Source organism: Megalobrama amblycephala, linkage group LG14 (assembly GCF_018812025.1).
Source record: "Megalobrama amblycephala isolate DHTTF-2021 linkage group LG14, ASM1881202v1, whole genome shotgun sequence".
Lineage (NCBI taxonomy): Eukaryota > Metazoa > Chordata > Actinopteri > Cypriniformes > Xenocyprididae > Megalobrama > Megalobrama amblycephala.
The window spans coordinates 45,530,001-45,588,360 of NC_063057.1; the positions used below are offsets into that span (position 1 = coordinate 45,530,001).

The following is a 58,360-nucleotide window of genomic DNA, read 5'->3' on the forward strand; positions in this document are numbered from 1 at the left end:
TTTCAAATGAATTTTAACAGTAAAAATAAAAATGATTTATGTGACACTACAATAAGAACTGAATGACTTGGATTTCCATCAACACAAATAGTTTGAGAAAAGCACAGATACACACCGTCACTCATCATGACACACACACTGATCTCACTGTATGAGGATTCATTACACACATTTATTCTGATGTTATTTCACTGACAGAAGTTCAACTGTAGTATTAATGTAATGAAGAGAAAATAAGAGACTCTATAACATCTCACTGTTACTGATTCATCATGAGCTCAAAGCATTATGGGTAGAATCTCTCTACTGTCTATTCTGATTCATCAATACAGTTTCACTGATGATTTATAATAAACACTAAACCCAGGATAGAGCGGTTGAGTGAATGTGGTCTGGACTGTGTGGATGAGGCTCATTGTGTCTCCAGAGACGCTGTAGAGGGACAGAGTTCCTGCACTGTGATCCACATACACTCCTATTCTACTGATGATGGACTTTACAGGGAGATGAATCTTTATGTTATTGTGCATGAATGAGTAACTGGAGGAAGAGCAGAACAAACTCCAGGACTGATCATTACGTCCAAACAAACACTCACTACTTAATCCCTTCCTGCTGATGCTCTTATATGACACTGATATACGCACATCAGTCCCATTCCACTCAATCTCCCAGTAACAGCGTCCAGTCACACTCTCTCTACACAACACCTGAAGATGATCAAATCTGTCTGGATGATCAGGATACAGCTGGACTGTGTCAGTGCCAGTAATCACTCTGTTCCTCTCAGACAGACGGAGGCGTTTATTCACTGTGTTCAGATCCAGATTGAGCTGATGGGAATCTGATGGAGATAAAACACATCAGAATCAGGAATTATGAATCTGATCTTTTTAATGTTTCTGAACTCTTCATGCTCAATATATCATCAGTACAGTTTACCAGATATCCTGTGCAAATCATCAATCTTTTTTGGGCCAGTCTAATCAGTCTTCCTTGAATATTAATGTTGGTTATTATTCTGTGTTTATGTAAGGAATAATTTACTCCAGGCTGTTGAATTCTTAGAAGACAATGCACACCCGAGGTAATGCAGCCACGATGCAAAGAGGAGTGTATCGTTTTCTAAGAATTCAATGGCCCGGAGTCAATTATTCCACTTATACTACAGTTATCACACCTCAAGACACTGTTCCGATGTTGTATTTTAAGATATTTGTCAGGTTTTTGTCCTTGAAACACTTGTGTGTGGGACCAGGGCCGCGTTATCCTAATTGAACACTTGGGGGGCCAGGGGCGCTGCTAAGGATTTTGGGCCCCATGAAAAGAATCTTGACAGGGCCCCCAACACAGCTGAGAGTTTTTTCATATTAATTTACATAAAATCATGCGCTTTTATGGTATTTTGACTATCATTCTCATATATTTAAGTCAATCAGACAATTGAACTCCATCCCATGTCCACACCCGTAATTTGTCCTCTGTAATACTGCACTACTTCAGTACTGTATAATGTATATACTGTGCATAGCTGTACATGTGTCATATAGTGTATTCACATATATTTATATTTGTATGAATGTACTATACATATTTGTACTGTACACTGGCAATGACAATAAAGTTAATCTAATCTAACCTAATATTTTTAACATGACAGTTGAAATGTAACGGAAACACTGAGCACTCTTAATACAATGAAATGTATTTATATTTATTTGCTTCAACACTGATACTGAAATTTCAAAATAAAACTCTTCAATTTAAAAAAACAGGAATTACAATCTGTGGTGAAAAAAAAATCTCAGCCAGAAAACACCACCATAAAACAAAATGGCCATATACAATTTCTAATAATTTAAGCAGAACTTGCATAATATACTATATCAAAGAATGGCCAAGGTATAACATAGATGAGTCTGAGTTACTCTTTCCACATCATTTCTAATCTCTTGTACTTGCTCAACATTTCTAAACAAAAGTCCAACGTCTGACCTTTTCAGCTGCAAAATCATTAATCAAATCTTTGAAGTCGAAGCTCTCTAGCCAACTCGCTCTCAATGGAAAGCATAGCAAGACTGCAAAGCCTTTCTTGAGACATTGTAGACCTCAAGTAGTTTTTTGTAGACCTCAGTTTTAATTTGCTGAATGCCCTCTCCCCACCAGCAACAGTCACTGGCAGTGTGCTAAATAAACGCAAAGCAATGCACACTTCTCCAAAGATGCTTTGCAGCTGCAGCTTACAAATAGCATTTAGGAGTTCCAAGAGGTGACAGGTTAGGGGGGAAGTTAGGAAGCATATACACGGTTTAGGTGTCTTACTTGATTTTCAAAATCAGGAGTTAGATCACTGGAATACTTAGTGATCAGTGGTTGGCACACAGAAGAGATTTTGTCCTCACTAATCTGCCCAACTTTCAGAACCGCATAAAACTCGTTCACAATATCAGCAATTCTCTGGAACCTAGTGTCTAAGTCACTGATGATACTATCCATAGCAGTGTAAAACACAGTATTCCGAAACTCTGTTTCTGAATCTTCCTGAGTTGTCTCCTCTTCACAGGTTTCATCGTGGAATCTCTTTCTTTTCTTCTTGCGACTGCACTCCTTGCTTAACTGAGGAGTAACATGAGCTTCTCTAGCTATCAACTTTGCCTCAGCTAGGAGAGACCCCCATGCATCTCTCAGAGACTGCATCTCTTCTGTCAAGGCTCTGATATTGGCTGCCTCTATGTCAAGTGAGATTTTCCCTGACTGGAGAATAACATTCCTGTCATCAATGCTTTGCAGTACTTTCAGCCAGATGGTGAGAAGAAGAATAGCATCAAATGACATGAAGTATTTTCTGAGACCATTAGCATCTGATCTTGCTTCATTGGTGAGACTGCAAGTCATTAGTATGCTATCAAGTGCATTGATGACAGAAGGTAGGTGCTTTGCCACAGGTTTAACAGCCTCAATCCTTGCACTCCAGCGGGTATCAGATAGGTGATGCAATGAGGAACCTGTTTGCTTCTTTGTAGATTGCCCAGCGCTCTGGGCTGCTACTTACAAATGTGTACAGGCGATTTATGCAGCCAAAAAAGGTGGATACATCTGGACTTGATTGTGCAGCATGTACGCCGACAAGATTTAATGTATGAGAGGCACAAGGTGAATAAGTAGCTAGCTTGTTTTTCCTCAGTATTTCAGCTTGGACTCCCTTTACCTTCCCTGACATATTTGCCCCATTGTCATATCCCTGTCCTCTGCAATCACTGATGTCAATCCCATGCTCACAAAGAACAGACTCAATCATCTTTGCTATCTCACTCCATGTCTTTTTGTAAAAATCCTTGAATTCAAGGAACCTCTCAGTGATCTCCCACTCGTCTTTTTCTTTGTCATATTTGACATACCGTAGTACCACCACGTTTTGCTCTGTATGGGAAATGTCTGGTGTGGCATCGGCGATGACTGCATAATAGATGGCATCCTCCCTTTCCTGTAGAATTCTTTTCAGAACTCGTCTGCCACATAAGTTGATGAACTCATTTTGACTTTCAGAGCTAAGATAATGTGTTAGCCTGGTTTGTTTTCCTTCTTTTTTTTTTTTGTTTGTTGTCCCTGATTTTTTGAAAGTGCTCTTTCAGCAGAGGATCATAATGTGACAAAAGCTCCAGTGTGCCTAGGAAATTGCCATTATGAACGTCATCTAAGTCGCTTGTTTTGCCTCTGAAAGGCAGGTTTCTTGAGGCCAGGTGTAGGGTAACATCTAACAGTCTCTCCACGATGGCCCTATTTTTCTCAATTTCTGTTTGGAACTCCCTGTTTAACAGAGAGTCTATACCTTTATCTTGTAAAACAGATCTTTGCAGATTTTTCCATCTTAAGTAGCAGTCTCTGTGTGCATCACTCCTCTCATGGATTGAGAGTTTATTGTACATGTGACGCCACTTCACATGACACATTTTAAACCCATTTTGACTGGCCAGTGCACTACAGGAAGGCTTTTTCTGTATACTGGAGAAAAGCACACATGGTATGCAATAAAGTGATTGATTGCTTTGACTAAAAGTAAGCCAGTCTCTCTTAATTTTTTCTCTCTTATTGGCTGACTTTGTATAATTCAAGTATTCAGGGAACGGCTTCCCCCTGTGGAATTACAAATTTAAGAATCTGTTTAAGATCTGCGGATCCTACATCCTGACCATTTGGCAGGACAAGCTCAAGATACAGCAGTGCCTTTGTCTCTATGATAATGTAAAGGTATAGGTGATACTGCCAGACTGATTGGATTAGCACCTATGCATTTGAATGACACAGTTATGCTGATTAGATCATGGCTGGGAAATGTAGGGTATGAGCTGATTCCTGTACTGCATTTGCATGCTTTGTTTAGATTGTCCACACCTCTACTCTATGTATCCCTCCCCCTTGAATGTATATGAACTACCAAGTCACTGCCTTAGTTAGATTTTGGATGACCACAGCGACGCACAGCGTGTTTCTCAATAAAGAGTAACTTCTGCTTCAAGAGATCCCAAAGTCTCCTGGTCTATGCTTCTGAGATTTCCAACAGTTTTGGTGCCGTGACCCGGATAGAGCTTCTCACCTCAAATCAGATTGGAACTTCAAGCACAACAAAGATCTGATCCAAAAGAAGATCCAGGCTGAATTTTCCTGTACACCCAAGGGTTGGTGAGTGATACTCTATCCAAAAGAACCATTAAGACCAGTACAAAGTTGTTATCCTCTGCACCGTCAGAGAAGAGTTAACAGACAGCTGTAGGGTTTGGTTAACTAAGTTATCCTCTAAAAATGTTCTTTTAGAGATGAAGTTTATCCTCTGTTTAGGCAGGGAAGTTTAGCATCACATGCTAATAATTAGGTATCCTCTGTTCAGGCAGGGAAGAATTAGTGTAAAGTGCTAATAATTTGTGTTGTCCTCTGTTTTATCAGGGAAGGTGGTGTGTTAACAGAATAGCCATCCTCTACTTTGCTAGAGAAGAAGGTTCATCCTCTGTTAATTCAGGGAAGGTTATAACTGTTGAAGTGTGGTAGCAAGTTGTTTCAACTCTGCTCGTCAGAGAAGGTTGAATACATTACGATGTGTATTAACTAGGTTAACCTCTGCTCTGTCAGGGAGGTGTTGAAGTGTATTGTTGTGCCAGAAAGACATTACAAAATGTTGAGAAAGAACGCTAGACTAATTCCAACAACTGAGAAAGGTGGACTAGCTACCCCTTTATGGACAGATAGTGAGTTCAAATCATTGTTAGGAAAACACATAGACTCAATAGTAACTGAGTCAGTCAGATTGGATTTGACAAAGAAATTTGGGATTCATCCAGAAAAAGTTTGGTCCATTGAAGAATGCAAAAAGGTACTTGGTGCTTGTATTCGGAAGAAAAATATGAAGGGCATTGTCTGCTGCCACAGAGAATTTACTCTATCCATTGCACAAGAACAAATCCAACGTATTGCTAAGTTAGAAGAGCAGAACAAACAGTTGCACACTCGAATGTCTCGTCTTACTCAGAAGTTGGGCCTTAACAAGGCATCAACCAAATGTGACTCAAAAGACCAACAGTCAGATGAAAGCTATCCTGAGATACAGTCTTTCTGTAGACTAGAGGGCAATAGCAATACTGGATTCATGGATAAAGATGTAAATGCAGTTGAAGTGTGTGGAGTGAGACAAAAGGCTCAGAGTAGGGCAAAAGGGGTTGACACAGTTCCATCTGTAACCCCATACTGCAGTTACAAGCGGTCAGTACCACTATAGGTCCTGAAGACATAGAAAGAATTGCTGAGAATTTGCCATCAGTGCATAGAAACTTTTCTGAGTTTAGAACAGAGTTGTCCAGAAAAATGAAGCTCTATGATATGTCCCTAGCTGACGTCACCCAGCTAATGTCACAAATCCTGAAAGAGTCAGAATTCAATGATTTTGAAAGTGCTGTAAATAATTCTGAGTTTCAGCATTCCAGCAAAGGCGAATTGAGAGAAGGAGTTCTGAGAGTGTTACAGAACCTTGTTGGACCAAAGGTAGACTGGTCAAAGATCACTAGTTGTGTACAGAAGGATGAAACTGTAAGTGAGTACACTGAAAGATTTTGTCAGTTAGCTGCAGCATACAGTGGAATAGCTGACACTCCAGATAAGGTGTTACAGGATAATGGACCACTGGTCCGCATGTGGTTTGATGGGCTCTCATCAGAATACAGAAATGCATTGCCTTTCTTAGACCTCACATGGTCCAATGGAACTCTGCAAAACAACTTTAATAGGTTAGCTGTTTGGGAAAGAGACTCTGATGTCAAGACAAGAGTAAAAATTGCAGCAGCATCCTTTAAGGTCAACACAGAGAATCGACAGAAACGTAAATGTCCTAAGAGAGAAGGCAGTTGTCATTACTGTGGTAAACCTGGACATTGGATGAAAGAGTGTAGGAAAAACAAAAAGACATTTAAAGAAATGAACAGCTTTACTCAGCTCCTACTCAGTCTACTTGCTACATTGAAACTGCCCCTCCCCTCTTCTCCAAACTCTTGGAGCAACTGCTTGCTGACATGCTAACCATTTGGGCTGTGAGTGCTTAATTTCCCCAGTAATCTACAAGAAAGCTGAAAGACTCATTCTGAACAAAAGAAAGTTGACTATCACTTCCACCATTTGGGGACACAGGTTAAGTACACTCACAGCCTTAAATGTTATGCTACAGCACACTCCATTCACTCCTCTATGGGTTGTGATGTCTGCTATGACTGATGTTTCAATGGAAGATGGAGATGTAGCACAATAAAGTTTGCAATTTAATTACAGGGAGAGAATAGGACACACAGACCAGTGAGGAGCCCAGGGAAGAACCGAAGTGCAAAAGGCCTCGGGGGTTAACCCTGTGGTGAAGACTTCCTCATAGGTTTCCCCCTCTCTCAGTTTATCCCCACCTTACTGGTCTATAGGTGTCAAATTGATTAAGACTAGGTTAAGAAAAAGAAGAACAAAACCACTATACGATCACTAGAAGGTTATGATGATCAGAGTTAGACAGAAAAACTATACGATCATCAGAGGTGTAACATACTAAAGTCTATGCATGAATACTGCTGGTCTGCTGTCTCTTTGTTTTCTTGTGTGCAGGTCTGTGTATATGCCATGACGTCTCACAAGCAGCACCTGGTGTAAAGCATCACCTCAGATATCCATGAACAACCTTCATGATGACGGACTCATCAGAGCAACTCGGAGTTGCACGACGACAAATAATCATCTTGGGACAAACATGGAAATGGACTCTCCCGGGAACAGACTCCACAGCTATTCAGGCGCCATGGATTTTTAGGACTTCCACGCTTATGCTACATGGTTTTTCTGTGTCATCATGTAGTTAATACAACATGTTACCACCCTGCGTTGTATATGTGTGTCAACAGTATACTCAAGTTAAAGAACAACACTTATGTAAATGTTGGACACGACACAGAATAAGATGTATGTGCCTGTAACTGTTACAAGTTGCATGACTGGAAGATGGAACTTATGTTAACAAACATATGTTATAGAAGGGATTTAAGAAGGTTTAAATTTGTATTATGTGAGAGTTATTAGAACTCTCAAAGGGGGAACTGTGGAATTACAAATTTAAGAATCTGTTTAAGATCTGCGGATCCTACATCCTGACCATTTGGCAGGACAAGCTCAAGATACAGCAGTGCCTTTGTCTCTATGATAATGTAAAGGTATAGGTGATACTGCCAGACTGATTGGATTAGCACCTATGCATTTGAATGACACAGTTATGCTGATTAGATCATGGCTGGGAAATGTAGGGTATGAGCTGATTCCTGTACTGCATTTGCATGCTTTGTTTAGATTGTCCACACCTCTACTCTATGTATCCCTCCCCCTTGAATGTATATGAACTACCAAGTCACTGCCTTAGTTAGACTTTGGATGACCACAGCGACACACAGCGTGTTTCTCAATAAAGAGTAACTTCTGCTTCAAGAGATCCCAAAGTCTCCTGGTCTATGCTTCTGAGATTTCCAACACCCCCGAATCGCATGGCATTTCCACTTTCTTTTCTCTCATGGTCACAGCCAATTTTCTGACTATGTCCTCCCTATCCTGATCAGTACAAACTGCTGGCCACAAACCAGGGTCGTTTGTCACAATATTTTCTTCCCTTTCAAATCCCTCAACATTCAGTCCATCCTCTGCATCTGAATTCTCATCTCCATCTTCACTCTCTGCCATCTGTCTCTCACTTGCATCTGTACCCTCTTCCATCTCTTCCTCCACTTCCTCAGTTCTCCCTGACAAACAGGAAGAGGGTCCTGGAACTGACAAAGTATATAGCATTTCCTATAGCCAATCTTTTTCCACTCTACAGATGCCTCTTATATTTTGTGTGTATCACTTTCAGACATTAATGTGTTGCCATTAAACCAATACTAATAGCCGCTCACCTTCTTCTTCATGTGGGAGCGCAGAGGCTGATTCAGGGGATGCTGGAGTAAGGGGTTGGGAGACAGCCGGACCAGTTGCTGCTGCTGGTTCATTTGACTCTGTTTGGAACGAGGCATGATTTTGACAAAGTGCGTTTGACTGCATTGAACGTTTAACTAAAACTGTGTATTGTTATTTTTTCCAGCGTTTTCTTGACCTAACATGGGGAGAAAATTGAGTTCCCTTATCATGCACTTTTAACACTAGAACGGCCACCAGCAGTCATTTTAACCGCAACATTTAAACTTATGGTAATTATCTTTAACACTAGAATGAACAAGGCATCATTTTGACCGTTTTGAAATTTGCATAGTCAATAACTTTGTCTAAATAAATCACAAAGCCTTGCTGCTCCCTGACTTTTCCTAAAACTACATGAATTTTCATTAAAACTAGTTTAAATATTTATTGTGTGAATAAAAACAGAAATATAATCATTTCTACCTATAACGTCCACAGGCAGTCATTTTGCGCTGTTTAAATTGAGTTTTGCCGACGGTCTGGATCAGATAATGTGAAAGTATTATGTGAAGATGGTTGGCAGAGATGAAACATGCTGTATTTGACAATATAGGGGACATTGTAGTAATACAACTCCACATCATCTTCAAGAGATGCACTGAAACCTCACAAACAGCTGATAGTAGTTTGTACAGTAGCTGGCAGAGGATTTTTATCAGAGTTCATGAAGTTAGACTGCTTGCAAGACAGGTGCAACAGCGTGGACCGCAGCAGGGTGCTGAAAGTGGGCGCCGCCTCGTACAAAGATGCCGACACCGGCTGCATGCGAGGCAAAGCCGTGCACCCGCTGCACCCTGCTCTATCGAAACGTGCTATCTTATCGAAAAATGCTACCGTAGAGACCTAGGGCCTCATGTACAAAGCGTGCGTACGCACAGAAAAGTGCCGTAGGCTACGATCATTGTCACGGGCGGTCCACTAACAATTTAGGCCTACTTACAAACCTACCTTTTCTTGTGAAATATTGGGTAACATACTGTCGACCATTTGCCTCTTTCACTTCTCTTATTTTTTTCTCTTTCCATTTTTGACTTCCAGATTTTTGAGGCATTTTCACATCCTCTGTCAAGTTGAATCTGCCGGGCCGGCGCTATAAGTGAAGTCAAGCTGTTTGTGTTGCCCTGGTTACTGGATACAATTTGGGCGGACTGAACCATTTTATGATAATTGAGAGGGGCCCACGGACGTTTGTGTTTCCTAAACAAATACATTTTTTTGACACCAGGAAACAGCAAATAGAATAATTTAAAGTTAATAATTTTTACTATCAAATATTTTTTTTTAGCACCACAATTTTATTGGGGGCTTCTCTGGGCCCCCTCTTAGTCATGGGCTCCGAGAATCGTCATCGTTTACCCCCCCTTTACAGCGCCCCAGTGGGGGGCCCGCGAGACAATCCTCTTTATCACTCCCTCCGGGAAATAAACGACACCATGGTTCTGGATACTGATGGATTTATTGCCTTTCTCATTCTTTTCTCCGCTATCACGTTCACCGTCAATGAAATCCACCGTCAAACTACAGTATGACAATGTAAAACATAAACACATTCACATATATTGCAAAAAACTCTATACAAATACACTCGGGAAACACAAACATACTTTACATACCTCGCTGGCTGCATATAACCAAGAGGGAATGAGTTCTTGAAATACCCCGATCAAAATACAAAAATGAAAAGCATCCTTTCTTCTTTGCAACTTCTTTGTAACTTTAAATCCACATGCAGAGATATTAACTTCTCGCCAAAAGTCCGTTTTTTCCTGTTGCACCTTTCAAAAATGTCCGTGTGTAACGCATATGTACTTTAGTTCCTACTTAACATAAGCACTCAATATGCATGAATTAATTTAAACAAACATAACAAAAACATGTTAAAACGACAGAAATAATATGTATGTAAATTATAGAACATATTAATTGAAAGAAATATGTACGGCAGCTATACTCCCACCAAATGACAATTTTGTCATTTCACCTCACAATTTCAACAATTTCACACCTTAATTTCAACCATACTGTATGCCTTTACCTTACAGTAACCTAAACTGGCAACAATAATATTTATTCTGCTTCAAGCAGTAAAACTGTCTTCTGTACAGGCCTATTAAGGTAGACTGGCTTGGAAACACGTCTTCCCTGGCTGTCTAAGGTTGAGTCACTAATTAGCAGTTTCACTTTTCGAACCTTTCCATCAGGGCTCGGATACACTTCTGTCACTCTTGCCAATCTCCATTGATTATGTGGCGAACTGTCTTCCTGCAGAATGACAATGTCGTTGACCTTTGTATTTCTCTTCTCTTTTTGCCATATTTGTCTTTGTTGAAGATTAAGGAGATACTCCTTCTTTCACCTTGTCCAAAATTCATTTGCCAAGAACTGCACCTGGCGCCATCTCTTGCGCAAGTATAGATCCTGACTCACAAATTCACCTGGAGGCGGGAATATTATGTTTGACTTCATCATAAGAATATGATTGGGCGTGAGAGGTTCATGACTTGTTGGGTCATTTAAATGCTCAACTGTCAGTGGTCTGCTATTAATAATAGCCATCACTTCGTACAGAAAGGTTCTGAGCGAGGCACTGTCAAGTCGTTTAGCAGACTGGTCAAGGATTGTGGTTAAAGCGCTTCTGATCATTCTAATCTGCCTCTCCCATACGCCGCCCATGTGGCTTGATGATGGGAAGTTCATTATGAATTCACATCCATATTCCTTCAACTGTTCAGGATTTAACCTTTTCATTGCGTTCATGAACTCTCCTCTTGCACCTACGAAGTTTGTGCCTTGATCACATCTTAACTGTCTTACATGTCCACGTATTGCCATGAATATTCGTAATGCATTGATATAGGCATCTGTAGTGAGATCATCAAGCATTTCAATATGTATGGCTCTAGAGCACATACAAGTGAAAATGAGACCATATTTCTTCAGTTCCTTCCTTGCTTCCTTCACATAAAATGGTCCAAAGCAATCAATGCCACAATACGTAAAAGGAGGTGTCATTTCCATTCTTTCCTCTGGCAAGTCCGCCATCTTTTGGATCTTGTGTGTTCCTTCTGTACTTTCTGCATGTTGTGCACTTGTAGATATGTGAGGCAACTGCACTGCTGCATCCTGTGATCCATATTCCATTGGATCGCAATTCATTGGCAGTTATTCCTCTTCCTTGATGACGCACCTTTTCATGGTAGTGCTTAATAAGCAACGATGATACATGAGTCTTATTTGGTACAATAGCAGGATGCTTGACATGCGGATGAAGAACAGATCTTGTCAAACGTCCTCCAACCCTAAGCACACCATGCTCATCTACAAAAGGACTCAGTTTCTGCAGTTTGTTAACTTTGTCTTTGGGTTTTACATCCTTGCCTTGCTTTATACCTTTGATTTCACTGCTGAATGCTTCCTTCTGAGCCAACTTGATTATGAACAGCTCTGCTTCCTTTCTTTCCTCAACACTTGTAGCTCCACTTACTTTATCTTTGATGCCCTTGATCTGTTTAGCATGGCGCTTTAAAAGAGCAATAGCCTTGACAGCTCTTTTCCAGTCAGAGAACTTTGTTAGGCGGTCTAACAATGACCTATCCTCCCTCGCTTTGGTGTTGAGCACCAGGGTCTTTTTAAGTTCCGGATCATCATCGTAGACCTTTCCCACCATAACTTCTCCTTTGGGTAGCTCTCTTTCCCATAAAAAATCTGGGCCAGTGAACCAATTTGAAGCAAGAAGCTGATCTGCGGAGAGACCTCTCGACGCATGATCTGCAGGATTATCTTCAGACCTTACAAAGTGCCATTGTGCAGGATCTGTAATGGACTTGATTCTTTGGATTCTGTTCGCTACAAACACTTGAAACCGTCTGGCATCATTATTTATATAGCCAAGGACGACCTTGGAGTCCGTCCAAAAATGTTCTTGAAGATCCTCTATTTCAAGCTCATTTCTGAGCATTACACTTGTTCTTGCTGCTACAACTGCAGCCGACAACTCAAGACGTGGCACTGTGGTTACCTTGGTAGGAGCAACCCGTGCTTTTCCCATGACTAGCGTGCAGTGAACATTTCCTTTAATGTCGACCGCTCTGAGGTAAGTACACTCCCCATAACCGATGACACTTGCATCAGAGAAGTGGTGAAGTTCATACTGCTTTACCTCCTTGAAGTTATCTGGGATATAACACCTTCTGATTCTCACATTAGATAAGTTTTGAAGATCTTTTAGCCACACTTCCCACTGTGCTCTTAGCTCTTGTGAGAGTGGCTCGTCCCAAGTTACTTTGTCTCTACACAGTTGTTGTAAGATCTGCTTTCCACTGAGAATAAAAGGCGCTATGAACCCCAATGGATCGTAGATTGAAGCCACTGTAGAAAGTACTCCTCTTCTGGTATTTGGGTGTTCCTTAACGGTCACTCTGAACTGGAAGTCATCAGAGGATACACACCATTGAACGCCAAGAGCTCTTTCCATGAGTGGCTCTCCCAAAGCCATGTCCATGTCTTTGACACTTTCAGCACATTCATCCTTCGGTATCGATTTCAATACCTCCTTGCTGTTGGAAATGAACTTGTGTAGTCTAAGCTTGCCTGTGCTGCAAAGATCTCTCGCTTCCTTAATCAGCTGAATTGCTTCAGCTTCAGATGTTGCGCACACCAGTCCATCATCAACATAAAAATTTCTTCGGATGAACTTAACAGTGCTTGAGTTAAATTTATCCTGACCTTGAGTGGCTAGATGCTTAAGTCCAAAATTGGCACATCCAGGGGAGGACGCTGCCCAAATAGGTGGACCTTCATCCTAAAAATTGAGGGTGGAGACTCTAGATCACCGTTTTCCCACCATAAGAACCTTAGGTAGTCTTGGTGCTCAGGCCTTACATGAAACTGGTGAAACATTTTTTCCACATCACACATTATGGCAATCGGGCCTTTGCGAAACCTGCAAAGGACTCCCACCAAGGTGTTTGTGAGCTCTGGACCAGTAAGGAGTTGGTCATTCAGTGACGTTTCTTGGAACCTTGCTGAGCAATCAAAGACCACTTGTATCTTTCCAGGCTTTTGGGGGTGGTATATGCCATGGTGGGGAATATACCAGACTGGTTGATTGTCAACCTCATCTTCAGGGACCTTTTCTGCGTGGCCACGAGCAATGATATCTTCCATAAACCCCAAGTAGTCAGCACAGTACTGCTGGTCTCTCCTAAGCTTTCGTTTCAATGACATTAGTCGTTGAACAGCACATGATTTATTATTTGGTAGACTTGGTTTGTCTTGTTTGAAAGGTAAGGGCATCTCAAAATGGCCATCTTACTTCTGTCTGATTCCCTCTTTCAGTTTAGCCAAGAAGTTAAGATCTTCTTGAGAGAAAGTTGTCTCTTCTTGACCTCTCTCATTGAAATCAGATTCCAATATCTTAATTATGTCATCTGGATTGACCATTTCACGGACCTTTGTATTGCAAACATAGTGGACTTCTCCTTTAAGCTTGACCATTGTACTCACTTCAGGCATTACTTGCTTCACAATGATACGGTGACTTACTCCAATTGCATCACCGTAGTGTTCACCTGGATCGCCATAACTCACTATGCTCCATCCTAAGTCGGTCTTCTGAGCAAATGGCTGGCCTTCCTCTCCACAAATGACTTCTCGTGGCATTAGAGCTTGTGGGCAATTATACCCAATCAACAAACCAATTTCACAATCCTTTTGAGGCGCGATGTGATCAGCAAGATGCTCCAAATGAGGCCATGCCTTTGCTGTTTCAGGCAGTGGGATGTGTGTGCGATTAGCTGGGATGAAGTCACGAGTGTAAACTGTTGGCACTGTTAACTTCTTGGAGGAAAAGAGTCCCCTTATTTGCAGGCTATTAAGTCTTTTACAATGAATGATTGTTCCCTTTGATGACATCGTAGAGAGTTTTAACTTCACTTGTTCAGTGTTTGTATCAAGAACATCTACCACTTCATCAAGAATGAAAGAAGAATCACTCTGTGTATCTAACAGAGCATATAACGAGAACTTCCTTGTCTGGATCACTTGGCATTGACACATAGACAGGTACTATCGCAGAAGTCTGTGCACTATTAGCATCTTGTACAACTCTGTTAGAGGTTGTTTCCTTTGTGACTTGTGGTGGAGATGTTTCTTTAGATTGTTCTTTCCTTAGTTCTAGGTTCCCCTTTGAACGTTCTTCGTGCAGGCACGTGGGGTGCTTCTTTGAGCATGAATCACAGACCATCCGGTTACTGCAGCTCTTAGACTGGTGGCCAGGGTTCAAACAGCCGAAGCACAGTTTTTCACTTTGCATAAATTTTATGCGCTCAGCAACTGGCTTCTGTCTTAATTTGTAGCACTTGTGTAAGCTATGCCCTGATTTTTTACAAAACACACACATAACTATTTTCCTTTCAGTGGTGTTTGTTGTGAAGATCTTGGCACCAACGGTTTGGTTCTTGGAAGTTGAAATGTTGTGGTCCCTCATTTTTGACTTATCAGATTCACTTTGCCGTAATGCATGGAAGGATGTAATGGGGTTGCAAGCGATGCTCGCCTCCATTGAAAGGAACGTCACAAAATAACTGAAGCTTGGGAACCTTCCGTGCTCAAGTTGATATTGTGTGGCCTGTCGGTTCCATCCAGAACTTAACCAGTCAGGTAACTTAGCAGCAAGTTTTTGATTCTCAATTCCATCATTAAGAATGTAGAGACTGTCATTGTTAGCCATAGCACTTTCACAGCTGCGTAAAAGATCCACAAATTTTCTCAACTCAGCACTCTCTCTTGAAGCTATTTTTGGCCATGAATGTAATTTGTTTCTGAAAGCCTTGGCAATTACAAAGGGTTGGCCATATCTTTCATTGAGCAGGCTCCATGCTGCATTGTAGGAATCTTCTGAACCAGACAGAAAATAACCTTCTAAGGCTTCTCTAGCAGCTCCTCCGACATATTTTTGAAGGAAGAATACTTTCTCTGCAGTAGGTATGTTCTTTTTCTCTATAAGTGTCTGAAAGGATGATTTCCAATGATTAAACTTGAGTGGATCTCCACAAAAAATTGAAGGCTCTGGAATGGGTAGCCTGTTTGCCGTCATAGCTTCAGCTAAGACCTTCACCAGCTCTCGCATGTCGTTTTGGTGTTCACTTTTTGGAGTCACATTTCTGAACAGTTGTGGATGCTGATCAGCAATACTCGCTTGATTCTGTATCTGCATATCTGTAGGCAACTCCATCTCACGTTTTTGTGGTACAAAGTCCTGTGTTGGATAGAACTCATTTGCATTGTAAACTTGAAGCTTTGCTTTGGCTGCATTAAGCCTTTTTAACTCTTCCAAACACTCGAGTTCTCTTTTCAAATTTTCCACTGACCTTTTTCTTGCAGCATTCTCTTCATGCTGTTTCTTTAACAGAGCAGCCTCTCGTCTCTCTCTTTCTATCTTGCGTTCAATTTCTTCCTTTTCTCCTTGAAGACGGCGAGTAGATGCAGCTGCTTTTTGGTCTGCAACTATCAACTTATCCTCAGCTTCAAGTCTTTGGAGTTCTGCATGGTGGCCCTCTTGCTCACACATAATTTTCAATACAGCCTGTGTATGTGCATACTCAGCAACAGCTTCTTGTCTTTTGGATGAGGATACAGCAGAGTGAATGGAATTAGACTTAGTATTACTGCTCTGAAATGAAACACTGGAAGTTGAAGATGCAAATACAGATGAAGCATCAGGCCAAATAATCTCCTCCTCATTTCCTTGAATTTGAGACTGTGCATTCTGCATTACAGTTCTGGTGACGGATGCACATCTGTCCAACTTGCGTCTCATCTCATGAGCTGGGCTGTCAATTTTTCTGTATTCATCATAAACATTATTCAGCTCTAATTCTTCTCTTTGAATACCTTTAATGTGTTCTTGGAGGATATCACTGGGATCTTGTTTGATTATGGATTTTTTAGCCACTTTAGTCAAAACTTTCCAGCGTTCATAAATGCTGTCAAAGCGAAGTAATAATCCTTTCACTTTTTCCTTCTGAAATTCCCTTCCCTTTTCTGTTAATGTTCGATCTCTTTCACTTCTACGAGGCTCTGCAGGCTGTACTGTTTGTTGTACAAAGGTAGACTTCTCTGATTTTTGTTTTCTTTCACTTGTTTGTGACATCTTACTTATCTGGAAATTGCCTGTACACACTAAATTTTAGCTGTGTAGTTTACAGCAGAATTATTATTTTTTCTTTTCTTTCTGAAGTGAACGATCAAATTAAATTAGTTTAATGTCCTTTAAATCAGCACTTCAATTTAAGCAAACAATGTAAAGGCTTGGTAATATAGTATGGTTGATTACACTTGACAAAATTCTTATGACCACACTTTAGTGAAAATGCTTAGAAGAAAAACTCTTCAAAATACTGAAATGTATATATCAGCTTGCTCAAAAGTGCACAAATAATTCCTTTTCAAGTTATCACTTATTTCAATAAACTATATCAATAAATTTCCTGTACACTATTTCAACCACAGTTATTATTATTAAGGTTTCACACAGTTCCTTGTAGTGCTCAAACTTATTGTCACCTTTCAGTACACAAGCTTTAGTGTCTGCCTTATGGACGTCTTAATGAAACACTGATGAACTGCAAGTCCTTAACGCTAAATGTGGGTATATCTGTGTGAAGTTACATCACTTCTTGCCGAGTTGTGACACAGCAGGTCCGGGCCGGGCACGAGCGGGTTCGGGAACGTTGGCGCAGGTTCGAGTTTGACTATCACTCCCTCCGGGAAATAAACGACGCCATGGTTCTGGATACTGATGGATTTATTGCCTTTCTCATTCTTTTCTCCGCTATCACGTTCACCGTCAATGAAATCCACCGTCAAACTACAGTATGACAATGTAAAACATAAACACATTCACATATATTGCAAAACACTCTATACAAATACACTCGGGAAACACAAACATACTTTACATACCTCGCTGGCTGCATATAACCAAGAGGGAATGAGTTCTTGAAATACCCCGATCAAAATACAAAAATGAAAAGCATCCTTTCTTCTTTGCAACTTCTTTGTAACTTTAAATCCACATGCAGAGATATTAACTTCTCGCCAAAAGTCCGTTTTTTCCTGTTGCACCTTTCAAAAATGTCCGTGTGTAACGCATATGTACTTTAGTTCCTACTTAACATAAGCACTCAATATGCATGAATTAATTTAAACAAACATAACAAAAACATGTTAAAACGACAGAAATAATATGTATGTAAATTATAGAACATATTAATTGAAAGAAATATGTACGGCAGCTATACTCTTTGCGTTTTAAAATGCATCGTCGTCACCCGAATCAAGAGTCACAGGCGCAGCGGACACGCACGCAGGAATACAACCAGAACAGTGGCGTAGCGTCTGGGTATGCATGTGTATATGGGCCTTGGTGGATTGGTGGCCCTGGCCCGCTATTACAGTCTTAACACCAAGGTATACTTCGGGCGTTCGCATCACGTAATTTTCGTCATCAGGAGGGTTCGCAGACATCCGCGCTCCCCGTCCACGTGCAGCCCAATCTTTGTGATGGCACGGACTGTGTGTGTACTGTACAACAGCCCATGCGAAAGTGAATTGAGTGCTTGAAAACAAAAGTCCACTAGATAGTGCGCAGTGCACACGCCGAACGCATCTTTCCGCAGCCAAATACTTTTAAAGGCTCACACGCGCGTCTGTGCGCGAGACAGAAGCCGTGTGCATGTTCATAAAAATGAAGCATAATAGAAATAATGTTGTCAATAACTTGTTAAAGCTTATCTATGTTGTTACTACTAAAATCATTAAGGAGCTGAATAAATGGACAAAGAAAGGGTCCATACAATGTCTTAACGATGATTTATTGTATTTGACCGTCATTTTTAAAGTGGGTTTCTGAAACGTATGCATGCAATAATGTTAGTACAGAATTTTAAACGACCATTTTGCCCTCATAGTTCACTGACAAGGTTTGTACTGAAAATATGATTGACTATTAAAAGGTGGGATATTTTTTCCTATTTAAAGAGTGATCTAACATAACAGCTCACTTTCAGCAGTTATTTTATCTATGCTTCATAACATTTCTTACAGATTTCTGCTCATTGTAAATCAGATAAAGATAAATTAGCACAGTACCAGTACAAGTGATTGCGTGTGAATTAGTCATATTCAGAGGCCGGCTCTCTGTTCATTGTAAAGCTGTGGGTTGTAAATGGTTACTCCAAAAGTAGACATATATGCTATAGGAAGTTTTGAGTTTCTAAGCTCCTTTAGTGATAAATCACTGGACAGCTCTGACTAGTTTATGCATTCCTCTCTGTGCGCGCGATCTTCATGTTTTGCGCAGCTACTGTTTGTACGAGTGTTCGTGCCACAAGCAGCTGCGCGAGCTCGTCTAATCGCTTGAATGTACAAACTGATCTGATCGTCTAATCGCTTGAATGTACAAACCTTAAAACAAATACAACTGACAAAGTTTAGTGAAGACGCAAGGCTCACCTTTCACGTGCCATCACTATGTGTTGAACCGGCGTTTACCTTCGTGTTTTGCTTTTATGCCTCTGACTGGACGGGGCGGAGTCATGTGGCTACACACGCGGTAATGTTTTTAAGGGGAAAGTATTAACAGGATTAAAAAAACGAAATAACCGACATGGGAAAATTACGTTGGTTAGAGGTTCTGAATTTCGTTTTTGGTAACTTTTCGATTAATCGTCCAGCCCTAATTATTAACGTTACTGTAGTATGAAGCAGAGCAGGGCGAGTGATGTTGGAGCTGAGCGAGGCCTTTGGAGCGATTGCTAATGAGAGACAAACGCAACACACGTCTCACGAGCAGCACAACTTTTATTATGCTGGAGGCACCGCTTCTGCTTCTTCCGGTCAAGTGTATGAGGTAACACAGCGCTGTTTATCATATTAGATACATTTGAGAGTGTTGAAAATGATGTTATAACGTTACTCTGTGCGTTCGCTCGGCGGCTGCAGTGAGACACTTGTTTGAGACACACTGCAGTAAGCTAGATCGATTTTACAATATCATATTAAATACTAGATGACTTGTGTTGATAAATGGCATGCAATTCATTTTAAAACATATTGTATGATGGAGAAAATACTGTATTACTGTTAATATAGATAAAGCTGCATCTGATTATGCTATGTTAGCTACTTGACCAAATAGTGTTTTTCTCTGAGGTATGGTAAAGCATGGTATTCACAGAAAATCAAGAAAAAGAGATTTAAACAATAAGATGTTGAGCTATTTAACAATAATTAGTTTTCTGTCTATAAATGTAACCAAACAGTTGTTCCCTTGTCTAATAAAACATGTAATATATTAAAGCTTCTTCTGTGTTTCCATAGTTCCTACCGAGGGTAACGCGGATATGACGCCATTGACAGGTGACTCCCGGACACGTCCTGTATCCTTGGTTAAAATCGCAATTTTCTCAAGATTTACAAATAGTTGGAAACATTTGGGATATTGTAAGTACTCAAGTGAACAAAATATATAACACTGGCCTAGTGGTTTTTGGATATTTTACTGCAAAAATCGTACATATTGTAGCTTTAATGTGGCATAACAGATCGCTGTAGCGCCTCAGTTAAAGCCAGAGCCGTTGAGTTCCAACATGCTTTGATCTCACTGGTGTCGCCACAACGTGGTCACATGGTTCATAACAGACCAGCGATCTCAATACATACATTTGTATGGGAAGCCAAACACACCAAAAGTGGGACAAGACAGCATGGCATAGAGCTTGCGCCACGCTGACGTCATGAGCTGCGCGGCTGACTCGACAGTGCAGTGAGTATGTGTTTGCTAATGCCACCGATCAGACAACGCAGTGCGAAAATTCAGTAGGGTGTATCATAGCTCTCTAGCTCCCGAGCTTGTGAATCAGTATATTGTGTACATGAATTCAGGCACTGGTAAGGACAGTAAAGGACACTGGCTCACTACACATTGGGACACTGATGACTCTAGTGACGTGACAACGTCCTCATTGTACAACATCACTACTGGTATTTATGAACAAAAGCAGAGCTGATATATTTCTGACATTACTTGTAATGTTATTTAAAGTACTTTATGATAAATACTTTGCATGTTACATATACATGCAACATTTCAGCTGTAAATAAATTATAAATGTTAGCTAGATGTTCATTACCTGTCTAGTGATGCATGTTTACACTAAAATATAATAAAATAATGGTTTGTATTTTTAAAAACATCTATCGCGCTTCGTTATGTGTAGTGAGTTGGCTCACTTGATTTATTTTTCGCGCTTCTGAACTTCCGTTAAGGGAGCATAGTGAGCATCAATGCTTCCTGGTTTTCATGGTGCATTGTAGGAACTTTTATGGAGCGAATGTTTCAGTGCCCTGGAAGGATTCTGCGATTGAGACAGCCCTTAAAATGGGTGACTCCCTGATCAGTGCCCTGACTACTGAACTAGGGAGCTGATTGAGACGCACTCATATGGATGTAGTGTCCGTGACGTCACCCTTAGGTTTCTGAAGAGCATTTTTCAAACATAAAGTGGGCCATCACCATCTTTGCAGCGCGTCACTCCTGGATAACTGAAAATGGGCAAAGAAGTGGGACATGGGTGGAGCTGAGGTGCCTGGTTGCTGAAACCATGCCTGCCTAGCTCGTCATGATCAAGTTCAAGCTCAGACTAAGGAGCTATCTATCTATGTTAGATATTGTCTAAAATATTAATTAAGATAAGTTATATCATTTGAAAGTTCTAAGGGTTTACTGTCTATCTATGGCAGGGGTGCCCAACCCTGTTGCAAAGTTTAGCTCCAACCCTGATAAAACACACCTGAATCAGCTAATTAAGATCTCCAGGAGCACTTGATAATTACTGACAGGTGTATTGAGCAGGGCTGGAGCCGAATCTCCACAGAAAGGTACATCTCCAGGAACAGGGTTGGACACCCCAGATCTATGGTGTCTGTTTTATGATACAGATGCTCCCGCAACAGTAATATTGTAATTTGTGTCAGGTGTGCAAATGAAAACACACAAAATCAAAACGGGACTTCATTAACCTTTATAATGAAATAGCGATCCATTCCGTTGTGCTTGGGTAAAATGTCCATGAGTGTCCATTGAAAAACAAACAACAGCACTTTTTGTCCACAAAAGCGTTAAATCCATGAAATATTGATATATTGTCCATTGTTTGTGTCACATTTCTTCTGAACAATCTGCTTTCCATCATCATTCTTCAAGAAATTATGCGATCTGAGCAGCATTTAAGTTTATGTAAAACTGTATATGATCATATCTATCAAACAAATGAGCCTGCGTCCAAAGTATAATTTTTCAAAATAGTGCAGCAGTTTTAGTTATAATATCCAAGTAAATCTGGCGGGAAAGAACTTTTAACGTTAGCCAATGCCCAAGACGATCCAACAACCTGTATTCTGTTTATCTTCCGAATGTGTGCACATGTACACAGATGCACATCTGTCTCGACCATTAACTGCATAGCAAGCCATATTATTTGATAATTGTATGAAATAATCCAGAAAAAAGCACAAACGGCAGATATGCCAAGTTCAGCGGCTGGAATTAGCTGAGGTGACGTGACGGCTAACAGACAGCAGACAAACGGCTAGTAGTAACAGCAGCGGCAATCCCGTCACTCAAGTGACCACGCCCTTAATTATGCAGAACATTAAAGGTGATAAAGAGGATCTTTTCGTCGACTGAGAAACCAAAGACTGTTACCGAGTTTTTGAAATGAGCGCATGCGTAAGAACAACCCCCCTCCTTTCGAGGGAACGCCTCCCAAAACTCGTGGACGAGTAACGGAACACGAGTGTTTACCACCGGCATTCGCCATGTCGTGTTAGTGGATTCATTATGTCGGACTCACCGCAGGTAACTCATAATCTGCAGTTGTTACTCCTGTCTCCGGACAAAAACATTGCATGCAGCTCCTGTGGAGTGTGGAAAGTTACTGGAGCGCGCAGCCGTGCTCGTCTCTCACAAGGAACGTCATGGCAGTGATTGACAAGCCAGAGGGCCAATCCGCGCACGTCTCTCACAAGGAATGTCGCGGCAGTGATTGACAAGCCAGAGGGCCAATCGTTTACACGATGTCATGAAGGGCATAATTAACTGTATAGACCAAAACCACAATTTGATCCAGGCTGTAAACATGTTTTTTTCTGCTGTAAAGTTGGGCATTTTAACATAGGGCTCAATGTGTTTCTGCTATCTTTCTAGAGGCCAGTCGATGAATTGCAGTTAAGTTACTTCTGTATTGGGTTCAAGAAAAACTGGGGGAGGTTGCTGCTTGGGTGTGAACTAATCTCACCAGTGTGGCGCTGCTCTCCAGAAGATCAGCTGTTTTAGGTAATTAAAGTTTTAGATCGGTAATTTTTTTTTTATATTTTAAAAGTCTCTTCTGCTCACCAAGGCTGCATTTATTTGATCCAAAATACAGCAAAAACAGTAATATTGTGAAATATTTTTATAATTTAAAATAACTGTTTTCTATATGCTTATCTATGCGTTTTCAGGATTCTTTGATGAGTAGAAAGTTCAAAAGAACAGCAAAAGAACAGAGCAGTAATGTGATTCACGCTGGCTGTTTTAACTAGTCAGCGCCGTGCTGGTGAGATTAGTTTGCGCACTGTCCGTTCGGTGGAGCTCGACTTGGTCCATTGAGCTGAGCAGATGACATGTCAGCGCAGCACGAGCTCTTACCTGCTGTCTCATCTCACTTTTGGTGTATTTGGCTTCCCACACATTTTGAATGGGTTTAAGCAGGAAGACAACAGCTTTACTATACAGGCATTTTTGGTGTAAGACTGGAGAAACTGGAAAATGCCGCTTGAGGAACAAATACTCCTTGAGCAGACAAAGGACATTCTGGAAATTAACATCTGAACTCTCTATTGCGAAATTAGCATCCCTACCCGAGATACAGTCACACTGAGTAAATCACCTTTAATTTGCATTTCTGTCCCTTTACCCTCTTCTTCTCCATCTCTTCTCTCCACAAGCTGAAACCATTTGAAATTCACCCAAGAATCTATATTGTTTAATCCCAAGTGTTTTCCAGAGATGACATATATAAACTTATATGGCATTTGTAAGGATATTAAACAATCAAAGTCAATTATGTAAAAAATTGTTGAAAAGTCCATGAAAAAATGTGTTTTATGTCCAGTCACAAAAGTGACCGGTAGTAGAACACAGGGAGTCTAGATCTATGGTGTTAATGCATAATGACAAACCTCCAGCAATTAGTTTAAAGATTGGGTTAAACAGATGAAATTAGTGTTTTATTTCATTAATAAAGAAGTAAACATTGTCTGGCTCAGTTTCAAAAATGACAAAATAGCATTCCTATGCAGCAGTACGGCACAAATAATCCATTAAATGATGACAAAATGACAAATTATAGGAAATTGAAAGGTAATTATTACAAATCATTATAAACTAAAATAAATAACACAGTAAATAAGGACAGACAGACAGACTATGGCTGCGTTTACACTTGGCATTAATATGCGATCACCGTGATGTGATCAAGCAGATCAGATCATTAGCTAATCAGTACACAATGCGTTTATATTTGATCACATTAAGTGGTCTTTGTATCTGGATAACTGATTGGATTTCTGTTTCCCGCACAATATTTAAATTAGGCGCGTTTGAAAGGCAGACGCTTCAAATGGCCTCATATAAAAATCTTTCACTTTAGCCTCTATCAATGCAGTGCTCGCAGCCAATCGTTAACGAAAACGAACGAAAAAACGAAAACTAGGTGGGAAAAAACATTGTCGTTAACTGAAATAAAATAAAAACGAGGCATTACAAAAAAACGATAACTAACTAAAACTGTAATGTGTGTTTGGCAAAACTAACTAAAATAAAATAAAATTATAGATTAAATGTCCTTAGTTTTCGTCTTTATCAATGTCTTTCATAGAGCAAATAACGTTTAGCTGCATTTCCTTTCCCTGTGTCTCTCACAAAAACACACACAGCCCCTCCCGTCAGTGCACACGCGTCTCCATGAGAACGACTGTTCGACTTTGAAAGCAAGTTCGCTAAAGGTTGGTATCTCGTGAACACCTTTACACAAACACACATTAAAAAGTGGTATAAAAATATTTGTAATTCTGAATATAACTTTGTCAGCGTGTTAATGTCGACGCGAGAAGCGATTGCTACTGCAGCACGTTAATTAGACGCAAGTTTGAGGTAAAATGCACTTTGGTTGTCGATGTCAAAACACTATATAAGCTGTGATTCAAATATTAAATAATGTCATTTGTTTACTCTTACACTGAATATTTGCTGCTTCAATCCAGATGTGTTTGCATAGTTCACCCAAAATGAAAATTACTGTGAGAAAAAAATCAAGTTTACAGAGTTTTAGTGTCACTGAAGGTAAACCTGCGTTGCTCATGGTGGTTAACGTTACCTCTCTTAACTGCTCTTGCTGAATGGCAAAGATTGCACTATGGACTTTTGTACCTTTTGTATGTTTTCATTTTTTTTTTTTTTTAACTGTATTTTATTTTTTATAACGAAAAAGCTGCGATGTCACATTTCCGCTGCTTTGTTGTGTGTGTGCGTGAGGCGCGGGCGCGGTCAAACAGCTGTCTTTGCAGAGGACTTGCCTCATCATCATGGCAACTGTTCGTAGTCAGGTCAGATTACGTCAGAGTTGGTTGCCGTTTGTTGGATGCTCAGACTACCAAACTAACGGCGATTAAACATGTTCAGTCTGGTGAAAACCGACTCAGACCAACGCCAACAGGGGTATCACACCGATCCAACAAACTCCAACAGACGAGTTTGTTGGCGTTTGTCGGTGAGGTGTGAATTGGCCTTTACACTGAATGTTTGCTGCTTCAATCCAGACGAGTAGGCTATTGTAAATTTAGTATAGGGTGTGAAAATTGTACAGCTGTGGTATTTGTATAGGGTGTGAATTCTGTATAGAAGATGTGTAGATTTTTGGTAGATTGTTTGGCAATTTTGTGAAGGTGTCACACACACACTAAAAAAATTGAAAAGCTGTATTTAAAGTTTTTTTGTTTTGTTTTGTTTTTTGTTTTTTTTGTTATTTGTCATGTTCTTTTCTCAGATTGAGCTCCCTGACAGTCTGACAGAAATGTCTTGTTGTGGCTTAAAAATGGGTTGAAAAGGCTACATGCGGTTCATGTATGTCTTCTTTAGTCTGTTTGCTCTTTAGGTTTTGTAGTGGCACACGTCACACATTTTGCACTTACTGCGGAGTGTTGAGACTGTTTACATATTTGTGCCCATATGTACATTTTATGTACTGGTTTTATTTTTGAATTAATATTTTCTAAAATTGTATGATGTTTTTGTTGAGTTATTATTACACAATACTTTTTCTGACCTTTTTGAATCTTGCCCCTGACAAATAACCCAAATTACAAAAAAAGACTAAAACTAACACTAAAACTAATAAAAACTAAACTAAAACTATGCATTTTCAAAAAATAAAAACTAAACTAAACTAGCAAACCCACTTTAAAAACTAATTAAAACTAAACTGAATTTGAAAACAAAAAGTCAAAATGAAATAAAAATAAAAACTAATGAAAAATGCAAAACTATAATAACCTTGCTCACAGCACAGAATTTTTGTGATTTATTCCACAAAAGTACAATTGATCACAAATAGAGAGCTTAGTCTACCAATTTATGTTTCCCAACATTAATCTTGTATTGTGAAAAACATTTTTTCAATGGATTTCATGATTGAAAGGAGCATGCAAGCATTTGTATTGTTTGTGTAATATCTAACGGCAGAATCCGAACACTTTGTATTAAAGAAATAACAGAACGCACATCACATTAAAGAGCATTAGAACTAAACAAGTCTTAGATCAAATTAATTTTTTTAAATGAAAAAATACTTCCAGAGTTGAAAAATAAATGGGTTGATCATGTTAAACAAGTCACATCATCCAGGTTTAAAGATATTAAGTTAAGCATGCAATATTGAAAATAAACTGAAACAATCTGAATGAGGCGATCACATATGTTTTTATAATGTTGCACAATTAAAATGAAAAATGTATTTATTGTTTATTGTAAAGTTCAAAGAAGTTTAATTTCTTGTCAAAACTGCATCTGTCCATTATTTTCTGACAGCCACGCGGAGAGACTTGGCGGGGATTTAAATGACGTCGCCCTCTGAATGTAGATACGATGGCTGGATCACGTTTACATTACACTGAGATCTGATCACAATGCGTCCTTGACTACCTCCAAACCAGGACACGTTGATCGGATAACATTCCGATCACTACGTGTTTACACGTCTTTTCAATGCGTATGTGGATAACATCCAGATACAGGTCGCATGTTAATGCCAAGTGTAAACGCAGCCTATATTGCCAAAAGTTTTGGGACACCCCTCCAAATCATTGAATTCAGGTGTTCCAATCACTTCCATGGCCACAGGTGTATAAAATCAAGCACCTAGGCATGCAGACTGCTTCTACAAACATTTGTGAAAGAACGGGTCGCTCTCAGGAGCTCAGTGAATTCAAGCGTGGTACTGTGATTGGTTGCCACCTGTGCAATCAGTCCATTCGTGAAATTTCCTCACTACTAAATATTCCAAGGTCAACTGTTAGTGGTATCATAACAAAGTGGAAGCAATTGTGCATGCTGAGGCGCACAGTGCACAGAAGTCGCCAACTTTCTGCAGAGTCAATAGCTACAGACCTCCAAACTTTGTGTGGCCTTCAGATTAACAGTGTGTAGAGAGCTTCATGGAATGGGTTTCCATGACCGAGCAGCTGCATCCAAGCCTTACATCACCAAGTGCAATGCAAAGCGTCGGATGCAGTGGTGTAAAGCGCACCGTCACTGGACTCTAGAGCAGTGGAGACATGTTCTCTGGAGTGACGAATCACGCTTCTCTGTCTGGCAATCCGATGGACGAGTCTGTGTTTGACGGCTACCGGGAGAACGGTACTTGACTGACTGCATTGTGGGAGGGGGATTATGGTGTGGGGTTGTTGTTCAGGGATTGGGCTTGGCCCCTTAGTTCCAGTTAAAGGATCTCTTAATGCTTCAGCATACCAAGACATTTTGGACAATTTCATGCTTCCAACTTTGTGGGAACAGTTTGGGGATGGCCCCTTCCTGTTCCAACATGACTGCACACCAGTGCACAAAGCAAGGTCCATAAAGACATGGATGATTGAGTTTTGTGTGGAGGAACTTGACTGGCCTGCACAGAGTCCTGACCTCAACCCGATAGAACAGCTTTGGGATGAATTAGAGCGGAGGCCTTCTCACTAACATCAGTGCCTGACCTCACAAATGCGCTTCTAAAAGAATAGTCAAAAATTCACACAAACACACTCCTAAACCTTGTGGAAAGCCTTCCCAGAAGAGTTGAGGCTGTTACAGCTGCAAAGGGTGGGCCAACTCCATATTAAACCCTATGGATTATGGGATGTCATTAAAGTTCATGTGCACATAAAGGCAGGCGTCCCAAAACATTTGGCAGATAGATAGACATAAGATAGATAGACAGACAGACAGACAGACAGACAGACACCAAGGATCAAGTAAATCCAAAACTTGACTTATAGTCAGTCTGAAAGAGTGTTTATAAGAACTAGAAGATAAAGTTTGAAAACAAACTTTGATGTTGGCTTGGCACAAGCCTTGATGGGCAGCCTGAGTAAAAAGAGCCAACGTACATGTCTGTTCGGCCACAAAGAAATACATATAGAAAGGTGGAATTTCTTGTATTTAGCGCTGTAACAAACAATTTTTGTGATGATTGATGGATCTTTCGATTTTTCTATCTCTTTAAGAAGCGCTCAAATCACAGCCGCTTTAAAGGTGCCCTAGATTATGTTTTTAAAAGATGTAATATAAGTCTAAGGTGTCCCCTGAATGTGTCTGTGAAGTTTCAGCTCAAAATACCCCATAGATTTTTTTTAATTAATTTTTTTAACTGCCTATTTTGGGGCATCATTATAAACGCGCCGATTTTATGCTGTGGCCCCTTTAAATCCCGTGCTCTCCACCCACAGAGCTCGCGCTTGCCTTAAACAGTGCCTTAACACTCTGAGGTCTAAAAACGCGCCGGCGCGTTTTGCCGTTTTTTTTTTTTTCACATTGCAGCAAAACAGACTTAAAATACTCCGTCATTTTTTGTCATAGAGACATAAGTAATATATCAATTGAAACTATAGAATGTCTTCTTTTTTTTGTGTACACTCACAATCAAAATAAAACTTTGTGCTTTTTAAAAATAAATAAAATATACAGGGTGTGCTGTCCTGCCGTCTCCGTCTCTGCAAACATCATTCTAAAACGTCACTAAAAGTAACTAAAATAGATGGCTTATACATGCTACATGGACATGAGAGATATGTCTTTGGAAAGCTTTAAGTATCTACTTTTAAACAAAACAAATAAATTCTAAAACAAATATTCTCCCTTTATGTAATCAGTATAAAAGTAAAGAGAGGTACTGTTTCTCCTGTCTGACCTAATTATCTTTAATGTGTGCCCGCCCACGCGCAGAGCGCTCTATTCATAATATAATGTGCTAAGGCGATCTATGCAAACTGTAAACGCCCCTAACAGCGTCTTAAAAAGCATCAAGTTTCATCAGATTCATTCGCTTTCCTGCGCGTTTGGAAGATGGCACACTACACAGGTGAGCAGGCTCTTCAGATGGTCCTGGACAGTGAGGAAGAGTTCACATTTCCTCGGAAGAAGAACACGACTCTGACGATGAACGTCTGCATTTTGAAGAGCGACTTGATCCAGCTGAAGATACAGTTTCTGATGAGTAAGTGATTTAGTTTTACTTAAATTATTTGACGTGTTTTTTTTCTATATAAGCGTACATATATATTTGCCTTATATTTACATCTATCTATATAACTATATATATAACTTTATCTCATAAAAACGCTTATAAATAGAATGCTTTTCTGTTGATTTAGGGCCTACTTAAATTATTTATATAAGCGTACATCTATATTTGCCTTATATTTACATCTATATATATATATATATAAAATATAACTTTATCTCATAAAAATGCTTATAAATAGAATGCTTTTCTGTTGATATACTTAAATTATTTGACGTGTTTTTTTTTATATATAAGCGTACATCTATATTTGCCTTATATTTACATCTATCTATAAATATATATATAGCGTATCTAAGTAGCGTATATGATAGGCGTGAATGTGCTAAAATATGCTTGGTTGTGAAATGCGCGAACATGTTGCTATTTGCTAAATACAGCAGACTGTAAACATTTGTAAACAGTTTTTTTTTGACAATTTTTTTTTAGGAATGTGGATCCATCACTCTCACATTCACCTGCAATTCCCACTAGGAGGGCACGCAGCAACACAGGCGGAAATGAGAATGAGTAAGTACATGTTCACCCACTATATGGTAGGCCTATATACACTACCGTTCAAAAGTTTGAAATCTGTAAGATTTTTCATTTTTTTTTAAATAAGTTTCGTCTGCTCACCAAGGCTGCATTTATTCAATTAAAAATACAGTAAAAACAGTAATATTGTGAAATATTATTACAATTTAAAATAACTGTTTTCTATTTGAATATATTTCACAAAGTCATTTATTCTTGTGATGTCCAGCATCATTACTCCAGTCTTCAGTGTCGCATGATCCTTCAGAAATCATTCTAATATGATGATTTGCACCTCAAGAAACATTTATTGTTTACAATTGTTCAGAAATGTTTCATAAGTAGCAAATCATCATATTTGATGATAATATTTGATGATAATATTCATAAGATTCATATTTGATGATAATATATATATAATATATTTGATGATGATATATCATATATATGATAAATTATCATATATCTGTCTGTTCTACCATCCATGCTGCTTATAGTGGAGACACTGTGCAGAGGAGGGTGAAATCACAAGGTACATGGAGGACAAAGACATTTCCGTGTCCTGCACCTGTGACTGCATACAACCAACACATGGGGGTGTCGACCTGTCTGATCAGCTGATACAATACTACACAACACAACACAAAACAATGAAGTGGTACAGAAAGATCTTTCTACACTTCCTGGACATTGCTGCCACAAACGCTTTCATTATACACAAAGACCTATACGATACCATGACCCATAAAGAGTTCATAGAACAGCTTATTGCAGAGCTATGTGGTGTGTCGTCACAGAAAGCAGCTCCAAAACAGACCAAAAGTGACCATGTACCGGTTCCAGGAGCAGAGCTGACATCAGATGCAAGGAATAATGCCACCGCTGGTCATGGGAACTGCATGCTTTGCAAAGTACAGCTTGGTAAAAGGCAAGACACACCTTGGAAATGCCAGGCATGTGACATTTACTTGTGTCTTCAGTTGAAAAGGAACTGTTTTCAAAAATGGCACACAGATGTGTGACTGTTCAGATTCTCTGTTCACCACCTCTCACTGACCATTGGGCTGCAAAGATTATCTACATGTGATCAAGCAGGTTATGTATAGGGTGTAAAAGTGGGCTTTTTTTATAAACCTTACCTTTATTTGCCTGTATACACAAAATGTGCCTTTGACCCTAGTTTATATGTGGATTATATTGTTAACTTTATTTTAAATAAAAAAGAAAAAAAACAATGATATGTCTTGTCTTTGCATTTTCTTAGTTGACTCAGTCACATTCCTGACTGAATGGCTCATTATGCGGCTCATTAGGGGCAGGGTCTTAATCTCCCCAGGTGTAAATCACTTCATTATTCATGAAGAGTCACACCTCTTCGCATATGGCCTACCTAAACAAAAAGTGTCTTAGAAATTTAAAATCAATACAATGTTTTATGTGTCAGAGTAGGGAGGATCATTTCCACATCATTTTGAAGCAAAAACTCTACACTAAAATATACAATTCTCAAAAGTCTTGTGAAAAAACATTTAGTATGCATTTTGAGGTATTGTTTCAGTTACTTTTTTTTTTTTTTTCAATAACCACGCATAAACATTATTCCTTTAAAAACACAAACATGTACATACATGTTCCTCACATATTATGGTAGCCTAGTTAGTGCTGAATACAGTGTAATGACACTTTTGTCATTAATATGTTTATAACCAACTGATAAAAGCACAAATGTCAGGGCATGTCAAAACTTCTCCAGGGCCCAAAATCAGCCTCAGACTCCAGAGGGTTAACAAAGTTTACACAGCTAATATAACCCTCAAAATGGATCTTTACAAAGTGTTCGTCATGCATGCGTCGGATTATGTGAGTATTGTATACTGTTATATTGTTTACTTCTGATTCTGAATGAATTTGAGGCTGTGCTCCGTGGCTAACGGGTAATGCTACACTGTTGGAGAGATTTATAAAGAATAAAGTTGTTTATAAATTATACAGACTGCAAGTGTTTAAAAATGAAAATAGCGACGGCTCTTGTCTCCGTGAATACAGTAATAACCGATGGTAACTTTAACCACATTTAACAGTACATTAGCAACATGCTAACGAAACATTTAGAAAGACAGTTTACAAATATCACTAAAAATATCATGTTATCATGGATCATGTCAGTTATTATCGCTCCATCTGCCATTTTTCGCTATTGTTCTTGCTTGCTTACCTAGTCTGATGATTTGGTTGTGCACATCCAGACGTTAATACTGGCTGCCCTTGTCTAATGCCTTTTATAATGTTGGAAACGTGGGCTGGCATATGCAAATATTGGGGGCGTACACTAGTGATGCGCGGGTCGTCTCATAACCCGCGGACCCCGCGGGTAACCCGCGGGTCGGGTTGGGGCGGGTAAAGAAATTGTCACTTTATTTGCGGGGCGGGTTGGGGCGGGTCATTAAAAACAAAATAAATAAAAAAATCCATGTATGTTGCGTGCAGTTCCCTATAGCCTATATTAAATATTTGGGAATATCTATTTTCATATTTTATTAGGTTCTTTGATAAGGTTACAATACGAAGGCCGTAGCAACGTAACTTGCGTGATGTCCCCAAACCTTTGGCGTCACGAAAGCGGCGCGCCAAGCAGCTCCCGGCGCCAGCCACGACAACAAAAACGGAGAAATAAAAGTGAAGATGGAAGACGAGGTGTGGGAGAAATTGAGGTCGGGAATTTACATAATTAAAAGAAAAAATTCATGCTGCTAAATGTAATGTTTGGGACCGGTACAGCAGGAGACAACAGCAGTAGGCTAACGGCTACGTGAAGTGCAACTCGTGCGAAAAAATATACAAACACGAGAGCCACAAAACGAGCACTTCCAGCATGTCAAGACATATTTTCCGTGTTTTAAATAAAACAAAAGTTCAGTGGTTGTAGCATAGGCTGTAAACTGTTGGCCAATACAAATCTGAAATAATAAAAAAAAATATTTAGCCTGTTAGATGAATACAGACGCTGCTTTGTAAATGTTGAAAATGTTTATCATTATCTTGTTATTAATATGATCTGATTTATGGTTCATATTCATAATCGTATGTTGTTGCCTGTTTACAGGGCGATGTTTCCAAGCACTTTCAGGCTGAAATAAAGGCTGTTTTCATTTATATTACAATGCCTAGTATGTAGGGTGACCACCTGGCTATTGATCTGTTGCAGGACAGTAGATGTGATTTTGCGGGACAATGCGAGACACGTGAGACAGATAAATTTGTAAATTAAAATGTAAATAGTGATTTACACTCGTTGGCAAACTTGGCATACGCGCCGATTAATGTTTCTGCCGGTGGGTGCCCACACTATATTGTTGCGTTTATGGCAACATTAAATCCTGGAGAGAAGAAAATTCTAGATTCACGGCTGCACATGCAGGAGGACAAAGTTTGAGCACGCAGATGTAATATCTGAGCGAGAGCGCGCGCGCGTCCAGTTAAACCGCCTGTGAGCGGAGAGATTGCTCGCGCATTTGATGCGCTCTCGTGAGACAATAATGTGCTCTCGACATTTTTCATTATAATAACGCCATAGAACCCGCATTAAATGAACTATAAACGTGAGAAGAAAGTCGTGTCTGAACGTCGCAATTTTGTATTGGTTAAAACAAATGGAGAATATCTCGTTTTTCCGTAGGTGCTCGATCATTTCCGTGTGTGGCGCTCGATCGCCGCCGTTCGTTGGAAATATTTGCCATCAGAATGGATGATTACATGCTTTAAATCATCGATTTAGGCAGCTTTGAGCAGCTCTTGAGGTTCTTATCTAGTATGTGAGATGAAATCCTTGCTGGTGTAGTTGTGTTTACTGACTTTGATGAGGCCCACACTTATCCATTTGTGCTGTCCACTCAGTTGATGTCCACTCTCTCTATGATTGCGCTGGTTGGTTATTTTCACAGCTAGAATATGACGGCTGCACAAATAGATTTTTAAATGCCAGTCATAGTATTTATTACATTTCTTGCTGCTGTATTGTAATTTCAGGGATAAAAAAAAATAACTGACGTAAATGAAATGCGGGACGAGGAACAAAGCTCCCAATTTCGGGACTGTCCCGCGAAATGCGGGAGGGGTGGTAACCCTACTAGTATGTCTGTTTAATGGTTGCGGGTGCGGGGCGGGGCGGGTTGTAAAAATAGATACAGTAGTGCGGGGCCAAATAATTTCAAAAGGACCCGCGGGTTGGAAAAAAAGCCGACCCGCGCATCACTAGCGTACACCCCGACTGTTACGTAACAGTCGGTGTTATGTTGAGATTCGCCTGTTCTTCGGAGATCTTTTAAACAAATGAGATTTATATAAGGAGGAGGAAACAATGGAGTTTGAGACTCACTGTATGTCATTTCCATGTTGATGCAAAAACTTGTGAAAATGAGATCCAGGCAGTAAATAAAGTTGATGAAAAATTATTTATTCATTACAATTAAATTTAGCCTCACATGCAAACTTTAATCGATAATGAAAATACTTAATAAAACCAAAAGGTAAAATAACCATCATAAAGTATTAGTCAATAGTTAATAATAAAATTTAGAGTATTGTAAAATTTAGAGTATTGTATCTAATAGATGAAAATCAAAAAGAATTAAAACATTTGCAGATGAGAGAGAGAAACAGAAGCCAAGGAGAGCAAAGGAGGGAAGAAAGCTGAATTATCAACAACTCAGTCCATATTACACCATAAGCATACAGGGGAATTCCCAATCCACACAAATTGATGTTTTTGTTCTAAAAGAAAAGGTTAATTTCACGCACTACGTCATCTACTGGTCCAGTGTCAAAAATAGTTGTTTTTATCCCCTATAGGGAATTTTGCAAATCTTACCCTTTTAAATGTCATCAGGAAAAATAACAGACATATTTTGATCAGAATTCAAATGGTTAATTCTGCAGGCGTCCAGTGTCTAACCACAAACGTGTCAGCGTGACCTGTCACACTAGAACACTTGAAGAACAATTGAACATAGAAATCATACTCTTAAATGTAAAATAACCATAAGGGTACAATCACCAGTGAATACTTGAAAATATGATAAGAATTAATCTATAAAGTATGAGTACATAAATATATGAAAGCAAAAGTCATAAGCCATAAATGATTAAAAATAAATATTAACAAAAGTGCATGAATATGAATATTGACCATTTCGGATCCATCACATGTACTGAACTCTTGTTATTTAACTATGCCAAGATAAATTCAATTTTTCATTCGAGGGCACCTTTAATAAGAGGCGCTGCTCGCGAGCTCTGAATGTTTAACATCATATCAGGCGATCAACTAACCTGTTTAATAAACTGTGTAAATCATGCAATCAGTCGAGAAATACTGATATTGTAGATGGCCTTTACTCTATATTAATGTTTTCTCACAAAGGATTTGCGGAAATCGCTCCGCGCAGCTCTCTCTGTCTCTCTCTCATCTGCTCATGCTGGGAGCGGCAGCGCCGGTGACGACTCGCCTCTATGCACAAATCTTTGCACAGATGTCACACAGCATTAACACAGTAAATCAAACAAAGAAGCTCTTTGGTGCGTTGTGCTCGCTTGAATGAGATTCGCCATGTATTTGGGACATGATGGACGAGCTTCGGAGCGCGAGCTTCGTTTACAGACGCGAGCCGTCTCTGTTTCACACATAAAACGCATCCAAGATCTAAATTTAAGTCTTCAGTGTGTTCCTGTGATAGAATCTTGTAAAATCAGATGTTTTATTTAGTAAGGTTAAAAAAACACATGTGAATGACGAACATAGGGAGGACAAAAACGAAAGTAATCTGGTCTAATATAATGCGGGGCTCGTCTGCACAATGAATGATCGAATTAGTTTACAACAGTGATGAACTTCCCCATAAACTGTAAGATGTCATCCAATCAATATTTCCAGTTGACAACAAACAACTTGTGAAGTGCTCTCTTTGTAACATTATCATTTGACTGGGCTGAAATAAGCTGGGCAGCGTTAGCTTAAGTTGATCGTAGCTCCATTGAAACCAATGGTACTACGATCAATTTAGGCTTACGATGCTTTTGGGAAACGCTGCCCTGATTTCTTATCCGGCTTCCTCCACTGAACGGTACTGCTCCTCTAGAGGGCGCATTTTTGCTCTGTCTATGTAAGTCTATGGAAAATTTTTGACTTTTAAAAAATTAATATTAAAAAAACTGTACATCTGATCAGTCTAAAAAGATATAGCAACTAACTAGAGACCATGACCCAGGTCTGTGGCGAGTTTGGTGTTTGTAGCATTAAAGCTCTAGAACAGTGCCCCCCTGTCCATTATCCAGGTCCTTTACCGCCCCCCAAACACCATTAGCATACATCATGAATCCATTTTCAAAACCGTGTTTTTGTCTTATCCTGAATCACTATGACACACCTATAATAAGAGTTTGTATTTTATATTTATATTGGGACTATTAGACTGGTTCGAGTCAGCACCGCTGCGGAGTACAGAACAAGACGTCTGCAATTTTGATTATTTACCACTAGAGCTCCAAAAGTTACGGACAGCAGCTTTCATAATTAAAAAGCATGTCACTGAAAGCCAAATAACAGATTTGATTTGACTGAACAGTGGCAGGCATCCGGGACAAGCTGGAACCGGAACCTCCGAAATCTGATCCGGCACCTCATTTGGGGGATCCCCCTCTCATATAAAGGCCAATTCACACTGCACCGACAAACGCCAACGAACAAGTTGGCCGTTGGATTTAGAATTCGATGAGAAAAAACTGTCATGTTCACACCGCCCCAACAAACACCAACAAACGAGTGACGTCTGACTGGGAAAATTAATTCCACAACTACATATGTAACCATGTTAACAACATTGTCAGGCAAGTTTATTATATTAATAATATAGTATCATATATATTTTCATTGTATTAAAGTACTGAGGCAAAAAAAAATACTAACCTAAAATCCGAAGCGCTGTAGACTGCGCTATACACTGGTTTTTAAACATTTTTTTCGCGTTATTAACGAGACCCATAAGCATATACAACCATGTAGCTAAACCATAGAGCTAAACAAGCCAAAACGAATTATTAAAAACGAAACTGAAGGTAAACCTGCATTGCTCTCATGGTGGTTATAACATTACCACTCTTTCGGTGAAGTGGAGCAGCTGCTCTTGCTGAATGGCACGGATTGCACTATGGACTATTGTACCTTTTGTATATTTTTATTTTTTTAACTGTATTTTATTTTTTATAACAAACAAGCTGCGATGTCACATTTCCGCTGCATGTTGTTGTGTGTGCGTGAGGCGCGTGCGCGATCAAGCTGTCTTTGCAGGGGACTTGCCTCATCGCCATGGCAACGGTTCGTAGCCAAGTCAGATTACGTCAGAGTTTGTTGGAAAACTGTTCACACCGCGCAGACATTCCACGACCCGACAAACGCCGATTAAACATGTTCAGTCGGATGAAAACCAACTCCGACCAACGCCAACAAACTCCAACAGACGAGTTTGTTGGCGTTTGTTGGCTGTTGTCGGTGCGGTGTGAATTGGCCTTAACACCAAAAGCGGTCCATGCCGGGTTTTGTGTTTTCCAACACATAAGCAAAATATAAAGCAGTGGCTGTCAAACTTTTTTTTTTAAAGAACGACCTATTTTTTATTTATGTATGTATTTATTTATTTATTTATTTATTTTTAATTGACGCGACCAAACCAAGTCAAGTCAAGCATAAGAATACTAAAATATATAATATATACAGAACAAGAATAAAAACTTGTAAGTAGCTATAAACAAGCCCAAACGAAATAATTTGAAGCGAAACTGAAAGTAAAAACCGGCGTTTTCAAGCAGCCTCTTGTTCGGCACAAATTCAAATGTTTCCATATTAGCAATGTATTTGGATGCTGAACTTGCATTTATTGTGTCAAATAGTATTTGTACTTCACTCCCATTTCAATATCAACGAAAAAAAATCATCCTCTTCAAATGAGCAAAGTGTTTGGCAGAACCAGTTTTAGCGGTGGTCACGCTGAACGGCACAGATAGGATACTACAGAGTATGTATGAGCAATGTAATTTTTTATATGTTTGGCTGATGGTATTTTATTTTGATAATGAACAGGCTGCGATGTCAAGTTTGCAATGAATATGTTGAGTGCGCACGCGAGGCGCCGGCGCGATCACTTCAACTGTTTCCTTATGAGTAAGACATTATTCGATACTGCGAAGTTTACTTTTATACACTCACACTAAAAACAGAACATTATGCTTTTGCAAAATAAAGAAAACAGGATGCGCTTTTTACCATCTCGGTTTCCTTTCCTTGAACTTGTTTGTGGAGCACCGTGCCTCACAAAAATGAATCAAACTCAGCAGTATATAGGCTACTATTTTGACTACAGAGAGAGCTATTTGTGTTGTTGGATATCGTTTTATTGAAATGCTGTGAGGAGACGCAGAAGAACTGATGACATACTGGTTAAACACGTATATGCCCATACACTGGCAGTTTCCACATGAACGCGCTCACGCACAAAATAACTAGTTTAAACATCTGATTTCTATGTCGAGGGCTGTTTGTCAGACTTTGTTGGGCCTAATACATAATGCCATGATGTTTTACGCACAAATGGTCACTACACACCATGAGTATGCCAATGGTTTCCATCACCTTAACGCGCATTTGAACTAACGCAAAACTCAAGATAATCTGCGTCTGCCCATTGAATTTCTTTGATAATTCTGGACAGTAAAAACGACCATAGGCTGCTATACGGTCATTTCAGCGCTAATGTGTGCACTTAGGATTTATTACGCATTTAGGAGAGTATTGCAAGAAGCTGCTTACATTAATCTTACTTTGGAAAAAAAATAAATAAATGCAATCATGATTTTCATAACAAATTTTTATAATTATAGGCTTAAATACCTTGGTATCAGCTTAATGTTATCATCAATGGTATAATTAATTCAATTCAAATTTATTTGGTTTGTCATGATTAATTTGTGTCCATAATAAGTAAAATTAAAAAAATCTTCTAACAAGAATAAACACATATGAACAATTATTAAATTATTAATGTATTATTAATTATTTTTAACTAGCCTATCTTGAAATTATCCAAGCAGCGTTTTGCGCTCAGATGTGACGGCGAAATTACCTAAATGTGATTACAGAATATATTTAAATTAATTATCCATCAAATTGTCATTTTCTCCTTACAGTCTTGCGAGTTAACAATAATGGCTTGTCAACTTTCCATTCCTCCCCTGCGTGGTTCTAGTCAGCGCTGGATTCAAGCCACCACCGGATTGTTGTCAGCGCGAAACATTTTTGTGCACGTGAATTCTTGTCAGCGCTTGAGCGCTGGTCTATGACTGGAAAAATAATCGTTGCAAAAGAAACGATACATAGCCTAGCTGAAATGTTGCGTTAAACTGGCAGATTTTAGAATGTTGTAGGCAATTCTTTTGCAAGTATTACACGTTTAATCTTGTCTTGCCTGGATCTTTGGTGTAAACTCGTGAACGCCCCCAAGAACACCAGAACGCCCCCCTTTTAAAAATCTTGCTTCCAACGCCCCCCGTTGTTCTCTGAACGCCCCCTGGGGGGCGGTACCGCCCCCGTTGAGAAACACTACTCTAGAAGGAGTAGCAGTCAGAAAGAAGGGGTAAGAATAATAATAATAAGATGTTTAAGTAGAATATCAATAATAACATATAGGGGATATAGACTCCCTGTGTTATACCACCGGTCACAATTGTGACCATCTTCATTTATCTGCAGTCTAACAACAGAAGAAACCATGTATTAATATAATTTCAATTAAACTTAAATGTCATTTGTGAGCTTTAATGTCATTATGATGTCACTGTCATCATAGTGCTAAGATGGCAGTACCAGGAAATAAATGTGTGTGGTCACATGACCAAACTACCCAATAACGTTAGACCTGCCCAGAACTCAGACACCTGCAGACATCTTAAATTTGCATTATAAATGAACATGTGCTTCATAATAAGAGTTGCTTTTTAATACCACACCAAAATATGTGATTAAAAATTGAGGTCACAACCGGTGGGATTAAACACACTCTTCTGTCATGTTTCCTTTACCTTCTACAGGAAGAACATGAACGCACTTAGTGAGTTTTTGCTTGTTTTCTTAGTGACTTACATTGTAGGAAGTCGTTCCTGGTTCTGGGAACAATGTTGGTGAAAGTGACTGTGGAAATCAACAGACATGAAGAGTGTGATTATCATGTCAAGAGAAAATGATCCCTGCATCCGTTCCTAAGACATTTCTAATATGATCTTCTACATGATATGAGATGATGGAGGATCATTTCTGAGAGCAGAAGAATCTCCAGGACTTTACCTCTGTCAGAGAACTTCTTCAGCTCCTCTTTGCAGAAATCCTCCAGTTTGTCTCTCAGCTGACGGACAGATTCTCTCACTCCATCAAAAGAGGAGAGAGAACTGAAGGGATCGTCATTTACGTCTGTAGATTCAGGAGGAGCTGAGAGAGACTGGAAACTCTACAGAAAACAGAAATCAAAGCTCATCACCTCCACACTTCAGACAATAACCTGCACTACTGTCAGATTTGAGCAGCTCTTGTTGATCTTTAGTAACTCTCCTCAATCCAAAATCAAAATTTGAAGACTTCACTGTCAAATTCATTAATGTGTTAATGAAAATTATTACAAAAGGTTTCAGCAGGTTTGAAGATGGTCTGATTTTGGTAAACATTACTCAGAGAATGTAGTAAAAAAATAAAAGTAAAGAGAAGATGGGAAATGGAAATAAGGTTAATAGATTTCACCTTGTTGTAAAAATAAATAAAAATAAATAAATTTTAAATATTAGTGAAGTTTTGATCTGTTGTTCACAGGAAGCTCAATATATCTTTCAGGAAAATGTTTCCTAAGAGATTTCCAGATCTGAACTGCATTTGTAAGTGCGTCTCTTTCAAAAGAAGAAGATCAGATGAGAGTCTGACTGATGATTATATAATAACCGAACACAGATCAACACTTCAGTCAACGGCTCATTCTGCTCTCATGAAATGTTTCTCTGTGAGTCTCTTGCTCAAGTCCACTATGATCCTGTTCTTCTAGATCTCTGTTACCTGCAGGAAATGGATGTGATCCTGTGTGTGTGAAAGCTGCTCCAGCTCAGCGTCTCTCCTCCTCAGATCATTGATCTCCTGCTCCAGTCGCTCCAGTCGTCCTTCAGCTCGACTCACTGCAGTCTTTTCCTGATCTCTGATCCGCTGTGTGGCCTCAGAGTGTCTTCTCTCAATGGAGCGCATGAGCTCAGTGAAGATCCTCTCACTGTCCTCCACTGCTGTCTGTGCAGAGCGCTGTTAGGACACACATCACAATCACACAGTGGCTTCAGTGAGTCTGACTGAGACTTCTCAAACTTCTCTTCTTCTCCAGACTCACCTTATGAGACTCCACAGCCTCTCTCAGCTGCTGAAGATCTTTCTCTCTCTGCTGGATCCTCTGCTGGAACGACCTCTGCGTCTCCTTCAGCTGGTGCTAAAGGTCAAACCAATAACAGGAGAAACATCACAGAAATCATCAAGTAAACAGATATGAATCCAGTATCAGTGAAGTGCTGAGATTGAGGGTTACAGATCTTTCATGATAAGATTATAGGTTCAATCATAAGTGCCAGCATTATTTCATCAAATCAATATATCCTTTTTATAAGTTTTTATAGGGATAGTTCACAGAGAAATGTAAATTCTTTCATTGTTTACTCTGTTACAGACAGATACTCAGAGAACACAGGATATGACAATGAATTATGTTTATTAGACAAACAGCAGGTATAAACCGTAGTGCAGGTAAGTGAGCTGGAATTGTAGGCTTGTCAGATGATAACTTGACACTTAAATCAGTCTCTGTCTAACAGATGATGATCGCGTAGATGGTTTGTTGACAGTGGACACACTCAACGGAGGTAAGTAGTCACACACAGAGACTCAGACAATTGAGTGAGGTGAGCAGTGTGCTTAAATAGTCTGGTGATGAGTGTGCTGATTGGATGCAGGTGTGCGTTATCAATACTCTGGTGAGGGAGTGCATTGTGATTGGTTGATGGTGGAGCCTGGCATGTCTGAGACATACTCATCCTCATGTCTTTCCAAACATGAATGATTTTCTCTTGCAGAATACAAAAGAAGATATTCTGGCTCATGCATGTCACGTGATCAAACACCCTTTTTTGATTTTTCTTCTAGCTTTAGAAGACTCTGCTTTCAACTCAATATGCGTACTATCCGTCCTAAACAGTATGTGACATTAGTAATATTCAATACTATTTAGGGCAGATAGGGTGGATAGTATGCACATTGGGACGCAGGGTCAGATTACCCCCCTTGGAGTTGTATAGATATCTTTTATGCTACTTTCAATATATGGACAGATGAGACATTCCTTAAAATACCTTCTTTTGTGTTCCTCGGAAAAAAAAGCAAGTCATACCAGTTTAGAATAATATTTTAAAATATTATATTTAAAAGGGGGCCTATTATGCTTTCCCCATCTTTCTTTAGTGTGCAATGTCGTTGTTTGACATTGAAAAAGCTCTGCAAAGTCACTCCAAAGGGTGTTATTCTCTATATCACTGCACACTGTTTTTGAACTTCTTCATTGTAGTTTTCTACCAGAAATGAACACGTCACAATATTCCACATTTAAATAATTCCCGCCCAAGATATACACAAAGGGGACGAGGCCTGGTTTAGTTGTGTTAGTTGCTTGTTTTCGCCATTTTCAAGAGACACTGTTTTGGCCTTCCTAATGCAAACTAACTTGATGGTTAAAATGTACTTTATTTACACTATTCCTGAGCCATACACATCCTCAGGCTTTTGTAGTATTCTCACCATTTATACAATGTCTGCTTTCTGAACCATGCAGGTCAGATGGTATAAATTAAGTTACAAAGGTAGGTCTGGGAGGAGCCTAATCATTCAGTCCTGTCAATCATCATTATGTATACCTCCACCTCCCCATCTCACTGCCTCTCATTCTACCTTTACGTAGTGCCGTTAATGGGGGGTTGAGCTCAGAGATCAGCCTGAGCCTCAGGGTTCAAGGCCCCCTTGAGGACAGTAAGTTCATTTACATTAACTACTAAGACTGGACAGGCAGGTAAACTTGTGAAATGACAATTATAAGATCATTTATAACATCTGAAATCTAAGAGGTATAAAATAAAGAATCACCACTGTGAAATATCATGCATAAGTCATGCTTGCGAAGATGGTTCAGGTTGATCAGCTTGTTCTTCTTGACTGTCATTATCGGACTCAGGTTTAAACCGATACAGCAAAACTGATGCCATAGTGTAGTTAAAGTAGTGTTTGCAGCATCTCAGGAAGCCTCTGCAGCTACTCACCGTTTATGGTAAAGCGTGTTACATTTCCGACACACACACTAAGCAGTAGACCAATCACAACAGACTGGGACTTAAAGAAACTGAAACCAAAACAGTGTTCAGACAGAGAGACTGAAAACAGGTGCTGCAACAATGTAAATTATAAGAAAATATATAGCTGCAAGCAGTGATGATGGTCCTAAGCCCGGTGGCACCGCCAAAATGGCGCTATAGAAGCCCTCCTCCCCACCTGTTTCTACGGTTTTGCCCATGTCTACTGGTTGACATCTCTGACATTTGTATCGAGTTTCATGCAATTTGAAGCATGCTAAGCATTGCAAAAGGATCCAAAAGGAATATTAAAGTTTGATGCATTGCCATGGCAACAGTGTTTGAGTAGTCACAATTCTTTTCAAAGCTCTATATCTGCTGTGTATTGACATTACACTGATGAAGTTTGAAGCAAATCGGGTGAAAGTAAGTTGGTGATCTCAAAGCATTTTGAAAGTGACACACTTCCTGCTGCCAAATGGTGGCGCTATAACTTTGACTCACAATAGAGTGACTCACTATAACTTTGACTCACTCAGGCTCCTATAACGAACACACGGGTGATTTTCTTAAAAATCAATCAATGTATGCAGACGTTATAACACATTTCCTGTTTCCTTTTCTCGCCATAAATTTGTTGTCTTGCCACGGCCAAACCGTTCGAGATATCAAAAATCCGCTGGCAATCTCAATGTCTTGACTTCATGCTGACCGAGTTTGGTGATGATGAGATTAATTGCCTAGGAGGAGTATATCAAATTCCAGAGCATGTGTTTTTCAAACAACCCATAATAGCCGACTTCCTGTTGTGCTGGCGTATAACTTAGATCATGAAAGCTGTTCAACCCGATGAGGTCTATATGTGTATTGAGTTTTATACAAATACATGCAAGCATGTTTGAAATATGGACCAAATTTTTAGACACCGTTCAAGGGGGCGCTGTCACAATGGCCCCTGCCACGCCCAGATACCAGCTTCTGCCCGGCCCTGATGGCCGACGATTCCGATGTGTGTTCAAAATTTAAAGAGTTTTCGAGCATGTTAAGGGCCCCAAAAATGCCTGAATATTCGAAAAAAAATAATAAAAAAACATTAGGGCCTTCGCCTAATAATGAGATTTTTTGAACAGTAAAGGATGTAAAAAGTATTCCAGTAGACCCCATAAACAAAATTATAAACTTGTAAATGATCATAATGGGACCTCTTTAAGTCCATACCTGTTTCTCTGTCCTCTGTGCTGCAGCTGATACAGTGTCGTGGTTATTATGTTCATCCATACACAGCACACATATACACTTCTGATCAGTGCGGCAGAAAACATCAAGGATCTTGTCGTGTTTCGGGCAGATCATCTCCTGCAGTCGTCCAGTGGCTTCAGTCAGATTGTGTCTCTTTCCTTTAAACAAACTCTCATGTTGTTCAAGGTGATTCTGACAGTAAGAGTTCAGACACATCAGACAGGACTTGACGGCTTTGTGTTTTCTTCCAGTACAGACGTCACACTGCACATCTCCAGCTCCAGCGTAACAGTCAGCAGGAAGTTTAATCTTCTTCAGTTTCTCCACCATTTCAGCCAGAATGGTGTTTTTAGCTAAAGCAGGTCTTGGACTGAAGGTCTGTCTGCACTGAGGACAGCTATAGACTCTCTTCTGATCCTCCTGATCCCAGCAGCCTGTAATACAGATCTTACAGTAACTGTGTCCACAGGGAATGGCCACTGGATCCTTCAGGAGATCCAGACACACTGAACACATGAACTCATCCTGAGAAATTCTGGCTTCTGCCATTTTACTGCATGAATACAGAGACACAAACACACAACAGCTAAACTACTCTTCAGTTTCAGTTTCTCTGAACTCATGTGATTCCTGTTTCCTGGTTCTGTGTTTGAGTGACGTGTGCAAAACAGGCGTGTCTGTAAAGCAGCTTCCTCATTCCTGGTCCTGAAGAGCCTCATTGGTGATAAGTTTTTAGTTTTTCATGTGTGTTCCCACACACACTGTGTTTAATCAGTCTCAGACACACACTCCAGTTAAAGAGAAGCAAGACAACACCCTTAAAATTTCAGTAATTCTGTTTCCTAAATACTGCAGACTGAAAACTGTGTCCAGAATTACAGTTCCTTAAAGTCATCATGAAATGCAAATTGCCAGATCTTGTTTTTATTGAGTTTTGTAGTATGTATTATAAATGATTTAACCATGCACATAGAGATAGGCGATAAATACAATTATAGTGAAAAAAAAATATTTGATAAAATGATAAACATTTATCACACTTTTGATATAATGTTTATACACAAAAAGCCAAACAAAGTGGCGTACAGTGATCATTTATCAGCTCGGCTCATGGATGCGTCGTTTACTCTCTGATCGGTCATGAACAACTAAACAGCGCTGTGAAATCCAGTGAGAACCGGTTAAATTCAGTGAAGAACACAAATGACTCTGTGATTTAAACTATTTTAAAGCCAGATGAAACAGCGCTGACATTGTTGTATCGTAGATACATTGGAAAAAACTCAAAGAGAACTGAAATTTTTGATGGTTTCTTTATTTAGGACACATCTCAGCAGCCAGCAGCTGAATCCCAAATGGCTTCTATGCACTTTTGGTCTTGTGGACTTAAAATGGCTGCCGCGTGACCATTAATTCCACTAAGGCCCTGTCCTAAATGGCACTGAAGCCTAAAACTGACAAATGTGACACCCTACGGTCTTGTGGACTTAACAGAAACATGTACGTGGCAGCCATTGTAAGTCCACAGGACCAAAAGTGCATAGAAGTGTGCTATTTGGGACAGGGCCGAAATCGTTGAGTGTCCCATTCATCATTTTAGGTTTCAGAAGGGTGCTCGTGTATCTAAGTATATACTGTAGTTTAGTTGCAATATTTATCATTGGTGTTTATTTAAATAGTCATGTTTCTGAAGTGTTCATTCATGTTTTGTCCATGTCATACACTGATATGTATGATAGTTGTTTATATTTGCAGTATGCATGCATGAATACTGGAATGCCTCGGCAGGAGGTATATTCACAGAGTCTGTGAGTTAATAAAAGGACCATGGATCTTCTCGTCCATCAGGTTCGGCTGAAGCGTTGTGCAGAACAGAAAGTCGTTCTATTGAAAAAGAGCTCCAGGCTACAAAGAGCCAACTGGACAATGCTCTTCAGCAGCTAGAGATTGTCCAGGCATCATTCAGCTGTGTATTTGATGGTTTTACAATATACAATAAAACAATATTTTCACAGGTCACGAAGATAGTTTGCAAAATGAAACCTAAATCCAAAAAGACACCACCAATCAGTGACAAGTAAGTTGCAGAAGATGTAAATAATGACCATACTTAATATTTGAAATGCAGAATATTTTGCTCAGGAAAACTTGAAGCCCTCCTCTATGACAATGACTTTAGTCTATTTTCAATTGTTGGATCATACTTTGATGTAAACTTGAATAGCTCCAAGAAATTCCCTTTATTAAGTGCGTCTTCCGTTTCTCTGTGCGCTCTGAGTGGAATGACCAGCTTTGCACGCAAAAAGATGTCCAAAACAACAAACATGTTGCCTGTTTCGATCTACAAATGAAATTTAAAGAGTTCATGAACTGTGTTGTTTTGTTTTATAATGTTTCCTGGGGTGCACATATAATGTTAGTATGATTTTTACATCAAAAATTGTCATAATTTAGAAATAAAAGGCATTTTTCATACCTTGATTTTAGCCCTCTGATTTGAACGCTCTGTCTGCTGTGAGACTTAAGTGTAAACACCCACTGCTTCATATGCATCTTTGCATATGAAATAGCTAAGTATTACTCTCTCTTTTAGCCTTTTAGTGTGTTTTTACTATTACAGCTCTCAAGGTTAACTAATCATGAGAAGCGCTGCATTACCTACATTTATATCTATGGCATGAAAGGTTGCAGTGATGAACATGGTAGCCGATCACAGACATGTTGTTGAGCACATGAAAGCTGCAACTCAATTTCTGCACACTAACGAATGCTTTCATCATAACTAACAGTGCAAAACACATAAACGGGAGTTTCCAGTGTCCAGAGGTCAGTCACTGATGATAAACTCGCACTGTTTGATTGACAGCTCCAGCGATTGCAATGGGATCTAATAGAGTTCTTTGAACGCTTTCTTTATATAATTTAACCACTTTAAATAAGATTATTTTCATCCTACTAAGAGAAACAACGTCATATGAAGAGCATGTATCAGATGCTTGAAAATATAATTGGAATAAAAATATAAAGATTAAAACCAAAAAGGAAACTAATTAATCTTAAACACTTAAATGAAAGAATTACCTGTTAATGTTCTGAGGTTTTAATCACAGTAGTTAATCAGTGTGATGACTGTGTTCAAATATTACTCAAAGCAATCGCTTTGCGATTTTTTATTTTTTTTTTTGCTTTTCAATTTCTGTATGTTTGAAGTGTTCATAGCAATCTTCATGATGTTGTCGTAATTTTGACAGTCTTGATTTAGACTGCTTCTAAAGGAGGTATTTAGCTTAAGACAAGAGAAAAAAAAGTGAATGAATTTTTTTATATTTTTAAAGTACATTAGACAAAATCTAAGAAAAAACATGTTTTGTTAAATCCATAGTAAATTTTCTTCTTTGTCTTAATTTAAATAAGTTGTTACAAATGGCTAATAATGGCTTCTGATCTTTTTACTTGGGTGGATCAGGTCAGCGAAAGTTGAAAGCCCTGCCCTAGTTAATATAAATACTGAGGGGAGCGCTGCATTTGTAAATTGACAAATTCAGAAAGATATTTGATTTAACTTCTCAATTAAATCGAGAAAATAATCAGACAAGTATATCACGGTCTGAATATTTCAAATTAACAAAAATAATCATGGCTTTCAGACACAACTGATTTGTTTTTGATGTTGGAATAATAAACGTGTGATTTTGGAACACGATATGTGTGTGAGGTGGCGAGTCCTCAGATCGATATCAATATCCACCTCCTCAGAGCTGGACATGTGAAATACCGGTGCCTCAACCCGGGGAAAGAAACCGCAGAGCGTGCTTCCACCTGGGAAACGGCACTGAACCTTGCAGGTAAGGGCAGAGAAAGGGCAGCGCGCGCCCGTCTCTAACCACTTGTTACGTGTGCTGGTGTAGAGATGAGGCAGATACGGATTTCCACAATTAAGACAATACTTTAATAAACTCAGGCGAGGAGAAACCAAACATACACTTAACACAACAGAGAACGGACAAGGAGTGCAGGGAGTGAGTGCATTATAAAGGGAGTGCAGATAATAGAGTCCAGGTGCAGGTGATCCGTGATGATGAGGAGCTGACGAGGTGAGTGCAGGTGACGAAACAGGAGGATCATGGGAAATGGAGTCCAGGGGAACAAGGGATCTGTAACAGTACCTCCCCCTCCCAGTAGGCGCGTCCTCGCGCCGTGGATGGAACAACCGGGAGGGGGGGTGGGCGCCCTGGAGACCTCAAGCTGGTGCAGGGGGTGGAGCAGACTGGAGTGGAGGTCTCCAGGTCAGGTCCAAAAGCCATGGCGGGTGAGGGGCCATGGGCAGCCATGGCGGGTCAGGGGCCGTGGGCAGCCATGGCGGGTCAGGAGCCGAAGGCAGCCATGGCGGGTCAGGAGCCGAAGGCAGCCATGGAGTGTCAGGGGCCGAAGGCTTCATGCCGTCGAGCCCAGGAAACGCCGAAGGACCGGCGGGAGATGGCGGAACTAGAGGCTCCGCCGACCGAAGCGCAGCCGGGACTCCAGAAGGCCGCAGTAGGAGACAGGCGACAGACAACAAAACGAACACCGGGGGGAGAGAGGAGGCCAACTGAAACCGAGTGACGGAGCGGAGACGGAGGAGTGCAGTCCAGAGGGAAGGGCAGGTTGACGAGTGACCAAGGTGTGAGTGGAGGCAGGATGGAGACTGGTGATACTGGTGGACTGATGGGCAACGGTGGAGCAGAGGGAGGTTGGAGCCGGGGTGACGGTAATCACCCAGAGGTCCGAGGTGGAGATCTGGGCGAGTGGGCTTGAGGTGGAGGTTCAGTGCAGACACACATGGACGGAGGTGGGAGAGGGAGGCAGGGAGGGAAAACAGTCTTAGGGCTGGAGACTTTTATAACAAAGTTCATCATAGGAGCGTGCTCGTGACGGGCTGAAGCGGCTGGCTCGGCGGCGGCGGCTGGCTCGGCGGCGGCGGCTGGAGCTGAGGGCTCGGCGGCGGCGGCTGGAGCTGAGGGCTCGGCGGCGGCTGGAGCGGCAGGCTTGACGGCGGCGGCTGAGGCAGAGGGCTCGGCGGCGGCGGCTGAAGCAGAGGGCTCGGCGGCGGCGGCTGGAGCAGAGGGCCAGTTCATCCCCTCATACTCCACCAGAATCCCTTCTGCCACTGGAGCGTGCTCGGAGAGGGCTGGAGCGTGCTCGGAGAGGGCTGGAGCGGGCTCGGAGAGGGCTGGAGCGGGCTCGGAGTTCATTCCCTCAAATATAATTAAAATTCCCGTTGGAACGGGAGCGGGCTCGGTGGAGGCTGGAGAGGGCTCAGCGGCAGGTTTTTTCCTCCTCCTCTGCCTTCTGGACCCAACGGGAGAGTGTGGGCCCAGCGTGGGACAGGAAGGAAGTTCACCGGAGGGGTAAGCGGAGGAATACGGAGGCTGACTAACTGGCCCGGCCGACCATGTTTCTGGACAGACTGGAGACCAACACTCATCCTGAACCTTGTCCACATAGAATTTGGAATTATTCAAAAACAAAATAAAATTGATAGTTTCACTTAAGGAGAAACGATAATCTGGTTCATGGAAACGGAGAGTGTTGTCATCCAGACCGTCCAAAAACAGGGCGATTAAATTAGCATCGGGCCAGTCAGTCAGATAAGCCAGCTCAACGAACTCCTCCACATACCTCTCCAGTGAACGACCAACCTGAAGAAGCCCGATGAGGCGATCGCCGGCCGTCAAGATCGTGGAAGACATGGGAGAAGCTGGAGCCCGGGAGATGAAGGAAGCATCCATATTTCTTTCTGTGGAAATCCGGTCGGTTTAAGGTCCGTTCTTCTGTTACGGTTGCTGGTGTAGAGATGAGGCAGATACGGATTTCCACAATTAAGACAATACTTTAATAAACTCAGGCGAGGAGAAACCAAACATACACTTAACACAACAGAGAACGGACAAGGAGTGCAGGGAGTGAGTGCATTATAAAGGGAGTGCAGATAATAGAGTCCAGGTGCAGGTGATCCGTGATGATGAGGAGCTGACGAGGGAAGTGAGTGCAGGTGACGAAACAGGAGGATCATGGGAAATGGAGTCCAGGGGAACAAGGGATCTGTAACACCACTCTGCCAGATTCATCTGCGAACTCCATGATCTGAGCCGCCGCTCTGCCTCGGCAGATGCGGGACCCGACCACGAAGAGCCGCGGCGCCCTCCTCAAAGAGCGCCCGGCGGGAGTGGAGAGGTTTTATATTACAATGCCGCAAACAACCCCCTCGAGGGCCGCCTGGGCATGCTCCGCTCCCTTTACAAACAACACAGAGCTCGTGTGTATCCCCGCCCATGAAGGAATGAGGGTAGGGAGAAGCACACGGTCTGATGCTGTTTGCTCGCCATTATAGTGTCTTTTATATACATATATGTGGTGTAACACTGATACTCTTGTTCTTAAACAAAAGAGATCGTTTCTGTTTATGTAATTGACAGACAACACCAAATAAGACACACGATAACACAGAGCGCTGCTGAAGACACAGAAGCTGGCGTTCTTTGTTCTCAGGAGTGCTTTATAGTTTCCTGGTCCGTGACGTCACCCGCTCTGATGTCCCGTCACACTATTGGTTCGATTTCACGAGTGCTTCAAGACGTAATCACGCAGAGGCATTCCCAAAGCGACTACGCAGCGTCGATGTTCCCATGAAAGGGAACACAGAATTGTTGACATTTTTGCAGATTTATTAAAAAAGAAAAACTGAAATATCACATGGTCCTAAGTATTCAGACCCTTTGCTGTGACACTCATATATTTAACTCAGGTGCTTGTCCATTTCTTCTGATCATCCTTGAGATGGTTCTACACCTTCATCTGAGTCCAGCTGTGTTTGATTATACTGATTGGACTTGATTAGGAAAGCCACACACCTGTCTATTAGTGATGCGCGGGTCGGCTTTTTTTCCAACCCGCGGGTCCCGCTTTTATGAAATTATTCGGCCCGCCCCAGCCCGCCCCGCACCACTGTAACTATTTTAACAACCCGCCCCGCCCCGCACCCGCGACCATTTAATAGACATACTACTAGGCATTAATATAAAATTAAAACAGCCTTTATTTCAGCCTGAAAGTGCTTGGAAACATCGCCTTGTAAACTGGCAACAACGATTATGAATATGAACCACAAATCAGTAATACCAAGATAATGATAAACATTTTCAACATTTACAAAGCAGCGTTTGTATTCATCTAATAAGCTAAACAATTTTTGTATGTCAGTTGGGACATTCTAAAATGCTTAACGTGGCTTAATGTGCCAAGTGATATAAACAGACCAAACTTCATACTACTAAACATCATACTAATGAAGTATAGCCTACTACAGAAAAGCAGTTGAGCCCAGAACACAATTTGTTCAATTTCACGTTGTGTTTCCTCCTATATTAAACCGCTATAAAGAAAAAGCTTAACGCCGTTTAATGTAGCCTAAGTCAGAGATCAAAGATCAAATTCTGCACAAAACAATTATTCTATATAGTATGCTTTATTTGTATGGTATTTACTAAGTTTGGTTTGTTAATAACACTGCCTTAGTAAATTAAGCCAGGTTAAGCTCTTTCACATATCCCTTTCAGATTTGTATAGGACAACCGTTTTCAGCCTACGCTACATAACCACTGAACTTTTGTTTTATTTAACACACAGAAATGTTCATTTACGGTTTTTATGTTCACTGTGCAAAAAAATGAATGGCATCCACTGTACCGGGGTTTATTTCGCCGAGACTCCCGGCCAGCAGAGCTGAATGTGCGCTCGCTTGATGCGCTTGTGGCCGGGATACAGAGAATCATTTTTGACACATTGGCAAGCACAGGAAAGGCGATTGATTGCGACTGCAGGAAGCTTAGAATGCCCTCTCCGTCCCAGAAGAACTGGCCCTCAATGTAGCGTTTTATTTTGTTTTATTTCTCCATTTTTGTTGTCGTGGCTGGCGGCGGGAGCTGCTTGGCGCGCCGCTTTCGTGACGGCAAAGGTTTGGGGACATCAGGCAAGTTACGTTACGGCCTTCGTATTGTAACCTTATAAAAAAAAACTAATAAAATATGAAAATAGATATTCCCAAATATTTAATATATGCTATAGGAATTGCTCGCAACATACATAGATTTTTTTTTATGACCCGCCCAACCCGCCCCGCAAATAAAGTGACAATTTCTTAACCCGCCCCAACCCGACCCGCGGGGTCCGCGGGTTATGAGACGACCCGCGCATCACTACTGTCTATATAGGACCTTACAGCTCACAGTGCATGTCAGAGCAAATGAGAATCGTGAGGTCAAAGGAACTGCCTGAAGAGCTCAGAGACAGAATTGTGGCAAGACACAGATCTGGCCAAGGTTACAAAAAAATTTCTGCTGCACTTAAGGTTCCTAAGAGCACAGTGGCCTCCATAATCCTTAAATGGAAGACGTTTGGGATGACCAGAACCCTTCCTAGAGCTGGCCATCCGGCCAAACTGAGCTATCGGGGGAGAAGAGTCTTGGTGAGAGAGGTAAAGAAGAACCCAAAGATCACTGTGGCTGAGCTCCAGAGATGCAGTCTGGAGATGGGAGAAAGTTGTAGAAAGTCAACAATCACTGCAGCACTCCACCAGTCAAGGCTTTATGGCGACTGGCCCGACAGAAGCCTCTCCTCAGTGCAAGACACATGAAAGCCCACATGGAGTTTGCTAAGATGGTGAGAAATAAAATTCTCTGGTCTGATGAGACCAAGATAGAACTTTTTGGCCTTAATTCTAAGCGGTATGTGTGGAGAAAACCAGGCACTGCTCATCACCTGTCCAATACAGTTCCAACAGTGAAGCATGGTGGTGGCAGCATCATGCTGTGGGGGTGTTTTTCAGCTGCAGGGACAGGACGACTGGTTGCAATCGAGGGAAAGATGAATGCGGCCAAGTACAGGGATATCCTGGACGAAAACCTTCTCCAGAGTGCTCAGGACCTCAGACTGGGCCGAAGGTTTACCTTCCAACAAGACAATGACCCTAAGCACACAGCTAAAATAACGAAGGAGTGGCTTCACAACAGAGATGTTCACGAGTCTTTATCACTGGAGTCTGAGTCAAGTCTGGAGTCTTTTGTCACGAGTCCGAGTCGACTCTCGAGTCATAAAAAAACAACAAAAAAAAAACGCTCATAATCAAATCCTATATTTTATCCTAGCTGTATAAAGACAAAATTATATGATCTTTCTATCATCTGATTTATTTGAAATTAAGGTCCTATGATGTAAGGGATAATGTACATCCAGTTTGTTACTTTATAATCCATTACAATGTACAAAACAGTCATCCTGGCAACACGAGTTGTCATTTTAAATACAGTCGCTAAGCGGACACAAGATGGCGCCAGTGAGTCACGGTTTATTATACAGCTGTTTGTATACAGCTTTGTTGTTAGTGACGACAGTCAAATATCAAACTTCGGGAATGTTTAAGAATGTCATTTGAAAACTCTACACATGCTGATTGTGATACGTAATGTGCTGTGTGTACATTAATGAGGAAAAAAATGAACTTAAATGATTTTAGCAAATGGCTGCAATATAACAAAGAGTGAAAAATTTAAGGGGGTCTGAATACTTTGTATCTATGGCATTATATTTAGATCATGCATGAAAGGTTGCAGTGATGAACATTGTAGTCGATTACAGACATGTTGTTGAGCACATGAAAGCAGTGATCTCGTCATTAAACTCAATTTCTGCACACTAACGTATGCTTTCATCATAACTAACAGTGCAAAACGCATAAACGGGAGTTTCCAGTGTCCAGAAGTCAGTCACTGATAAACTCACTCTGTTTGATTGACAGCTCCAGCGATTGCAAACGGATCTAATAGACTTCTTTGATCACTTTTTTTATATGATTTAATTGTATCAGATGTAATGCATCAGATGCTTGAAAATATAATTGGAATAAAAATATAAAGATTAAAACCAAAAAGGAAACTGTTAATTAATCTTTAACACTTAAATAAAAGAATTAGGCTACCTGTTAATGTTCTCAGGTTTTAATCACAGTAGTTAATCAGTGTGATGACCGTGTTCAAATATTACTCAAAGCAATCGTTTTGTGATTTTTACTGCTTTTCAATTTCTGCATGTTTGAAGTGTTCAATCTTCATGAAGTTGTCGTAATTTTGACAGTCTTGAATTAGACTGCTTCTTTAGATAAAGAAGGTATTTAACTTAAGACTAGAGTAAAAAAAGTGCATTTTTTTTTTTTTTACATTTTTAAAGTACATTACACAAAAATATTTTTTTATTAAATCCATAGTAAATATTCTTCTTTGTGTATTTAAATAAGTTGTTACAAAAGGCTAATAATGGCTTCTGATCTTTTTATTTAGGTGGATCAGGTCAGTGAAAGTTGAATATTGTAGCACCAGAAGCTGAAGTATACACTCGGTCATACCTCATTAAAACTGTAGGAGGAAAAGAATGTCTATATATCATGCCAATACAGAATCAATCTGGACATCTGCCTTTTGCCCTTCTCATCAAAAGAATTTGAAAAATGCCACAATTTTAATGTGCCAAATGTCACACAGATGTGCCTGTTCAAAAGTTTGAGTTGCTGTTGACAATTTTATTTTGTAAAATCAGTAAAATCAGCGATGTTTACAATTTATTTTAAATTTGTAGTAGACACTTATTTGGGGTATCATAATGCAACCCCAACTGACATCTTTTTGTCTGTAATTTACATAAAAGGATCTTAGAGACCCTACAGAAATTGAAGTGCCATCTACTTAAAAGTTTCCTAAAACTTTTCTGCTGGGCGCCCCTTTTGTAGAGAATTTTTGTTCCAAAAACCTACATACACCCACAAGCCCATTTGCCTATTAGACAAAATCTCACACTCTATATATATAAATTAACTGAAAGCAGACAATGTACGAGCAAACCACAAAATATGTCCACTTTGTCATGGACAAAATCAAAGTAGTTTAAATATATTTTCATTGCATAGTGATTTTAAAATGTAGATTTTCTGATTTTCCTTTCTCAACAATAAATTTTAGTTCATCATAAAAGTCTTTTGATAATAATGAAACTGCTGAAAAATATTTGTTTCCCTATAAAATATGCAATACTTGCAATTTATTTTCTAAATAACGTCTAACAACAAAGATATCTGGTTAATCTTTCAAACAATATTAACTGACCCTCTTTTCTTTATAAAGAAATCACAAAAGAGGTTTTGCTAACTTGTTAAAATCATTTGCTAAATTTCATAAAAGATGACATTGACAGGGTGAACAATGACTGGGTGGACAACAAGATAACAGGGTGGACAAAGAGTTTAATGTGTGAATAAAACAGGAATATCAGAGAAACAACAGGAACAAGAAGAAACCCTTAAGCAATAAATTATATTCTAAGTATTAAACTAAAACTGATCACTTGATTCGTTTAAAACCGTGACTTCATTCTTAAGGAATCACTGCTTTGTGTTGCTCAGAGACGCACAACAGTTCTGCTGTGGCTTTGTTTGGAACAAATTTTTGTTGGCAAAATAGATCAAAAACAGACAATATTGATGATATTGTATTTATTAACTTGTTGTTTATTTTACTGTTGTATAAAATAAATATCACATGTTCAAATCGAGCAGATATTCAGGAAAACAGGACTTTTTCTCGTGTGATTGCTTAACTATAACATATGATATAAATATAAGACAAAAACCCATTCAGGCATTTATCATCTTCATATCTTGAATTTAGGCACATTCTAACTACATTCTAACAGGCTTCATCACACAGTGAGTCGTTGTCATACATCATCTTCCATCACTATGAAACTGCATGCAGTGTAAGATGGTGTACAGGTCTGAGCCGGAGCAGGGTGCACTAAATGCGTTAATCTCAACATGTTAATTTGGTGCGATTAATTATGGAAAACAAAAACATGTTAAATCAACAGCCCTAGAGATAAAACCATCAGAATGTGGCAAAAACTTGATGACAGGGTGGAAACTTTTGGCAAAATTTAGCATTTAATGGACACATTAAATGCTAATGAGAGTGTTTGACATCCTCTATTGAAACACTTCATCATTGACTCTCTTTGCTCTGATGAAAGTGAAGTATATTAATATATTGAATTATTTGTGTTCATTACAGCACTGAAAGCAGCAGCGGGACGATCACATGACAGATATAGAAAGAAAACACTGACATTATTCACCACAACACTACATGATGAATTCAGAGCATGGTATTACCACAGTTCATGTAGAAAAACATGGTTTATCATGTCAGGATACTTTCTAGATCAGGACGAGCAGCATGAACCACTGAACAAAGAAACTCCAACAGTTCTGACATTTACAGTAATGTGAGATTCATTGGACGAGATCAGGTTCAGCTTAATTTTCCTTCTTTCATTACTAATATATTTTATCCTTTCAGTTATATTTAATGCCTTCCAGTTATCTGATGATGATTTGACTCAATCCTTGTTGTTTTATTTTTTCTCAGAGTTGTCAGAGCATCAGATCTGTAAATCCTGTTCAGGAGGAGGTTTTAAAAGTAAACTGGATTAGATTATGATAATTGTGCTCATACTTTCACTGATCAAGAGTTTACAGTATGATCACATGATCTGGGTTGATATTGTAGGGGATTTTACAGTCAAAGACACAAGGACCAGATATGATGAATGAAGACCAGGAGTCAGAGATGCAATAAACTGAAGAAAGTTTTACTGAAGAGAATAGTTTCATCAGCAGAAGTCAGCTTCAACACTCACAAGGAGTTCGTCAGCCTCGCATACATTCACAAAACTACAGCAATTATACTTTACACCGGTCACTAAACTGTCCTTGCGTCACGTTGAATGATTCTGATTGGTTTAATCATTGATAAACTTGGAAAATCTCCACATATGAACAGATGGAGTCAGAAGCATCTCCATTGATTATCCGGATGAAAACAGGTCCTGGTTTAAGCATGAAGTAACCCACCAAGGTCACATAACAGTGTTTCTAGTCAGGACCTGTAACAAAGGATACTGACACACACACACACACACACACACACACAGTTTTTTCAAGGTCGAGTTGTACTTTCTCTCAGTAAGAGTATTACAAGTGAGGCTCCTGCACCTCCTTCCTCGCACCACCGGAGGGAGCATCACCTGAATGTTGACTGTTTTCGATTCAGACTTCATTTCCCAGAGGCCCTCATTCCTGGGACTGACTGCACACACCTGCACCACATGACACAAGGCTTGTTCGAGATGCATCGGAGCTGCGCAGACCGATCGGTGTATGACATCAAAGTACCGCGAGAGCGATTCAAAAGCATAAGGAGTCGTCTGGTGTCCAATCGCTCTCACGGTACTTTGATGTCATTCGCTGATCGGTCTTTGCAGCTCCGATGCATCTCGAACAAGCCTATACACACACACACACACTTCATAAGCAGCTCACACACACACACGCACACACACACTTCATAAGCAGCTCACACACGCACACACACACTTCATAAGCAGCTCACACACACACACACACACACACACACACACACACACACACACACACACACTTCATAAGCAGCTCACACACACACACACACACACACACACACACTTCATAAGCAGCTCTCACACACATGTTGCAAAGCCTTGAGCATCATTTCTGAGTGTTTATTGTG

At 40.1% G+C, this 58,360-nt stretch overlaps 1 protein-coding gene and 1 long non-coding RNA gene across 2 annotated transcripts; both read right to left on the bottom strand.

Annotated features, from left to right (window-relative positions):
* Positions 1-362: 362 nt before the first annotated feature.
* On the bottom strand, positions 363-45,372 carry LOC125245814 (tripartite motif-containing protein 16-like; the record flags this gene model as incomplete). The annotated part of the gene is made up of 7 exons (XM_048156589.1): positions 44,655-45,372; positions 41,441-41,536; positions 41,122-41,355; positions 40,364-40,528; positions 15,464-15,523; positions 14,849-14,854; positions 363-833 (listed from the first exon to the last, which is right to left on the bottom strand). Coding segments are annotated over exons 1-7 (1,602 nt in total), but the record flags the coding sequence as incomplete, so codon positions are not given.
* On the bottom strand, positions 9,952-11,554 carry LOC125245944. Its single transcript, XR_007179637.1, has 2 exons — positions 10,128-11,554; positions 9,952-10,032 (listed from the first exon to the last, which is right to left on the bottom strand). It is a non-coding gene; the product is annotated as an uncharacterized LOC125245944 (long non-coding RNA).
* Positions 45,373-58,360: the final 12,988 nt, after the last annotated feature.